Raw genomic sequence first — 53,436 nt, 5'->3', positions numbered from 1 at the left:
AAATACTTTCTAATCACGTTTTGTGAGAGAAAAAAAGTTTTTTCAAATTTAGTTAATGACTTCCACTAGAAGAATAATTAATTTGGAATTACAACAAGAATATATCTTTACTATTTTAATCGAAGTGCCTTCTATATTTACAATAGTCCCTTTTTTATTTAAATTGAATCAGAAATATATTCATTATTATACCAAAAAGATATAAAATTATAATTCTTTCAAAATCCACTCAAAAAAGTCGCATAAATACGCGAGAGGGAGACACAGGAAGACAAACGGTAAAAACAAAACAAATACTAATTATTGAAATAGTCATTGTCATTAAATTGTAATAATATCAAACAATAACAATAATGTTAATATAGGCATTTTAATCATTAGACAAAATTATATTAAAAATCTTATATCTCATTTATTTATCATATTTTTATCATTTATATTTTAATATATTGTAGCAAAAATGCAAAAGTTTCTTCAGATTATAACTGATATTACTTTAACATATCTTGCACATTACTCAAAATTATATACATAAATTGATAATGATAAATCACGTTAACACGATCCAAAGTCAAATTCAAATTCAAGCAACTCATATTAAATCCTATCGTACACATATTTCAAATATATGTGGGTGCATGTGTTATTGTCCAAAAGTGTTGGTGTGAACCAACTTCAAAGACACGGCTCACCTCACAAATGTGAACCCAAAACCCAGACCCACACTATGAAACAGATCCGAACTAGCCGGTAGATGTCTGTTCCAGACACGTGTTTGGAAACTATTGTTTCGCGCTGCCTGCTTTCCAATCCTTTACTAGTCAACGTTGGACGATTTCACCAGTACAAAGGTGCCCCATCCTGTTCGTCTGACGTTCGTACATAAATAATTCAAATTGCCTTCAAGTTTTCATTAACCTTACAAAATGGCCAAGCATCTTCTCGTCACAGTTACCGTTTTCTTCTTTATCCTTGCACTCTCACATGCTAGTATTCCGTTAGATCTGCCGGAAAATGAAGTCGTCGTCAGCGATCTCGCAGCTGATTTGCCTGAATCCAACGCCAAAACGATCGGTACCTCTACCAGGACGATCGTTCTTCCCAGCGAGAAGCCCGAGACCGAGTCTGAACCCGAAACTGCAGCAGCTACCAAAATCGAAGAGATTGAACCGCTAAAAGCTGAACCTGAGATCGAGACCCAGGAATTTCAGCCGTTGACTGTGGTTAACTTCCGTCCATTAAACCGTCAGTTCCCAAGACGTCCATCGCTCACACTACGTCACCGTCGCCCCTGCCGTCAGCACCATTTTGGCAAGCCATGGGAACCAACACGGTTTCATCAACGCCAAATACCGTACGGTAACGACATGTTGATGTCATCGTCATCATCCGGTGAGGAGAAGGAGGTTCGTGAGATCCCGGCGAGGTGGGTGAAGTTTCACCACAGAGATACGACTGGGCCCAAGTTCCCATTTGATGATGAGGGCGTAGCGGAGGACTTCAAGGGGCTACGTCACTTCCACCGCCACCACCGCCACCATCACCACCACCACATGGAAGGAGAGGAGAAGGAGGAGAGAGAAGAAGGACACGAACACGAGCCTGGATTCTTTGTGAAGATCCGGAAGTTCTTGAATCATTTTTAGAAAATTAAATGCTATAGCGATGCAGATACTGATGCACCACCCCGTTTAGGATTGTGTGCGGGTATTTCTACGTATGAGTTACTGATTTGCTTGTATGTTTGTGTCGTATGTAAATAATTTTACATCTGCTGAAGATGTAGAAGGATATATACGTGCATTAGCGTGTTTCTTATATGTATGTTTTGTAGCTTATACTTGTTGGATTCTCCTTTTCTTATCTAGCCCGAATAAAGTTTGTCTGAAGTTCAAATTGAATCTATAAAACCCAAGTTGAGATCAAACTGGTATATAAATGAATATCGCCAGAGACCTGTCGTCGACTCAACAGGATGAACAATATTTCTAACACGATAAACAGATTTGCTGAAAGGGTAAACAATGTTATTAACAAAACAAACATTATTATTGAAAGAACAAACAAACCATACATATATACCAAATAACCAAGATAGAGTTTCGGATTAAGTTCAACCTGATATAATTAATTAGAATGATGCAAAACTCAACAGACTTTATTAACAAAAGAAGCCAAGTCAAACCTAGCTATCAAACTATAACTTTAACTCAAGTTTGGCTCATTCAAACCCAAAACAATCTCTGATCCTCCCCTAATTATGTGTTTCAAAGTGATGTTATTCATTGAAATGATGCAAAACTCTATCAAACTTTATTAATAATTTGAATTGTGATGAAATCTTACATGAATAAGTAACAAATCAAACGTAAGTGGAACATGAACCAGTGTGTTGGGAGCTGGTCAGTTCGGAACAAGGCCATGGTTTTACCTGATAAGCAATTCCACTAATATCAGAGCACTTGAAAGGAGGAGATGTTGGTCCTTGGACGCCATGAAGGTTAATGTCAGAGAGACAAATTCCAGTGAAGGGAGACTTCTTCAAGCCTTGTATTAAACCTGAATCCAGGATCTTCACACCCCAGACATTTTTTATTGTGATGCCCTTTACAACTGGGAGAGCATTGGGGTTGAAGTTCTCATCAGGGTGATCGCCAACATCTCCAGCTATTTTTATTCCCTTCCTGGCACCTTCCATATACACATCAGAAACTGTGATATTTCTTATGAATCCTCCCCTACCCATGTTAGTCTTCACATGTATACCAACTCCCACATTGTAAAGGTTAATGTTCTCAGCCAAGACATTTTCTACTCCGCCCGAGGTTTCACTTCCAACTGCAATTCCAGCAAATGGTGACGATCCTGTAATTCGCCTGATGGTGATGCCAGAACTAGGACGGCCATAAGCTATCCCATATTCATCCCATCCACTCTTCACAGCCACAAGATCATCTCCAGTAGAAATGTAAGAGTCTTCTATGCAGACATTAGAGCTTGAATCTGTGAAAATCATTTATAAAATTTTGATTTCAGTAGAAATTGAAAATGACCATGCTCAATATTATCATGCTTTCTAAAGACCCCTGTATAATATGTGGTGTTATCCATAGAAGAGAAACAATCTTACGCCGTAGGGGTGAACTACAAGAACTTCACGAACAGAAATAACCAATGACCATAACCATCAACTGTTTATCCTATCATTAGCCATTGCACAAAGTTGCTACAAAGATTTTGTTCTATCGATTGAGAATACACTTCTTACCGTTATGTGAAAATATAGGAATAAAATCTGCATATAATATCACATAATGTTAGGTAATTCTAAAGTTCTGCTCGGGTGTAAGTCATTAAATTTAGAAATAAAACCAGAGACCAACAGATACAAATAACAACTTTGAAAAAAGAGCAAGTACCTGGATCAATGCCATCAGTATTGGGAGAGTCTAATGGAGCCAGGATGGTAACATATCGGATAACGACATTGCTGCAAGAAGGAAGAAAACATCAAACCAGGTTTCAACTTGACCTTATAATTATTATTTCAGCTTTATCAGGCTGCAGGCAGGCAGCACAAAAAGGAGCTTGGTAGGAGAATAAACAGATTGGCAAGAAAAAATTTATAGTCTCTCACCCATTAAGGATAATGAAATGAGCTCATGATTTGACTTGTCTTTGTAACAATAAATCCAGTACAATGATATCCATAGATAACAAGAATGCCATGGCAACCACACACTTTAATTCTATTTTCTAGCTTGGGGTTTGAGCTACTAACTAACATAGCCACTTGTATACATACTCAAACCTCTTGTTGATTCAAGACCATAATCTTATACTTTATTTATGTGAATGGCCACCAGAAACAGTTAAATATCAGTGCCTTTCCACAAGTAAAACCAACACATCTGGACAACTTTATATCAAATTTATAGAAATGAGTTCAGTGCATAGAGATAAAAAATCATTTTTGTTGATTACCTGCAATAAACAGGATGGATGTTCCAAAAAGGAGAATTCTGAAAGATCACATTGGAAATTATTATGCTCCTAGAATTTATGAATTCTATGAGATTGGGTCTTGTAAAGGGAAGAGTTCTTTGCCTCCACATGTTCCACCAGATTGCTCCTTGACCATCAATGGTCCCATTTTCACCTGAGGGGAAAATCTCTCAAACTTTAAAGAGAGAATTAAAATGAAGGGCATACATAAATAACAGTAGCTGCGCATGATACTTCAATAACAGTTTATCTGCAGGTACAGTTTTCAATGGTTGCATTTCTTTTTTATTTTCCTTCTCCAACATTTTGCATCTCTAGTCTAATTGTCTGAATACCATATTAGATAAGCTTATTGAGGTAGACAGAGGAAAAGAGTCTACTAATACATGTTACAAGCCATATTACAATAGAACAATGGTCTTCTCAGAATCTACCTGTGATTACTACATCATGAAGTCCATCTCCATGAATAAAACTCATATACCTTCCTCCAGGGAGCTCCCTCCCTCTTCCATAAGATGGCAAGGGAGCAATTAAGGGCCAATTATCAGTATCCTGAAAATCAAGCAACGAAGAAAGTTATACATAAACTACACCTCACCATGGAAGTCAATGTGACAAAGTGACAGAAATTTATCCATCTTAAAAGATTAATGGGAAAAAGTGTGAAGATAATGTATCTGCTGTATTAAATTCGACAAAAGCTTCATCCCATCTTACTACAGCTAGCCATCAAAATAATTAAGGCATTTTTCCCTCCCCACTAAAATCATACACAAGTCATTATCTGCTTCCAATAGTTCGAAGGGTTATTTAACTACAGCAGCAGTCCAAGGCCAGAGAAGTAAAAGCGACATTGATCAACCAATAAAATTAAAACCAATGATTTAGTTTAGCATAATTAAGTTCATCCATCTTTTTGAGTTGGAAAAAGAATGAGAGAAATTCCTACATTTAACTGACAGATCCTGATCCCAACTTAGGAGCCAAAATGATCCAATGATAATGAGAAAAAAACAAAGATCCTATTCAGTAAGCTAAACGGCTTAAGCACCCATTTGACAATTAACAATGTTCACCAGTTTTCCTTTTTATTGTGTTTATTTATTAACCATATATGAAATAATAATAATCAGAGTAGTCATAATCGAAGCCATGAGTTGTATCCCAAACTTGGTAATCTAGTGGACCAGGAAATATTATATTCCAATTTAATATCTCTGAAGACAGGGACCATCATCCGCCAGCTATCTGGCTGTCCAACCAACAGGATTGTTCATTCTTTCAACGTAGTGCACATGCCACCGTGCTACCCACCCAACATTTTTGCTGTGGACCCATTAAAATTCATTCAGATTCAGATCTCTTGATCCACTACTTAATCAATCTGGCTCAGCCAACACAATGATTCAACTAATAGACATTTCACACGTATCAGAGTACTCAGACCACACAAAAAACAAATATATATATATATATACACACGCGCGCGCAACCAAGTAAGCAATTCCAAATTGTAACCAATTGATATCAGCTCAGACAAGTTTAACATAAATTATATATGCAATCCTGTGTAATCTTTGCCAATAACCAACCAACAAAGATTTCGCACTTCGTGAGAAAATAACTCATTTATAAGCATCATTGGACATATTTAAACGGTTCAGATTGCATATAACATATACAATAATTACAATGTACTGTTCATCAACGTCAACATTATTGAGATGTCGGCAGCATATAGTAGTATTCATTGAATATATGACTCAAATTTAAATCCATACTTGTTCGTGTTAAATGAGTTACCTGAGTGGCCTTGATAACAGCACCTCTAGCCAAATAAAGAGTCATGTGACTAGTAAGATTGAAACTTTCAGTTAAGTACACCCCAGAAGGTACATAAAGTAGCGTGCCACCTCTTCTTCTCAAACGCTCAATCCGATATATCGCCTCACGAAAAGCTTTCGTGTTCAACGTCTTCCCGTCACCGACACCCCCAAAATCGGTGATCGATATCGTATCGTTTCGGTACCTCAACGGTACTATCCCGGAGCACGTTATCACGCTGGCCAGAGAGAAGGAACTAACATACGATAGTAAAATAAGAGAAAAAAGGAGGAAAACCCGAGCCATTTTCGTAATTTTGTTGGTTTAGAAGGACAGTTAACACTTCCAAAGATCTTATTACTGTATTTATAACAACAGTGACAAAGAGAGCGGTACAAAATGTGCTTTGCTTGAAAAAGAGCGCGTACAAGGAGAAAGGTACAAAAACAGATCTGAGAATTGAAAATAGTTCAAATAGAAGAAATAAAGTGGCGAGATTACAGCCAATAGAAAGAGATCTGCATTTGTTTATTGATGGAGAAGTAAGGAAAGAAAAGAATGAGCTAAAGTGTCAGAGAAAAAGAGACGTGTTTGCAGCTGAACAAGCTCATCGGAAACCTAAAAGAGGTAAATGGAGCTGGGATATGGAGATCGAAGAAGGGAATTGGTTTGTCTGTAAGTGGTTGTCTTCAATGGACAAAGAGAGCCAGTCCCGGAATTGAATTGTAAGAAAGATAAGTAAACAGAAGAGGGACTGGGAGAGCTTGTGCTGATAAGTGTGAACGAGTGAATGTGACGCGTCACAGGGCGTGTGCTACTCAAAACAGTTATTTATCTAATATTTGTTCACGAGTTCCGATAGTCATTAATTTCTGATGAGTTTAAATCGGTTCAGATTAAACAGATTTAGAATAATATTTAGATAAACAGTATTATGATCCAGTCCATTGTAATCTATGGGCATGCTCTACTTGGTAAATTGAATGGTAAAGAAAACGAATATCACACGTCAGAGTATGAGATCAAATTTTCCGTACAAGATTTTAAGCCTGATTTGACATATGTTTTTATCAAATGGACTCTTATGAGTCCTGATAATTGCGAGGAATAGTCTGATCCCAACAATTGAATTTTAGGTATTCATCTGCATCAAATTTAGGGCATAATTCAACTGAGCTAAATAGTATTCGGCTCGAGCTCATCAGACTGATAATATCTCAGTTAAAACATACTTGGGATATGAATGAATGAATGATTCAAACTCAATTTACACTTAAATTTTACTTTGTATATATTTATCTATTACTTAATATATTTAAAGTAAAAAAAGATAAAGGTGTTATGGATGTAAATACAAAATTTAAAACTATTTAAAATATATTGATATTTTATTTAAATCAAATTATAAACTCACAAAATTTTCAAATCAACTAATATCAAGTTTGAGATAAACTAAGCAATGAGCTACTTGCAAACAGCTCATTTACACTGTTAGATTGGATTGATCGATCACCAAGTACAATCGAACCAATACAAGGTTCAAACATTGGTGAACTCACAAACTCACTGATACCGATTCAACCAATATCACGTTAGAGCTCAGGCGGTGATATTATTATCCCCACATATTATCTTTCTATATATCCAACTTGCCAAGTCCTTCAACCAATGATTTCTATAAAGCTAATCCAACTACCATTAACAGAAACATAATCAAACACGCATAAAATTTGTCTTGTCTTCCATGTTTTTCTTCTTCATTTTTCAAATAAATCCAATCCGACACAATAATTGCATCCGCAAAGAGAAAAATTGAGAAAAGGGATCTCTTCTCGATTAGCAAAGAGAAAAGCTAATCCAACTACCATTAACAGAAACATATTGTGCATATGTATTGAAATACGGTAACTATGGCAGCGCCTGTCTTTATGGAAGGGTAAAGTAATAAAGGACCTCGAGCCTCATAAATCCTCACACACCTTCTGCGAGTATAGCTTAAATGAGGAGCCCAAACATGGACCACCTAATTTCTTCGACTCTTTTAGCTGGGACCGCGTGACGAAGTCATTTATCTTTTCGTATTGGAAGGGTCAGTCTTTGCATTTTTTTCAACTAAAGAAAATAAAATTTGCAACATTTTTATTAAAAAAATTAAACATTTATTTTATATTTTTTTATTAGATGGACTAAATTTTTATTATTTCGTTTGTAGCCACCAAACTAATTACTTTAAAAACAAAACAAAACAAAGTACCGAAAATTTAATCCCTCCTATAAAAAAAAAAATGAAAGTTTAGATTTTTTTTAACCAAAAAATCTGAAAATTCAATCTCTTCAATAGGGAAAGAGATGATCCTCCCATATTTACAATTTCATTTATGCACTAATATTCTTAAATTTCACCCAGACAGAAAATCACATTTAGTTCATAAAGCATGCACTCCAAACGCTAACCAGTTTGAAAGTAACATATATTCATCATGCAAAAATATGTACAATCTGAAATCAGTAAATACCATGCCCAATTATTGAAACATAGAAAAATCACAGAGATAAATCTACATTTGTTTTCTTTTTTAATATAGGAATCTTGTAGATCATAGATAAGCTTTGATCGTCAGCCACTATGAATACAAGATACCCAAAACATCAATTTAGTGAAAGAAATCAATCATAAAGTATATGCATAGAAAAGCTGAACATGTCTGTAGATGCAAAATATTCTACTCACTTTTTGACATAGATGCTTCACACCCTCCACCCGCAACAAAAGGGTACCTCTATCTCACTAACCTGGCTCCAAGACTCAGATTCTGTCAATCGACTCAGTCCAGTCCAGCACAGCCAAACGCTCTGAGACATCAGCTAGAGACTTGAGATTGCATTTGATCAGAGCCTCAACAAAAAAGCATGTTTCATCCTTGGTATTTCCATCTGGTACATCCACCACGAATGATTCCGTTACTAATGTTCCTGGTCTCCCATCAATGACCTCTGGATGTACAGTCATGATGGAAGAGTAGTTCTGCAATTTAGGAAGAAGGTGAAATAGACTTGGATATAAATTTTGGATGATCATGATAGTGCTCAAGTACAGTAATGACTAGCAAAGAAAAACAGATTGATTGATCTAATTCACAAGTAGAGAAGCAGGCAGTCTGCCAATAACCACTTCAAATTCAATAAAAGGAATTGAATTAATCATTGAACTGTAATAACACATTAGAATGAATTCTATATAAAAACTAAAAAAACACAGGCACAATGAGATAAAATCACTTTAGTATGCTCATGCATTAATCTACCAATTGCACAAGTGAATTACTGGGCTCGGTTTGAATATGGTACCGAGACAAAAAAAGGCCAGAATGGACACAAATTGGTATTGACTATAGAGGAAACATCACCCAGAGGTTGAGAGCACTGAAAATTCATTTACCCAACCCAATGAGCTACCGCAAAGACTATACAAGTTCAAGTTCCAGTAAAAAACCCAGATTCCTGTTTATTGTTTCTAAATGGCCTCCAAAGAAAATTTTAAATAATCAATGCAAGAAAAGTTCCTGCCAGATAGAACAGTACTAAAAACATATGTTTAAAAAAGACCATAAAATTACAGTGAAATCTCAATAAAAATGTTACTATAAGTTCTTTACTGTGAAATATAAGCACAAGGCATGTATACCAATTTATATATTTATTCGTGCAATTGGTATAAATTAAAAATCCAATCAGGAAGGTCAAAAAATGGCCAAGCCAATGGCCAAACCACGCAAGTAGGCAATTAAATGTTACCAACAATAAGTCATTTAAAACATGAGCCAAGCAGTGAAATAGTCATACCACTTCACAGCATTCCCTCTTGAATTTTTTTTTCACTAATTTCAGATAAATGTATTAAGTTTTACAAAGAGTAAACAAAGAAACACAATTTTACCATTATACCTTTTTAATCAAACTATTATGTTGGGCATATGAGTGTTATACTCTTTTTTCATTGAAAGTGCCATTGCATTTTACTGACAGATTTTTCAAGCACAAGAAATAGTACAATAGAATTAATCATAAAATTGCGTTTCTTAAATTGTTATGCTACTAAATCTTTCCTCAACAAAGTCATATATAATTATCTAAAAGTGGTGAAAATTCAAAGACACATGTTGTGAAGCACTGTAAATATTCCACTGCTTGCCAGACATTTTAAATTCACTTTTTCCTGTCGACGCTTCACTTCACTAATTAGGCAAATTGATGATTTGGGACTTCCATATGTGGAGTCTTCCATTGCATTTGTAATTTGTATCAGACCTAATGAAACAGTTGCCCTACTCTTTCTCTCTCTCTGACAATATCATTTTCTCTTACACAATATATTATTTATTCCACAAGATGTGCTAAGTAAGAACCATAATTCGATATATATATTTCATAGAGATATTTCATATTTTAGCTTTTCAGCTTCTTTTTGGAAAACAAAATCCCATTTTGGTATAACAAAGAACAATCTTAAGTTCCAAAATGCCTTCCAACATCTCTGATAATCAACTCCAATATGAAATCAGTTCATAAACTGATTTAACTCATTATTAAAAACCTAATACAAGTCAAGAAATCCTTATTCTACAACAAATTGTACATTTTCAATTTTTCTTCATAGTGAAATTCTTAAGAGGCACACAAAGCCAGATAAAATTTTGGGCAATTAGGGTAAACTCCTCATATTGCATCATAGTAAAGTTCCACTGATAAAACTAAAACTAAAATGAAGTAAACCAATTTTACAAGCAATGGTTAATATTTCAATCTAGGTACATTACTGAGACTTGAATGTAACCAACTTGTCCAGATCTAACAAAGTTATTCCACGTGCTTGTGCACATGCACAAAGGTATCATTTATGAAATGAATAATAAACATACCTTGAGCCTGTGATCTCCTCCAACAATCCTCATGCTAAAAATATGTTCTTCATCATCTAGCAGCTCCAACCTTTCAGTGCTAGTTGTAGCTGGAAGTCCTGACCTAACATTCACCTCTCTGACACTTCCAATCTGAGGGTCACCGTTTACAATGCATTGGCTAATGAACGGCTTATACTTCTGCGGTTGATCGAATCTCCTCACCAAAGACCAAACCTGACAGTGAAAAGCATCCCCAATGAATCTCTCAGAGGAAGAATTTAGAAAAAAAAAACTCTTAAACCAAAACTACCAAGATTTAAAAGCTGCATGCAATAGATTCTAGTGAAATGCAATCAACATTCAATAAAACATGCCTGTAAAACTTTGTCAACCATTACACAGGTCAGGCTCCACTTTAAATTTGTCAAATGTAAAAAGTCCTTAACACAAAGCTCTAAACAAACTCACAACATTTATGGATGCCGTAAGAAAAATCAAACTCATTGTAAACGCTAACAAAGTTCAAATACAAATTCAATTTGACATATATTACTTCACAGAACAGTTAAAATACAAATCGCCAATCACTCTAAAAAGTAAATGATCAAACTCCGATCTGTGTACGGATCTCCGATTTGATTGATTTGAAAAACAATAAGAGATTTTAAAAAGCTTACTAGAGGAACAGGAGCTTTGATGTGTTTAACAAGAGCAGAACTACACTGGTGGTCGTGGACCTCGTGCTTGTGGAGTATGTTGACGGACTCACTTCCGTCGCCGTTAACGATGATATAGTCGTTGGTCACCATCCCGTAACTCTAGCGGAATATCGGGCCAGAAATATACTGTGTCCAATATCAGCCGGAATATCGGCTTCTTCTGTTATGGAATCTCAGAAGCTTCCAAAATGCACCGCCATTCGGAGTGAAAGGTCCACAGCCTCTCATCTCATCCACCTAATTAAAAAATAAATTAAAATACTGTTTTTTTATTTTTATTTTTTTCACTTTTCTTAGCATTATTTATTATTCGAGTTTGTTACGGCGGATTAGGCTCATGAGACTTGAGAGGAATTCCCTTTTTCTTTTTTTTTTTTTCCCGAAAAAAGAATTGACATTGCCAAGGACAGGAATTTGACTCTAGTCAAACTGTGTCGTTTTGGTGAAGCTGCTTGGAACTTACTATCTTCTGATTGAGGGTGGACATTACAGCGATCATAACATGTGGTGAATTTAGGGTTGGAATGATTTAGATTAGAGTTGAAGCTTTAGATTAATCTAAGTTCAAGGGTTTATTGATATCATTGTAAATTGGTAACAAAATTGTTTTTTTTTTATTTTTTAATAATTTTTTTGATAATTCTTTTATTTATTTATTAACTATTCATCTTTTTTCATATTGTTGTTTATTATTGAATCAATTCTAACTTAAGTTTAAATTAATCTTTTTACATTAAAATCAATTAAATCAATTCTTATTTAAATTTAATTTAACTCAAATTCATATACCTATGTTAGTAAATAACTTATGTAAATTTTATTCTTTAACAAACCTTGTGAAAATAGTTTTATAATGTAAATCAAATAAACATTCAAACTATAATTAATTATTCAAAAGTGTGGTCAAGTAATATGTTGTGTATGCTCTTGATCAAATGGATTGGCTTTGAGCCAAACAATCTCAACTTAGAACAAACTTATTTGTAATACAAAATCTTAGATGATAGGTGAATCTTTCAAAAGTTCATGGTTTGCATCAGGATTTGACGTGAACTTGGGTTGTTTTTACATTTTATAGGGTTATTTTTGCACAGGGTAAAGGTTTTCTTTTATGTTTTTTGAAAAGTTTAGGTGCATTTCAGGTTTTCATATATAAACCATACCACAGGGGCATTGTTACGAACTCAGTGGCCCGTAAAACTAGTAAGTCTTACTTAGGCCGCAGATAAGTTTCTATCATGATATTGATCTGCGGTTCTAGTCTTTCCACAGTGCCTCTGAGCTGGAAAATTCCATCAAAGAAAATTGTCCATTTAAAATTGATATTGGGCCTGTCTACAGTGTAGATGTAAGATCTTCTTGTTTTCTTTGCAATATTTTCTTTTGTATTCATGCTGGCAATATATTTGTCTTATGGAACAAAATAATTAATATTAGCTTTCTAGTTGATTCACTTTGCTCTCCATGCTTAGACTGCGATTTCCAGATTTAATTGTAATTTTGCAGCTTGAAATACATGGTACCGATCTTCCCTTCATTTCATAGTGAGCGATTGTCAAGTCACGTTGCACTGCCGACAACAACTCGCTTTCTAGAAGTTGGAGCCTCGTGTCATTCTTCTTTGAGAACAGCTTGGCAAACGCATTCCAAGCTTCGTGAGGGGTTTTGGCATCCCGAATGTGCTCTAGCATAACTTCTTCGATTGTTGTCTTCAAAGCGAACATCGTTTTACCTGCTTTTATCTTCTATTTTCGTAATGTACCATTCGAATCCTCAGCCTCCAGTTGAGTAATTTCGCTTCCATTCACAACCTCCCACAAGTCTTGGCCTTGCATGTAACATGTTGACCAAGCATTGTAATTTTGGTTGTTGAGCTTTTTTATTCCGCCAATGACTTGAAGATCACCCATTTAAAAACTACTACTTACAACCTCTTTTTTTTTTTTATTTACTCTTTTTGTGGCTCTGATACAAATCTGTTACAAACTAAAACCATTGAATAAAAGAGATAAACAGAGGAGAAAAGAACATTGCAGCAACGTGCTGTAACAAACTACCTAAGACTAGGACAATTCTTAGCTTAAAAAAAACTGAACAGAAGCATAACTTTGACTAAAAAAAACAAACTTGACTTGTTCAACTCCTCACAGACACGTGCTGATGTTGATAACTCTAACATTATGAAAATTATTAACTTTATTCCAAACTGGGGAACGTATAAGAACAATTCTATCCATCCTATCTCCAACTAGCTACTGCTTGGAATATTTTTCATGTGCTGAAATATTACTAATCATGCAAGACCCATAATTTTGTGAAACATAAAGCTCTGCACAGAAAATTATTAAAAACACATAATGGAAGATCTATCTAACTATAAACAGAGGTGGAGCTGATGAAAAGTGTGTGTAAATATATATATAAAGTGAACAATCGTTTGAAAAAAAAAAAAAAGAAGAAAGAGAGAGAATTATCATTGAAGAAGAAGAACCACCCAAAGAGGGAAAAAATTTTCCATAAAACAATTGGACATTAATCTCGAACCAAACTCAATAAGCTGAAATAACTTTATGTTGGTTATAATTTGACAACAAAAATTCCCACAATACAACCAAGGCTGAAAAGATATAGTTTGACATTCAAAAAAAGAAAAGAATTGCAAAATGACCACAAAATTGTCTTCCTTTCTCAAAGCTCCATCGCAACTTGCAAGATCATAAACAGCCACCCAGCTGCTAAAAGATGATCAAGATAGAGCAGCAAGAGCTTACGTTAAGAAAAGAAAGGACACAACCATGAACTCTTTTACTACAACAATCATGAATGCATGTACATTCCAGTCATCATTATCCCATAAGTGAACTAGTGAGGGTAACATCCACAAGATACTAATAAAATGCGTGCAACATTCAAAATGAGTATAAAATAAAGATTAAAATAAACCTAATACTCCAATATGTGATTTCAATTGAACCGTTTTCACTTTCTGCAACTGTAATGCATTAACTTTTTTATTTCAAGCACATGTTCAATGAGCAGTAGAGATGGCAATTGTGGCCAAAATTTAGGGTCTCCGATCTGCCCAACTCTACCGAGAAAGAAATTTTTTTGATAGAAATGAGGAAGGGGACAAAGACATAGATGGAAAATAACCATATAACCAAAGATAGAGATACATATGTCTCATCCCCATACCACCTCTGTCCTCACCCTATCTTATCCTCCTCCTTTTACATTAATATCTTCATTTAAAATATCAATATATCTTTATAGTTTTAAATTATTTACGTTTTTTAAATTTATTTATATTTTTATTGTGCATATTAAAGTGGTTAGCATACACTATTCATGTGATTTGAAATAGTGGGTTGGTTTTAATTTAGTTAATTTTGTTGTTTAATATATTTATGTTGTGTTTAGCAGATATGAGACAAAATTTTTCTCCGTGAATACAAATACGGGGAGGAAATTGTTTTTCATAGATAGGGGATAGAAAATCTTTGTTATCTTGTAACGGAAAAGATGATTGATATATATCCCCTCTGAAGTCAAAGATGAGGAATAATGTATTCAAATCCGCCTCTCTCTATTACCATTCATATTGAGTAGTAGTATGTTTTGTTAGTGTAATAATATTAACTCGTGTAAGTAGTTTTTGTCAAAGGAGAGTGGCAATTTACTAAGAACCAGTTCTGCATATCTTGACAAAAATGATCTGGGTCAATCTGAAATCCACAAGCTCTGTTGCGCAACAACAAATGATCTTGGTTAAAAAATAAAAAACAATATAACAAACAATGCCACACATACATTTCAAAATTCATATCCAAGAAATGATTTATCCTATTTTGTTTTTTGTTATATCATTTTAATTTACGCAAATACTCCACATACTATGACATCTTACTTAAATGAAATTTTTAACTTTAATATATTTAAGTTACACACTTTAGGAGGACAGGCAAGAAACCTTGAACATTAGATACACAGAGTAAAATCATTTAACTTTTTTCTTTAGTCGCAATCATGACTTAGAGATGGCAACTATTGTCATTTTAATCAAACTAAGGTTTAAATCAAACCGAATCGAGTATTATTTGGTCAAAACTCTACTTAATTGTATTTAGACAATACTCAAGTTTATCCAGATAGAAAGTTTTGGGTTTGAGTTCGAGATAGAAAGGATTAACTTGAGCTTTAATCGATGCACTATTAACCATATAATTTATATATTTAATAATTATCTTTGTATTTAAGTCAAAGATTAAGATTATTAGGGTGTAAATTTAAAATTTTAAAATGTAGGGATTTTTTGCAAAATACTCAAGTCAAGTTGTATGCTTACAAGCTCATTAAGTCAAGCAACAATAAATTTGCATTTGACTTGTTTGCACTATTCTTAATTCCTTTTAGAGATACATTATTTATATGTTCAAGTATTAACATCATTAAGTTTTTTAGGGTAAAATGATAATATCAGTTTTTCCCTAAACAAAACCTAAATTAACTTATGAACCGTTAACTTTCTCTTGTTTTTTTCAGTGTAACCCTAAACGCCAAACCTTTATTCAAATCAAATCCTTAACTTTAATTTTTTCTCAATCCTACTCCATGTACGAAAAAAAAGTCTCCATCAACATCAACACAATCCCCACTACAAACATATAATTATACATCATTGACACCTTTAATATATAGGAAAAGAGAAAAAAAAAATGATAAGAGTGAAACAAAGGAAAATAAATGAGTTCTCCATAATTTGAAATTAAGTGGGTTCTTATACAAACCAATCCTTGAAATTTTTTTAAACCTTCATATAGTTTGAAAATACCATTATCAAACCAAAAGTTTGTAATATAATATTTACACTTTTAATTTGTTGCATTTGGTTCAATTATTTTGTGTGTAATTATCATTTTTTAAATTATTAATAGACATATGAAAATTTTAAAATTTTCAAAATAATTTTTATTTTTCAAAAAAACCCCTAAAAATTAATAAACTCTCCTCATTTTTTAAAAATTATAATTTATTTTTAAAATATATGATTATATGTCATTAACACTTTTATTAAAAAAAAAAAAAAAGAAGGAAAAGGTGAAGATAAAAGAGAGGGGAGATAAATGAGTTTTGATATAAGTTGATTATTTTAAGGAATTATTTTTAATTTTTATTAATTTAAAGTTATGTAATAATTTTAAAAAATAAAATAATTGATATAGAATAATAATTCCACTTTTATTTATTTTTATTCGTTTAAGGTTATATAATAAATAAAAAAAATTCTATTATTTTAACATTACTAAAAATATATATATATATATATATATCTTACAATATTATGTATAAAAGGAAGAACTAGAATTTTTTTAACCAATACTAGGCTGCTAGCATATAAATATCTTTTTATGCCAGTGGGACTATTCAAACCCTAACCATCTCCTCTACATCGCTGTCAGCCTGTCACAAATCCTCTCTGTCTCCGGCGTTTCTAAGTCTCGGCGAACGCATCTCCGGCTTCATCAGACATCAGTGCATCGACAGCTTCATCAGTTCTCAAATACTGACTTGTTCGTCTTTGACGGGCGACGACTTCATCAGTTCTTCCGTCTTCAACGCTCTGTTCTGTCTTTGACGCTCTGTTCCATCTTCAACGATCCGTCTCCGGCTTCATGCTTTAGGTTCGTATGTTGCTGCAATTTTGATTTTAGCACAGTTTATTCTACACATATAAAATATTAATCTGTAATTCTTTTCCTATGAATAATTCTTTTGCCATGTATTATGTAAACCTGTAGTTCCTCTCCCATGAGTAATTATTGAGTTCCTAGCTAATTTAGCCATTAATTTAGAACAGTTTTTTATTTTTTTCTTGTCGTTTCAGAATCTTGCTGAGCAGCTCAAGTATAGAGTGACAGACCTCAATTGCGTAGTGGTTATGCTTCAAAGCTTATATCTTTGTGGTCTGATGAGTTGTTTTTTAGATTGTTTGACGCTTTGACTCTTGGCTTGTTTATGAGATTTGGGTTTTCAAATGTTGTGCTTTAGAAGCCTTTATTTATTCTGTTTTTTTTGTGATTTTGAGGATTTGCAAATTACAGTTTACTGAAAATTACAAAACTTATTTATTTATTCTGCATTTGAGGATTCTGAAAATTACAGTCTTTGTGTTGTGCTTTGAGGATTTCGTGACCTTATTTATTCTGCATTTGGGTTTCTGCAGGGCAAATTTTTCCTGTTGAAAATTACAGAACTTGGTTTTTGTCTCAGCTTTACTGATTTGACTTTCTGGAAGTTGGAAAGTGTTAATAGCTTAATAACTTCCAATTTCTTTTCCTGGTAGCTGTGACATAATTTGCATAATGGATATGAATGAATAAACTTAATTCTAAGGAGAAGAGAAATAACATCTATCTTCTTACTGTTAAATTGTAGATGTTGCTTCAATTTTAATGAAATGCAACTGTTGTTTTTATTTTTTCATAAAAATACAGGATACTGTATTTTTTTATAAATATTGATATATATAAAATAAACCTATATTTTTAATATTTACACATTTCCCCATGTTTCTGTTTCTTACATCTTTTGAGAAAATGTGTTTCAACGTTTCCGCATTTCCATTTCTGTGCTACATAGCTTGCCATCAGATTTCGTTTCTCTTGTCAATCTAGTTTACTTGCTGCAATTATATTTTTCAGTTGTTCAAAAATTGATAATTCAATTATCTTATCTAACACAGTGAGCACATGAAAACCATCTCAGAATTTGATGTCAATGTGCAAAAGAATTCCTAAATGAAATGAAAACAGAAATACTATTTTAAGAATTCCTAAACAACCCATAAAATTGTGTAGCATTCAAATTTTCACATGCAGGAATTAGCATTAGTTACCGTTCCCATCCCTTCCCCTTGAACCCGGGCAGTCATGGGAAGTCAGCTCTGCGTGTGTTGCAAAACGGTTGTGGCATTCGCCACAGCTGTGTTTTAAGTTCTTATGGACTTTCTTGCCGTGGTGGATCATTCCACGTCGATCGTAGGTTTTACTCGGATAGGAACAGTGAATTCAGCTGCAAAGAAACCTCAGAGGAATTAAAGAAATTAAAGATTTTAAAGTCATACAATACTCATTGCCGGTGGTTCTTGACTTAACAAGAGACCTCTGGACTAGTCTAAACCAAAAGAAACCTCAGAGGAATTAAAGAAATTAAAGATTTTAAAGTTAACAAAATATTTTGAATGCAAGGTATAGGTTTTCTTTTATATTTTTTGAAAAGTTTAGGTGCACTTCAGGTTTTCATATATAAACCATGCCACAAGGGCATTGTTATGAACTCAGTGGCCCGTAAAACTAGTAGTTATTTTTGTTGTGATCATTCTACTTAATTTCTCTATGGGTTCATACTGACAATATATTTGTCTTATGGAACAAAATAATTAATATTGGCTTTCTAGTTGATTCACTTTGCTCTCCATGCTTAGACTGCGATTTTCAGATCTAATTGTAATTTTGCAGCTTGAAATGGTACCAATCTTCCCTTTGAACATAGATGCAGCCTGTAAAAGACATAGAAGATAGTTTTGTTTTAGGTATCAATGCAAAAGAATCGACCTGCAAAATCAAATAGCAAACATTTATCCATTTTTATCAAGAAAAATAGAATAAGTTTTATTTCCAAGAAAATGAATGATAATGAGTTAAAATTCTTTAAAGCAATAGGGGATTAATGCTCGGAGGTTACTTCTATAAATCAACCACCAAAGAGGACATAAAAGATTACTGGATACAAAAAGGAAAATATAGCAGAAAGAGACTGAAGCTGGAAACAATTTCTTGTGATAAGTGTATGTCTGATCAACCCATTCAACTGACCAAATGTGATATATCTCATTATCTCATGCCACTGCAAATGCAGCTTTGGTAAGATTAACCGCACATACCCGAAGGACAGTTCCGTCCCCACCAACAGTAATGACAACGAAACAAAGCAATTTGTTATCATAAATTGCAGAAGGTGGGCATTTTTTTTCTCTTCTGAACGCCAAATTCTTCTAATATTTCGGTTATTATACAAATTTCATTTAGTTATTTCTCAAATGACTGATTCAAAATTTGAGTTGGAATGATGAAAGAAAGTCAAATTCATATTTTATTATTCATGATTCAAAATTTGAGTTGGATTGAGAGCAAGAGGCTCATATATGGAAGCAATCAAATGTAGGAAATGAAAACAGAAACACCATTTCAAGCAAAATTCAGATCAAAAGCTTCGGTAACAACACAAAAAGTTGTGAGCATTAGTTACCCATTAAGCAAGTTCCCCACCGTTCTTGCCAGCCTCCCTTCTCTTTTTTGCGGGTAGCCGGGCAGTCATGGGTCCACATTTGTGGCAAAACTGTTGTAACATCCGCCACAACAGTAGTTTTAGCAGCTGTAGTTTTAGCTCTTATGGACTGTTTAACAGTGCTCGATCAATCAAAGAAATAAAAATCTCAACACAATAAAATCATTAAGAAATTAAGAGCTAGAGATCTTAATAACTAAGACATCCCACATCAAGAATAAAAAACCAAAGCTCAAAAAAGCTGAAATTATAACTTACGAAGTAATTTTTTCTTGCCAACTCCTCCCATACCAATAAATGAAGGGAGCATATGATTACATGCTTATACCCGTTGGTCTCCAGCTTTTTCTTCTTTTCCTTCATCTCCACTTGCAAAGGAGGAAGAAGGAGGCGGCTGCTTGAGTGAAGTAGTGTGATTTTGTCAATAAAATAAGATTTGTAGAAATGACTCTTTGAAAAATTGTCACTACAAAAACTACTTATTAATACTATTATCCAAAGGAGCAAATTTTTAAATAGAGAAAGTCATCCATGTGAAATGAAAGGTGTGTTTGTAATGAAGGTCATGCCATTTGGAATGAAATGTGTATGAAATGAAAGTCATGCCATTTAGAATGAAGGATGTGTTTTGAATGAAGGTCATGTCATTCAACATTTTTTAGATGCCTCATGATTTTCTAACATGCAAAATTACAAATTAAAAGATAGTCATCCATTTGGAATGAAAGGTGTGTTTGTAATGAAGGTCATGCCATTTGGAATGAAATGTGTATGGAATGAAAGTCATGTCATTTAGAATGAAAGATGTATTTTGAATGAAGGTCATGTCATTCAACATTTTTTGAATGCCTCATGATTTTCTAATATACAAAATTACAAATTGCTATAGCATACGGAAACTTAAGGTTGTTGGAGATTAAAAGTCTCACATCTAATAAATAGAGAATAATAGAGTGATATATAAGTGTTGCGGATTGAATCTTTATGTAAGTCAATTGTCATATTTGATACCATATCGGAAATATATATCATGTCAAATAAATAGAGCGTAATAAAATGATATATAAGTGTTGTGAATTCGACTTTAACGTAAGCCAATTGTCGAATCTGATACCATGTCGGAAATATGCATCATATCAAAAATATATATTGGGTTTACAAGTATGAAGATTAAAACTCATATTATACAAAATCAATTCACTTGTTTTAAAGTCCAATCCATACACTTTTATACCACTCATATTATATTTATTAGATATGAGAGTTTATTCTCCAACAGCTCTACTCAAGTGCAACCATTTAAACTGAGTTAAACGGCGAGTTTAACAGTCTAGGGGGTGTTAGCAATTAAAAGTCTCACATCTAATAAATAAAACATAAGAGAGTAGTATATAAGTATTATTGATTAAACCTTACACAAGCCAATTGATTTTGTATAATATAAGTTTCGATCTTCATATTTATAAACTTAATATATTTTCAACAAAGGTATTGAACAATTGTATTTCTAACAAAAGTATTGGACAATATAAAATGCCTTAAGTTGAACATCAAATTTTAATTTTAGGGATCGAATCGAACTTGAAATACCCTTAACTTTGACTTGTCAATTTCAAGACGTTTTATTTTTAATTTGAATTGAATTTAAATCAATAGGGGTTTTGATTCAAATCAATTTGTATCAACCATTCTACCCTTACAATTGAAGAAGCATCACAGTCATAAATAATTATTAGAAACTTTGCAGGTGAAATATTACACATTCGTAAATATATATGCACCATAACAAACTTGGAAGTCCCTGTGTTCCACCCACAAGTCAAATATTATCTCATACCCATTACATAAGGAAAATGTATATCTAACACACATTTTCATCAGCAGAATCACAGAAAAGTAGCTAGTTTTTCCTCAATTTCGAAGGCAATCCCAGATCCTAATATGGTGATTTATTTATAAAATTAAAGAAACTTCCTTAATTTGTGCCAGACATTTACTGCAAGTTTTTAAAAGCGAGGACACATAAAACACTTTGATTTTGTCAAAGGCAATCCAACCCGCAGTGGTTAAATTACTCCGCATAACTCCTTTACGTTTTCAATTATCACAGCAAAAGCTAATAGTAAAGACAAACCTGTTTGACCGCAAGAATAATACTATATATATTTATTTTGACTATATTTATATTATTACGTGATTGAATATTATTTTATATTTAATTCAAAATTACTTATTTATATACTCAAAATAAATACATATAGTTTTATTATTATATGTAAATTAGTATCTATGAAGTTCTGATAAGTAGATTCCTCCTCTTTCAATCTTTGATATTTGGATTCAGAAAATGATTCAAGTTCTTTCACCACCTTCTTTGAATCTAAACATTCTATGGGTAACAAGATTATACGCTCAATTCTTTTTTGCTTCTTTGAAAATTACATGTTGAATGAATTTGAAATTAAATTTGTGATTGCTTTGCTGATCAACAAATTGGCTTATATTTTTCAGGTCATCGACACCAGAGATGCTTTAGCAAATTGTTACAGTTCCAGAGCAATCGTCTCCTCTACTACCTCAGCAATCCAGAGCTTCTGCGGCTGAGCTGAGTTTCTCCAGAAAATACCACAGCCACAAGAATTCAGCGAGTAGTAAAAGAAGAGCAATGCAATGGTGAATCACAAACAAATGATAAACTGAGATTCTGTATTGCTAAATTCTCCACCAAATGTCAATTAAATTGTTTACATATACTCAACTGTTTATTCTCAAATGACACCAGCAACATTAACAAAATCTAACCCGACAGAACAACTAAAACCCAAAACTTAACCAAGACTCTACCAGCTGCAGAGAAGCTGGTCCTCTCCCTATTCCATTCTTACTAAATTCATCGCTCCCTTTTTCCTTCCCTCCCCCAGCTATGTCACGTTTGTTTCCCTCTTCCTTGCATGCCCCCTCCTCTGCTGCCACGTCAGACTTGGGGTATATTGGTGGTCCCTTCATTCTGTTGGGCAGTTGATGCACTTTCTTTGAGCTGATGTGGAACTAGTGTAGATGCTCCTGTGCTCTCTTCCACTTGGTGCATCCTTCCAGAACTGATACCATTTGTTGCATTTCTCTTGACTAAGTGTATTCCAACCAAGTGTCCCTCCTGAGCTGCTGCCACTTGTCTCCCCTGCTCCTTTCCTTGTTTTCTTCCTTACACAAACCCGGGCCCTAACACAAAATCAATATATGCTTGTTTGTTTGAGTGGCTGGTTGAACAAATCAACAGGTCACTTGCCGTTTGGCAAAAGACGAACTGACAGATCCATCAGCATTCTTGATATCTATGGCTTTGAATCGTTTGATGTATGCTACAAATTTTATTGTACTCTAGCACTGTTAAATTTCTGTTTATATCAATTTATGCCAAATTTGTCTTTTCCTGCAGAGAAATAGTTTTGAGCAGTTCTGTATAAATTTTGCGAATGAGAGATCACAACAACACTTTAATCGTCATTTATTCAAGTTAGAGCAGGAGGTAACTTCTATCTTGTTGCAGTACTATTAAAAATAATTGGCCCAAAGGATGCTGGCAATTATGAACTGTGATTAAAATTTGATTAGTCGCCATATATTTTGCTACCGTGGATAGGGTGTTCTGAACTGGATCGTTAATATCAGAAACCAAACCGTCAATCCCTAGCCTAGAACCTACTGGCTTGCTGATTTTATATTTATACTTAAACAACAGACATTCATGTCTTTGGTTTGAAATATATTTTTGATGTTGTATATTGTGTACGGAGCGTTCTTATTCTTTCGTATTCAGGAGCACTAAGAATTTTCCTTTAATGACAGTCTCTTTGTTTCTTCTCAAATAGAAGAAATAACCTATGGTTCTATAAGATCAGTCTTTCATAAGTAATTCTTTTACTGGCTGTATGAAGCTGTTTTGGTTATCAGTATATCTCATTTCTAGTTGTAATATGATGCAAGATTGGAATTCTTAATTGTTTTCAGCTAATATTAGTACCTTTAACTTGACCTTTTGCCCTTGGGTGTCTGTAATGTTGTTGATGGGCATTACTGTTCTCAACATTTACATATTGGAAACGGCTTACACACAGTTTATGCAACCGGTCTTTACATTTGTTTTGAACAAATAGATACTGTAATCTAGATATTTCTTTGAAAATATAAAAATAGAAAGAAGAAAGAAGGCCTTGGCTTAGATATCATTTGCAGATTAATCAATTTGGCTGTTGTAACAAAACACTTGCTTGATTCTTTATTTTTCCACAAATATATCCAAGATGGTATTGACTGGGCGAAGGTTGATTTTGAAGACAACCAGGACTGTCTGTCTTAATCTTTTTGAAAAGGTATAAAGCTCATTGATGCTTCAACTTAGTAGATTTATTTTTGATGTGTAACATCCAAATTTAGGTACTATTAATTTATTATTACTCAAAATCCCTTTACAAACTATATTTCTATGTTAGATTCTGGACTTTGAGGACCATCATGCCTTCTACATTTTACAAAAGAACTATCATGAGTGAACATGACTGTTGTTCATGCTTTGCATGGTTGCTTTTTTTTATGTGAAACGAAAAGCTTTTATCAACATGCAAGTGCTAGGTTTCTTGATTATCTTATTTTATTTTATATTTATATATTGCACTTTACTATTGGTAACAAAATATGTGAAATTGACATGTGGATTAGGTGATTTTAAGAGAAAGCTGATGTTTGCAGTTTGCATTTTGAATTGATTCGACGTCCTTCAAATATTATTCCTAAATTTATGCAGAAACCATTAGGGTTGTTGTCTCTGTTAGATGAGGATTCTATGCTCCCAAATGGCACAGATTTGACATTTGCCAACAAGCTTAAGCAGCATTTATATTATAATTCTTGTTTCAGAGGGGAACGAGAAAAAACCTTCACAGTCCGACATTATGCAGGGGAGGTATTTACCTTTTTCTAGCCTGGCACTTTCCTTTTTCCTTGTCACATTTAGTTTCTGGAAAGATTGACGGCACAAGGTTTGATGGAGGTTATCAAGTGCATCTTTCTCTTGTTTAAACTGATCCAGTGATCAAATAACATCCGGCCTTTTAATTTACTGAACCATCCCATACTAATTGTGTGTAGATTCTACTTGTTTGATGTATGTACTGGTCTGAGAAAAATACTGTTGCTTGTGATTATTGCTTTTTTTTTTTTTCCACTCAGTTTTCCTACAATACAACTGTATTTCTGGAGGAAAACAGGGACTTATTGCACATGGATTCCGTTCAACTTTTGTCCTCAAGTTCATGCCACCTTCCTCAGATATTTGCTTCTGTGGTTGGTCCTTCATATAAAGCGGGGGGAGCAGATTCCCAAAAGCTGAGTGTAGCTACAAAATTTAAGGTACATTGCTTTCAACAGTTTAGTGTTCCAAACTAGAGGTCAGATTCAGCTTGTTTCACCTTCATTACAATACAATTAGCAGGCATAGACAAACAATTGTTTAGGCATACTGATTTTTCAGATCTGGGAATTAAATCCTCATGGTCAGTTATTTTGTGTGTATAATACCAGTTTTGAGATGATGTCATGTGTCAATCATATTATCCTAGAGAATTGATTCACCATTAATTTCAATGCATCTGTGATCTATCATTAAGAGAATCAATAAAACAGTAAAGTTACAAGTGAATTTCTTTTGCCAAATTCATGTATGTTGTGTAACTAATTAAGTAACCACTTGTCTCAAAAGCTGAAGTGAGTAAATGAGGCCTAACAAGTATTATAGCAAATGCAACCATACCACAAACATACTTTATTATAATTTAATTATTACAATGGGGTGATTTGAAGACAAAACAGGTAAGTTTTGATACCATATTAGCAAACACTTGTCACAAAAGTATAAGGTATTTAAACTCTTAACAACTTATTTTGATGTCTCTGAGAATGGGGAAGCATGAATGAAGCTTGATAAACCTATCTTTTTTAAAAAAATTGTTACTTTAAAAGAGAATTGCTATTGCGTTTAGGGTCAACTATTCCAATTGATGCAATGACTTGAAACTACAACACCACATTTTATACGTTGTATAAGGCCCAACAATTTCCAATCTCCTGGATCATATGAGCAAGGACTTGTATTGCAGCAGCTGAGATGTTGTGGGGGTCCTCAAGGTAAGTTCGAATATCACAATCTAGCTTTCCCACCAGAATGTCTCGTCAGAAGCTTGCCAGTAGGTACAGTAAAACAAATAGTTTTATATTTTTAAATTTTCCCTTCAGTGGAAGTGTCCTGAGTTTTTATAAATTTCATCTCTTGCAAAATATGTTGTTCTTTTGTTGGTCGGGGGTGTTTGTCATTCAAATTTCACTTTAGGTATGGCTCTCTTCTGCTCGAGAGTGTTGCATCTCAGGATCCACTTAGCGCTTCAGTTGCAATTCTTCATCAATTTAATGTTTTGCCAGAGATGTATCAAGTTGGGTACACAAAGTTCTTCTTTCGAACAGGACAGGTAAATGAATCTACAAGTTATTTTCCTTTTATTATTTTTCTTCTTATTGTTTTTGTCCTTGTGAATGTGAGTTGGGAACTGGTCTTGCACTTAAGCTCTGCTATCTCAGTACAGTACAGACTATGTGGAGTATGGCCCACGATTATTTTCTAGGAATTGAAACCCTTCTGTTGTTGACAGCTAAAAGAGGTAATCATCGGTTAAAATTCTGTACAGAACTTGGAATCATGCAATCAAATTTTCATCGTTGAAATAGATTGAGATGTCCCAGTGTTGATAGAAATGAGTACTATTTTGAACAAATTCTATGCTTATAAATAGACATCCTTTACTATTCAAGTTACTTAATGGATCTTTTAGGAATAAACAAAAGTTGATGTTCATAGTGTTGTCTTTGTCTTCACTTTGTTGGTCTTAGCCGGCAGTATAATCTAATTTTGTGTCTTTGGTGGTGCTTTCCTTTATGACTCAAATAATTGTAACACAGATTACGCTTCATGGCATTTTCCGTGTTTAAAGCCGCTTCAGAGGGCACCGAACTCGTCTCTACCTCAAGGAGCTTAGTAGAAGAGGAATTGTCACTCTTCAATCATGTATTGCTTTATTGTCTTCTATTTCATTAAGCCACTATTGTGATTGTAAGAAATCGAAATCCGCCTTAAACAGCAGGAGTTGATGAGGCCTTGGTAACTCTTGCAGTTGTTCGGGGAGAGAAAATCAGCAAGGAATATGCTGCCATGCTCCAGAGACATAGAGCTACTGTTGTCATACAAAGACGGATTAAAAGCAGGGTTGCTACAAAAAAATTCATGAACGTAAAAGATTATTCAATTGTAATTCAGTCAGGTAATTTTCTTGTTGGCTGTGCCACATCCTATAAACAGAGAATTTTCTTATCGTTTATTTGCTTTCCTATAAAGATTGAGCAAGTGCTGTTTTCTTATCGTTCAAATAATGAAAACTTTAGCTTGAATTGTTCATTTTTTGTAACCCAATATCACCTATTAAAGTTTTAGTTTTGAATCAAATTTTTTCGTTACTTTAGTTTTATTTGACAATTTAAATACATATTACCAAAACAAAATTATCTAAAATTAAAAAAATATTTTTAAAAAATAATACTATATACAAACAATTTTAAAAATATAATTGAATATATAGATAAAAATTATCATTCGATTAATTATTATTTAATATTGAATATTTAATTTAAATTTTTTTAATACATACATCTTTTATATACATATTTATATATACTTATAGTTTACAGCCATTTTTTACACATAAAAACGCCAGGCTAACTCGTCAAATCTAACAAATTAGATAAAGCTATACGCACAGATTAACAAAACTTCCACTTGTGGCAGTCAAAAGAAACAATCAACAATCAGTGAAAAAATTACAGAGAAGAATTTCTCAGCTCTTCTTTCTTTCTGTGATGTCTCTCACACTCACACACCCCTCCCTTGCAATCAACAACTTCTCACACAGGAATAGGATAAATGAAATACATGGTAGAAGCATCAAACTGAGACTATCAACTTCTTTATTCTAATCTACTTCAGACTACAAAAATTAGCATTTTCTGAAAAAATACCGATAAGTGATTTCGAAGATCTTGCCTTCCTACTATCACCAAACCAACCTTCCTTTACTCGAGATCCATTCCACTTCTCTGCGGTAACTGCATGCATGCTATGTCTTCGTGAGGGAGAGTGTACACTGATGCATGACAAAAACGGTTTGATGTCTGTCGATTTTCATCTGTTGTTGTTAGTGCCAAAAGGTGTGTTGCTTCCTTACTTTTACGGCAGACCAGGTAAGCTACTCCCACTAAATACATTGCAATTGCTGCAAAACCAAATATTCCCAAAAGGATGGCTTCCACGAGTTTTGGAGGGCCATGAAAAGGAAGTTGATGAAGCTGGATACAAGATAGTATATGTTTATCGCTGTTATCAGCAAACTAATGATCCAAGTGATAGATGAAATCTGTCAGGAGAGACATAAAGGAAAGATATCAGCCCTTTAATGATGATGTTCTAGACCTAGATTATAGCTGCTGCCCTACATGGAATAAAGGTAAAATCCACTATGTTTTAGCAGGAAGATTACAACAGCATTGGATTCAATTTTGGGAAAAACGACAAGTGCCCACCCATTTTTTAGGGTATTTTCAAATCTATACTCACGACAAATCAAAAATATTAAAAAAATTTTTTCTCATCCATGACCAAATTGCTATCCAATTTTTTAGTTAAAGACAGGGGCAAAATCATTATTTTACTATTTAAAACCTTAAAACTTTAAAATTTCACTATTTCCCCCTTCTAGGTTTTAAAAACTAACAACTAACCCATCCTTAAAGTTTGAAAAGTTTAGATTTCACCTCTAGGGTTTGCTTCCTTCTTCGGCCACCGCCGATGGCCGACGCATTCGACCGATCTCTCATCTCTGACTATAACCCTTCATCTCCTAGATCTAGACAACAAAGCGTTGTCCAGATCTAGAAGAATAGACGAAGGACAATGCTTCGTCATCGCGTCTGGACGACCCGACGAGCGACGAAGCGTCGTCCTTCGTCGTCTGGGTGGAGCGACAAAGAGATCTTCGTCTTTTCATCGCATCATGCGACGAGGAGATGAAGATCTTTTCATCACACTACCGTCGTCACACCAAGAGAAGGAGGAGGTTGGTGACGACGCCGGAAGATGAAGTTGAAGAATAGGGGTGAAACTGCTATTTTTGAAAGTTATGTGGCTGCGTTTTGAAAAATATGGAAACCTTAGGTTTGGGGGTGAAAATGTTAGTTTTCAAAGTTTAAAAAACTTTAGGTAAATATGAAATGTTAGTTTCTAAAACCTAAGAGGGTGAAAAGTAATAAATTTTATAACTTTTTAATATAAATAGTAAAATAACGATTTTATCCCTGTTTCTAACTGAAAAATTGGATGATAATTTGGTCATGAGTGAAAAAAAAAGTTTTTAGTCTATCGTAGGTATAGATTTGAGAATAGGATAAAAAAATGGGTGGGAAATAATCCTTTTCCCTTGAATTTTTAACCCCCGAACAATATAACAAGCATAAAATTTCACCGCAATTGAGTTGACGTGTGGCCCCATCTTGACCTTGCCGCTAGTAAACTTGAGGTGTGGAACAAGATAAATACAAAATTCAATGGAACAAAGTGAATAGCCATTGACCGTCAAGTGCCACGACAAGTCACTTCGATAAGATCTTCCAAATATCATTTTACCTTGAGCAATCACTCTTTCCGTGACGAAAAGCCATTTCACCATTGGAACTAAATTAGTAATACGATGTAATCTTAAAACAGGACGGATCCGTTATCTTGTACCAATTGCAAATCAGTTGTAGGAAATAGTAATAGTAGACCAGTTGAAAAAAAATAAATAAATAGAGGCATTAAGATTCTGCAAAAATGATGAGATTTTAAAAGAACATTTGGAATATGAACTTCTATTTTACTAGATGACTTGTTCAAGATAAAAGATTAAACCATAAAACATCGGACAGACAGTTTTAGGAGACATCCAAGAACCCTAAAACTAGAACGGCTCAACTATAGCAGAATCAGCATTAAAAAATTCTAAGCATCCCCAATGTTTAAAATAGATGTTGCATTTCAATACAGTAGACTTCCTGTAAACCCCTTCACCTCAACATAAGGTGTTTTCATATTAAATAATCTTGGCTTTTAATGCAAGTTATGTCATTTACCCATGTAATTGTAATAAGTTTTCCAACCCCAGCAGAGTCACCAATTAATACCACTACTAAACTAGGGACTATCGCCAAGCAACGAGTTAGGAACTTTTAAACCATGGCCTCATGCGCAGGTCAAGAAAGTCCTTCAAAACAGAAAAACAAAAATATTGACCTGAAAAAAAAAAAAAGAAAAAAAATGTGCCAGAGGAAGCCAATATAAAGAAACAAAAATGCATTTGAATGAATTCAACTATCATCTACATAAATTCAGTCAGGTAACTTCTAGAAAACATAAACATGTGTTATGCATTGGCATTTATCACTAGAGTAAACTGACCAAGAAACATCTTCTCCAATAGACATATAAAGCACCGACCAAAGGGAAGGATGATCAGCTGTGCAATTTGATTAGTAATTGTTATCTATTTCAGACAAAAGAGACGCACACTTACACCAGTAAGTTCATATCCTTAAACCTCAGGAATAGGCTCAGACAAAGCGACAAGATTATATTTTTACTTGAATATTCATATTCATAGACCGGAGAAATATAACCATACAATGACAAAATTTATAAAATACCTGCATGACATATTGCCCTGAATAAGTTCCTGTTATTGGAGAACTTATATGTATGTATGTATGTATGTATATCTCATTAAAACTAACTACTTATACTTCCAGAAGAAAATGCAAATTATGAAAAAAGTACTATCTGGTAGAAACTAATGCGAGACCAAAACAAAGATTTGAAATATAAAAAATAATGTTGCCAGATTACATACTCTTAAGTAAAAAGGAGGCCTTATTTAAATCCATGCCTTTGCAACTATCTTGATCTTCAGGATTCGGGTTTGAAGAACTACAAACTGCACCACTTACGGATCTAACAGCTAAACTAATGACAAATGCTACTGCCAGAGCACAGCCACTTTCGATCATATAAAATCTGCAGGCCTCCTGTGAAGAACAATGGCACCAGAATACATTATGTTAAGAAACCACTAAAACCAAAGACTTTAGTTCATTGGAAAAGTCCAATAATGGTATCTGAGTTTTAAAAGGCCTTCTCAGGTATAGCGTGATTCTATATACAAAAGTACGTTCACATACAAATTCTAATGTAAATGATCAAGAACACTGTTCTAATTTATACATTTATACAATTTAGAGGTTTACACAAATCACAAACAATTTCCTCACACACTTGGGTGCAAAAAATATGATATAACTACTTAATCTAAAAGCTTAAATTATTAAGGGCATAACAATTGTATATATACTCAACATAAGGCACGTGGAGTTAATTCTCTATAATTTTGTTTGAGCCTGAAGGCACCTCACCTATTACATGAATCAAGATACAAATGAAAATGAAAATGCTAAAACAAATGCAGATATGATACAGACACGTGAGATTATTTTTGCACTAATATAATCTCAAGAAATCACAAAACCTAGAAGTTTAAGCTGATAGATAAAAGGGTAATAGTGGTATCTAGCCCCAATATTGATTATGTATAGACCAGATCTCCAGCAGTACACCCCCAAAAATAGCAAAACTAGTCTACAAAATTGAAACTTCACCTTGATGCCTCGAACAGATCTTGGGATTTTTCTAAAAAGCACCAATGCTGAGTGTAGAAAGATATTGTGCCTACAAAGAAAAATGAACATCAACAAACAAGATGAGAACTTTCAAATAAAATTAACCATAGCACCAAGAAGAGATATTGCAAGACCAGTTGCACCATTTCCTTTGAGTTGGGGAACAAAAAGCCCATACAAAACTTCTTTCACATCAGGCTTTGCATAGCCAAGCTCAGTCAAAAAGCATAGAGCCATTGTCAATACAAGAAAAGCAATAAAAAATTCGAGATTCCTAACCTGCAAAACAGACAATATGAAAACTTAAGTATATTTTTTTTGCAACAGAAATTAATCTCACCGGAATAATAAAGCAATTTCACGGTACTAGCTGATTCTCAGTCAATGAATAGCGTATAGATGTATAGCTATAGCACATACAAAATGTATCAACATACCCATATTTTTGTAAAGCTAAAAGAATCAATATACTCAATCCAGTTAAACATTGATGTCACGCCATATTTTTGAAATTACATGCAAACATTGATTTATTGTACTTATATAAACAAAACGTTCTGTTTCACTTCACAAACACATTTGATTCCTACAAAGAAGAGTTTTAGTTGAGCAGAATCATATGGATCTGGTAATACGTTCAACAGACATTTGCACAGAACCTTAAACACTAACTCGTGTCTATTTACAACAGACAGAAAAACAAGAATTGGCAACAATGGGCTCTGGAAAACATTTTCAAACCCTGCCAGGACCGGAAAAAGAAAGAGAAACACATATTCCTTACATAAAAACTCTTGCCAGGGCGAATTCACTGCAGCAAGTAAAAAGCACGACATGGATGACATACACCAAACAATGTGGTGTATCATGTGAAATACACACTTGAACACGGGGACCCAGTTAGGAAAGCGGATGAATCTTTCTGGATACCGTGTTTAATATGTTTTTAATTTAATTTATCGGTACGAAAATTTTAGAATTGAATATAAGAAACATGAAAAGGATGATACGTGGAAACGTGCAAGGAAGGGCCAGTCAGGTTGACAGACTTCATTTGAAAAGCTGAATTTGGATTAGAACTTGGAATTTTCCTGGCTTGACTGTTGGAAGGACCTGATGTCCTTGGAGAACCAGAAATAGTCTTTTTTGCAGTCCTGGACCCAGCTGACAGAGAATCAGGACTAGGAATGGTCTCTAGAAGAGGCCTGGTTTTTCTCCATCTTGAAACAGGATCAGCCATTTGCTTGTTGGGAACCTCAGAAGAAAGTGACCTAAATTCAGAAATAGAAATTTTCTTCATTGGAGCATCAGAATGAACTGACCAGGTATCAAACTGAGAAACTTTTTTACCCGGAATCTCTGTATGAACTGATCTCATATCAAAACAGACTGACTTCACATCAGAACACATTGACCTTGTTTCATTTGCCAGCATGATAGCACCTGCAGAAGCAAACTCATCCTTGCACATTAAGGTTGCATCACTCCTAATTCCAAATGCCAATCTTTATTATTCAAAATAGCCTTCTCTTTCTCTGAAATTCTCTAGGAAAACAATTGCAATGGTATTTGTGTGACAGATGTCTCATCATAATTCCGCTTTGATACAAACTTCCTAATGAATCCTGCCTCAGTCACTCTTGTTACAGCACCCACCGACAATACCTTGAAGCTTTGGGATCTCCAAAAAAACAGTCATTGTTGGCCATCCACCAATGCTTTCAGCTTTACCTTTAGCGGGCATACTAACGAGAAGGAAGAATTATATTTTTTTGTTTAACCATATCTTAAGCATGTCTAATTTTTGTTTTTGTATTGTTTTGGTTTGATTATGCATTTCCTTCAGAACTTGCTGGGGTTGTCAACTGCTGATGGTTATGCAGCTTGTGGTTCAGAAACAAATGAGGTAGAACATAAAATGGTCTATTGTAGTTTGATTTGCTGCAGCATTAAGTGTATTTATAATTTTATGCAATTTTAAGTTTCTTTCATCCTTGGTGCCTTATCAACATTTCTGCTGAACAACCCAACTTCTCTTAACTGTTTGATGCCATGTTTGTCCTGCCTCAGGTATATGTTTACTATAGATCTCTACCTCTGCCAGTTGCATCCTACAAGTTTGGTTCCATTGATCCTATTTCTGGAAAAGAATAGGCGGCTTGTTTTCAAGTGTCTGCTGGAGAGCAAAATAAGGCATGGTTGTTGCTGCCAATTCAAGTGGGTGCATAAAAGTGTTCCAGATGGTTTAAGTGATGTTAAGCCTGTGAAGTCGAACTAAGAATTATTTGTTTTTGTTCTCTTGGGTTGCTATTATTTGAGCTGAAACTGGGTAAAGCAACAAAGAAACTTGAAAAGCCAAGAAATTCCTCTCTTGGTTTCCGGCTGCTTACGTCTGATAGAAAGCTAGTCTGCTGAGAGCTCAGTATGAAGCCTTTGGCCATTTCAGCCTCTAAATATTGTGACTAAAGAATAGCCAGAAGAGTCACTTAGAATGAATTCGGATCCCTAAATTACAGTAAAATTAGTGAGCTGGGCATGGACTATTTGCAGGCTTTGAAATCAGGAGTCAATGATAGAAAGAGGCTTCACCCAACACATTGAAATATGGAAAGAAACAATCAAGATTAATATAAAACGTAAGCAACTGGATGAATATTAAGGGATTTCTGGAACTGGCAGCGTCAAATATGTTGATGACGGGAATTCAAAGATTGTGGTCTGGGTATATGAATTATTCTTTCAGTACTTTTATGCAGTCAACAGAGATACAGAGATGCATTAGCATTAGCATATGAGTGTTACTCTTTTTTCATCGAATGCTTTTAAGCCCAAGAAATTCAGTATTTGTTAAATTGTTATACTAAAAATTTAACAAACCAAACAGTTACCCTGAACTAATTATGAACAGCAATCTCCCTGCCTTTCTTGGCATCATTCTTTTCTTTCTTGGCTGTGCACTTGTGGGATATGAGATCTGCACTAGTTTGGAAGCGGTTGAAGCAGCCCCCACAGCAGTACTTCAAGTTTCTATGCACACTGTTGCTATGGTCGACAATGCCGCGTCGGTCAAAACTCCGGGCAGTAGATTTAGTGCAATTCACACAAACGAACAAACCTGAAAAGAAGCAGTGGTAAATTTCCCAAGAAATTAAAGAAACTGAGAAATAATTTTAAAAGTTAGAATATAAGTGAAAAAAGAGAAAATTAGAAGAGGAAAGTCGGAAACTCACGGGAAGGAGAAGAGCCCGCCATAGCTACCGACTCGTTTGAATTCTGACGGTAAACCTTAGAAGTAACGGTTATAACTGTAAAATGATTATAACAAAGGTTCTATATTTTTTCCACATCACCAACCATCAACCCAAACTTAAAAGGGTATTACATATGAGCAATACTATGTGTACCTATTTTTGGTACATAATTCATATACACAATGATATGTTATCATATAATTAGGTGATTTTAAAACATGTGTCATCATATAATAAAAAAATATTCAATCACATGATAACACCTCATTTGTGTATACAAATTGTATATCAAAAATAGGTACACATAGTTTTATTGATTATATATATATATATATAGGGTCGGTTACTCTTTACTATTTATTGGTAACAAAATATGTGAAATTGACATATGGATTAGGGGATTTTAAGAGGGCCGAAGGACTTGTTCCCACCAATGGTAAAGTGTAATTTCAAACTCATATTTTTCAACTTTTAAAATCTAAAGTTCCGTCTATGAGTAAAATTTTATTAAAAAATTTAATTAAAATTAAGAGTAAGATTGTTATTTAACAAAAAAATTTAAAAACTAAAGTTTTGTTATATTTTCTCTCCTCAATTTGTAAATCTAACAATTCTTCTCTTAAAGTTTGAAAAGTGACAATTTCCCCCTAAAAAATTTTTAAAAAATAAAGTTTTATTACATTTTCTCTCCTCAATTTGAAAATCTAATAATTTCTCTCACATCCCAAAATTTGAAAAGTGGTAATTTTCTCCTAGGGCTTTGAAACGTCGTTGGCGTTCTCTCTCCTTCTCGACTCTATTATCCCTCTCGGTTTAAAGCCTTAAACTCTCACCGGAGATTGTCAAAGAATGAAAATGATAACTTCGTCGTCTTCTTCATAGGAGATAAAGACGTTGGTAATCTTCGACGAGAGTTTAGGGCTTTAGACCAGGAGGAAAAGAAGAGTCGAGAGAAAAAAAGGAAATGCACCCTAGGGGGAAATTGCCATTTTTCAAACTTTGAGTTTAGGGGAAAATTATTAGATTTTCAAAATAAAGAGAGAGAATATAATAAAACTTTAGTTTTTAAAATTTTTTTGTTAAATGATAGTTTTACCTTTTTATCTGAGTTCTTTAACAGAATTTTGTTTATTAGTGGGACTTTGGATTTTTAAAAGTTCGATGGTGCGAGGTTGGGATTACACTTTGGGTGGGAACAAGTCTTTTGGCTTTTTAAGAGAAAGCTGATGTTTTTTGTTTGCATTTTGAATTGATTTCACGTCCTTTAAATGCCATTCTTAAATTAATGCAGAAACCATTAGGGTCGTTGGGGAGTCTATTTTCCCAAATGGCACAGATTTGATATTTGCCAACAAGCTTGAGCAGCATTTAAATTATAATTCTTGTTTCAGAGGGGAATGAGAAAAAACTTTCAGGGGGCGTTTGGTTTGGGTAATGTTTTATTATCAAAATAGAAAGATTACTTTGAAGATAAATTACTTAGAATATTACTGGGTATAAATAATTACTATGTTTGATAAAATTTGGTAGGTATAAATAATTATTGTGTTTGGTTAAAAGTAATAAAAGATTACTAGTAAAATATTTTACTTAAATACCCTTGAATATAATTATTTTTGAATATTTTTTATATTATTTGTCATATTAATTAAAAATAAATTTATTTTTATCTCAAAAATTAATAAATAATAATATAATTATAATAAACTCAAGATTACTTCAGTAATCTTTAAATACCTAAGGTGAAGGTGGTAATCAGATTACCATCTATATTACCTGTTACGTCAGCATTGGTAATAGAAGATTACTGTAATCTTTTATTACTGACAAACCAAACAAGGAAATAAAAGATAGATTACCAAGGTAATCTTAAATAACTTCAACCAAACGCCCCCTCATAGTCTGTCATTATGCAAGGGAGGTATTCGCCTTTCTCTAATTTGGCATTAGGAGGTTATTAAGTGCATCTTTCTCTTGTCTAAAGCTTATCTAGTGATCCAATTGTTGACTCAAGAAGTTATTATATTCTTATTTTGATGATAACAAACTAATATTTTTCAAATTAGATTAACTACGGACTTTACTTGAGTTTAAATTACAAGAATTCATCAAATGTATTTAAAAGAGTATTAAGATGAAAATAAAAAACAAAACTCAAATAAAGAATTCTTGAAGATTTAAAGAAAAACTTAAGTCTAAGTAGATGTTTTTATAATTTTGAAGCATTAATCTTGATTAGAATATTTATTTGCATATGAAAACTTACTCAAAACTTGTTCTTATATCTTTCACATTTTGCGTTAAAATGTCATTTTTCAAACTTATTGAGTTAAGCCAAATTTTTATTAGATTTTAATAACTCATTTGAAATTCTAAAGTTTTATGGACTAAAATTTCATATCTTAAAATTCGTTTTGAAAGAGTTTTTTTAAAATGGGTTAAATTGTCACTTTTCAAGTTTTAGGGGTGAAATTGTACATTTTTAAAATTCAAGAGGTAAAATATAATAAAATTCAGTTGATCGAATTTGACCAGCCAAATTTTTCGATAATAGCTTTCAAATTATCTAGAAACCATGTATTTTGGTTTTCAGAAATTTGGTTGACCGAATTGTGCTATAATTTTCTAATGGCTAGTGTCATCTAAATACCATGAAAGTGTCACGTCACATCTGGTTGATTGAATTAATCTAGCCGATCAAATTTTGTGTTTTCTAGAAAATTAACGATTAGTTTTGTGTATAACAGTAATTTTTCTCTATATAAACTCAATCAAATCCATTTGAGAAGAACTTTTGTCATCAAGAACTTTTATATATTTGAGAGCAAATTAATTTTGAGTTACTCATTTGCAAATCCTCTTCTCTAATCAAAACTTTTACTTATACACTTTTTTTTAATTTTTGTATTGAATTACATTGAGTTAAAACTTTGATATATACTTTTTGAGAGAGATTTTAAGTCTTATCTTCTTATTAATTTATATTATAAAAGAGTAAGATTTACTCTTAGTGAGACTAGAAATTTTTAGAAAGAGAAAGTGGACTCTAACACTTGTAAAAATTAATAGTACCTTGAAAGTTATTTGTATTGTAAAAAAAAAACTTAGTTAAGATTTTATCAATTAAGAATTTGTAGAATACTCCAAGGAACATAACTTAGAGGAGTGGATGTAAACTGGATTGCACTGAATCATTATATATCACTTGTTTGATTTTCTTTTCCTGTAAATTCATATTTTGTATTGTATGTTATTTTGATTATGTTAATTATTTGAAATATATCTTGACATTTTCATAAATTGGATTGAAATTGGTCATCATTCATTAAGTTGCTTAAATTGATTCAATTATTTATTTTATTAAAAATTATTTTAAATTAACTAATTCGTCTCCCTTTTTAGGCCATTCGATCTTTCACCGATAACATCTAGCCTTTCAGTTTAGTGAAACATCCCATACCAATTGTTCGTAAATTCTACTTGTTTGGTGTAGTTCTACAAAAAAGAGTTTTAGTTGAACATAATCAAATGGATATGATAATACATTCTAACAAACATTTGCACATAAGCTTAAACCCTAACTCATTTCTATTTACAACAGACAAAAAAACAAGAATCGGCAACAATTGGCTCTGGAAAACATTTTCAAACCCTGTCAGTACTAGAAAAAGAAAGAAAATCACATACTACCAACATAAAAACTCTTGCTAGGGCGAATTCAGTACAACAAATACAAAAACCGAATTTTTAACATTAGATCAAACATATTACAGTACCAAATTGCAGTACTAATCTGTCCAATAGGACTCTACAATTTGCCACCTTATAACATTTCCACAACAGTACAAAAGCCAAAACCAAAAACAAAATCTCTTCCAACAAAAAATAAACAACAGAACCAAAATGTTGTCAATCGCCTCCCATTATTGTTGAGGTCCCAGAAGTTACAAGCGCAACAAATTCTACATAAATACACCAATAAGGTACTTGACTCACCACAGACGATGCTTCATCAGCTCACGTACCAAAACAAATGCCTTCTTCCAGCCACGTCTCAGACCGTTCGTGATCCAGACAAAGTTTATGGAAGTGTCGTCCGCAATTGGCTGGAATCTTCCATCGCCCGACTCCTTGCTTCGGAGAGAGACGATTTTTGAGAGAATGGATTTAAGGGAGACAATTTGGAAGAGAATTAGAAGATGGAATCAGATTAGGGCAAAAGATGTTAATGGAATGGAATTAGAACATGGAAGGAATTGAATTAGGTCAGAAGATGTTAATGGAATTAATTGTTAATTAAAGCAACAAAACAACTTTGTTTTGTTAAAAAAAAAATCTTAAATTCCCACCTAAATCGGACCAAAAACCATAAACCATTTTATTCAAAATTTTCAAACCGACTTATATTGTTTTTCAACTTAAACCAAACCAAACTACAATATTTAAATGGTTTGCTCAAATTTTACGATTTGAAAGTTTTTTTGTATTTTCAAATTGCATATATATTGCAAACCAGACACATACCGTAAAACAACTTAAAAAGCCGCAACTAGCAGACAACATGAAAAGCATCTTAGAATTTGATGTCAATGTGCAAAAGATACTAAAAGATACCAAAGATAAAGAGACACGTACATATAAATCATATACTCCCAAATAAAGAGAAACATAAAACATAAAATTTATAATAATACTTATGCTATTTTGAAATAAACAATAAATAGAAATTCATATACTCTAAGACAAATTTTTCAACCCAGGAGAACTTAAGTTGAATCTAAAACTGTTGAACCCACATTGGTGGATTAACAAAGCTGTACGAGTTATCCTGAAAATGGAAGTGTGGCTCAATACTACCATCTAGGATGTTATATATTCCTATATCCTTCCCTCCTCCCTTGGGGTGAAATTCTTCATTGAGATAAAATTCGTAACAATCATCAGTAAAGTATATGCAATTAGCTTTGCAATAAAGGGCCTCCTCAGAGAATGAAGAGTTAAAACCCAGAAACAGTGCTCTATTACCCAAATCTTTTACCTCAGTCCAATTATTATTTCCCAAATCCACTTGAAAAACCTTAAATCCAGTAGTTCCATAACTCCCCTCTTCACCGTCTTCTTCATAAATCTTTCGTTCAACCACAATCAATACTCCTACCGATTCCATTATGTACAAAACCGACTGTAGAGACTTTTGATGTGGCATTTGCGCAACTTCTACTGAAACTTTTTTGGTGAGATCACACTGCATTATTTGACCTTCATCATTAATGGAATAATATAGCCCTTTATAATAGGTGATATCATAATTGTATACAGTAGACTCAATTGGGATCCATGATTTATCACCAGGTTTACAATATGCAATATCTCCGCCAGCTCCACAAAGAACCATTACCATGTAATCTGATGTGGACATGGGATTGGCTGATAAGACAAATTTAGAGATAGAAAGTGCATGCAGCCGAGTCGGCTCAACAACTCGAGAAATAACTTCCCAGTATCTGAAAGTCTTGGGATGAGGCAATTTAATTTCAAACCGTGAAAAAGGATGCAAAAGAGCCATACATAAATCTGCTTCGGCGATTGTTAGAAGCCAGCCCCTTGAAGATAAACATCTTCTTGAATTAACTTCAGGTAAAATAAAGTACCGAGTTAAATCCGCCGAAAAACTGTAAAACCCGCGTTGATCAGTGGGCTTCTCTGGTGCTAGCATCAGCAATGGGGTGAGTTTAAATAAAAATCTCGGCTTTTCCATAATTGCAACAGATCGCCATGAGGAACAAACCGAACCAAAAGCAACAAAATCCTCGTACGACGTTAGATGCGTAGTGATTTCCAGCAAAACATCAGGAAGCAGATTTGCCCAATCAGCCATGGCAACGGCGGCGGCTTAGATCAGAGAACTTTCAGAAAGCGTTGGAAGGGGAGCTTAAAATCTGAAACTGTAGCCCTAGGACAAAACTGTTTATACGCAAAGAACTCTGAACGGCTGAGATTGAGATTTTAATATCTGAAACCGAAAAGTAGAATATATATATTGGGTGATCTTCCTAATAACCTTAGACTTATGCCAAATACTAATTCTATTCTGATTTAGTTTTACAGATCATATCCAATACCTGCATCTTCAAATTTGGAAAATAATAATTATTTTTATATTTAATTAATTTATGAGGACAATAATACCCTTTAATATATTAAAACTGCCAACAAAGTGTGTTGTGATGATTTGGGAAATGATAAATTTCAAATTAAACTTTAATCTGTTAACTTATGAGGACAATCCTACCCCTCACATTTTGAAAATTACTTGGCCCTATTGTCCGGTGGTCTGGAAGATTTTTTATGGGTTCAAATATTACTGGAAGCCCATAAACAGAATGGCTTAAGACATGATGGAAGATGTATCCAAAACATAGTATTGGAGCATTTAATCATTTTGTTTACAAGAACGCATAAAAATTAAGGCCAAAGGACTTATTCTCCTCCCCCCAACCCCCAAAGCTATGCTGATTTTCCAAGTTTCCCCCGTTAATTTTGAAAATCTCATTTAACTACTCATGGATGGTTTTAATTAACTAAATTTGTTAGTTATATCATTTTCCTTTTCTAAACCCTAAAAACAAACAATTTTTTCCAATCCAAGTTTTCAAAAAACAGAATTTTCCCTTTTAGAGTTTCCAAACTTTCAAACTGAATTTTTTAAAAGCAACCAACGATCTCAAGATGATGTTTCTTCCTCTCTGGTGTCTCCTCCCCGGTTGTGCGGCGTCTCCTCCTCCTCAGCGTCGTCTTCATTGACAAGAACACCAAGGAGGAGTAGACGTTGCATGGCTAGAAAGAGGAGACGCCAAAAAGAAAGAAACATCGCCCGGAGATCGTTGGTCACTGCCGAAAAATTCAATCTGAAAGTTTGAAAATTCTATAGGGAAAATATTATTTTTGAAAACTTGGGTTGGGAAAAATTATTAGATTTTAGGGTTAGGGGGAAAATAAAATAAAATTTTATTTTATTTTAATATTACAAATAAAATGATGATTTTGTCCTTAAAACTATTAAGTTTAACCGTCGGTAAATGATATTTTCAAAATTAACATGAGAAAACTTGAGAAATCAGCATACCTTGGATGGAAAATAGTCCTTTGGCCTAAAATTGAATCCAACACACAAATATTAGTCCCAAAAAACCATTGATTCTGAAGTAATTTTGGGTCATAAACAACATCTCAGAATCTCAATTACTTCACTTCTTGACCTTTTGGGATCATGACGCAAATCAAAAACCTGAGAGTACAAGAAAGAAAAAGATCGATGATGAAAATCTAAATGGAGAAGAAGACAGTCCAGGAAAAACCTGAAAAGGTATCTTATATAAGAAATTAAATAAGGAAAAAAGATTCATCTATCAATCTCAAGTGTTTCAGGGCCCTCCATGATACTCTCCAGAGAGGGTTTCCAAGCTTCAACTTTCCCTCTTCCTCTCCCAATTTCAGCCAAAACATCCTCTAATCTTTTCCCTACATTGCTTTTCAGCTGAATCATTAGCCACTGCAACTCCTCCTTCGATCGAACTATCTTCACCTCTAACCCGCCACCGCCTTCAACAAAATCCATACTCTTTTACAAACTCCTCTTCTTGTTGCTGCTCCTCGGCCCCTTCCTCTCGTCTTCCGCGGCCTCTCTGGATGCAATTTCCCATCAGAAAATTGAAAAAATTAAAGAATTCTGTGAGAGGAAAAAGAAGAAAAATATTTCAGAGACTTGGTATTGCATGTGAGAATGTGTTGAATATACCACAACATTAAATGTTTTATGAAAATTAGTAACTTTATTCCAAATTGGGGAACGGAAAAAGACAGTTCTTGTGTGGGGGATAATTAATTAGATCTTTAAATTTTAGAAAAAAAATAAATTTTTTATTTTTTTAAATATTTTAATAAATGATCATTTTACTTGTAATAATAATAATGAAATTTAATATATAAATAGTTGTTTAAATTTTTCATAATTAACAGATGAGAAATTAGATTTTTATCATACTTCGGGTGAAAAATAGTCATTTGACCTTTAATATACATTATGCTTATATTGCACGGTAAACAAACTTAATGTAACATTTTTATTGAGATTTCACTGTAATTTTATGATCTTTTTCTAACATATGTTTTTAGTACAGAAATATTCGATAGGAGCTTCTCTTGCATTGATTATTTAGAATTTTCTTTGGAGTCTATTTAGGATCAATAAACAGAATTTGTGGGTTTATTAGTAAAACTTGAACTTGTAGCCAATTGGGTTGGGTAAATGAATTTTCAGTGCTCGTGTCCTCGGAGTGATGTTTCCTCTATAGTCAATGTTAATTTGTGTTTGTTCTGATACTTTTTTGTCTCACTAACATATTCACTTGTGCAATTGGTAGATTATTGCATAAACATACATACTAAATGATTTCATCTCATTGTGCCTGTATTTTTTTAATTTCCATTTCTTTCATTAAATTTGAAGAGGCTATTGTCAGATTGTGTCTACTTCTCATTATTATTATTATTATTATTATTATTATTATAGTAAAACCATGAGTTTTTATCCAAACAAATCAATCCATTATATATAAAAAAAGTATATTGTTTTCAGCTTATAAATAAATAGACAACTTTACAAAGCAACAAAGCAAAAATATAACACAATTATAGAAAAATAAGCAATATCACAACAAACTTGAATGTCTATATCTCACGTTATATGTATAAAAAACAAATCTCTACTATCTAAAATATAATATCAAATGTGTCTAAAATATTGTCAAATTCAATGGTAGACGAAAGAGAAAGAGACGTTTTTCTAAGAGTTATATAAACAAAACTACATCAGACAACTAATCATGTTTCAATACAGATACTGCTTACTTGAAAATCAAATCGTAATCTCGATCGGTCAAAATGAAGAACGATGAGTCTTCTACCAGCACTCCAAAAATTAGAGCAATCCAACAGTGAAATTGAGAAAACAAGAAAATCTCCCATAAATGTGCACTGAAAACCCAAAACGACATTTTTCCCCTCTTTTCTCTTCTCTTTTATTCTGACTTTTGTGTGTTATTTATATATATATATATATATATATATATATATATATATATATATATATAAATTGAATCTTTATTTTGATCTAATTTATGAATATAGTGAGTCAAACCTTTTCATTAAATAAATTTGAGTTTTTTTACATGGAAAGGAACCCAAAAGCCCAACAATATAAGGGGTTAAATTTAAAAGAAAAATAAAGTGTAAGGTAATGAAATTTAGAAGAATCAAGCTAAAATATTAAAGATTTTATTGATATTTTGCATATGTCAATTAACCCTCCTTGATCTCATTGTTCCACCTATACATAAGTAGGGTCGTATCTGAATTGAGTTGGCTCGATTCAGTTTAACTTAATTTAAATTCATTTAGTTCAAATTCAAATTGAGTTCAAATTGAAAAAGTTGATTTTTTTTTTTAAAATAAGTCAAACTTGAACTACGGGTATTCGATTTGAATTTATTATTCAAATTTATGGCTTGACTTTAATTTGAATTTATAATTTCAATCGGTGGCTCAAATCTGTGGTTTGATTTCGTGTTTAATATGTGTATTAAACACATTCAAAGAAATTTTTGAACTCAAAACGTATTAAACGCATATTTTACGTCATTCTCGTATTAAACACAAATTATATGTCATATTTTAAGTTTATTGTATTTTTGAATTTTTTGCTAAACTTAAAATACAAAATTATCTCTTATATTTTTAATTATTTATGAAAATGTCACTGTCATTTAAAAAAAAAAAAAACCTCAACAACATTTTTTTCTTAATTCTCAGTCCTAATTTTGTGTTTTCCTCCCTTATAACCTGTACAAAGATTTACTTTGATCCCATTAAAATCCAAACTAATTAATTTATTTATTTTTTCAACTAACTGATATATTACTTATTATATAGAGAATTTTGAATATGTATTATCTTATATTATGTTTAATAGTTAATCAAATATTTTATATTTGAATTGTTGTATTGATTTTCAATATAAGATTCGTAAGTACTAAAATTATTATGATATTGTCGTATTTTTAGAAATTTGTTATTGATGATGTATTGTATTAAACTTATATATACACATTCCATACTTATTTTAATGCAAATTTTAGGGACTTTTTTTAAAAACATATTTTTTATTATTTATCATATTATACCTATATAATTTACATATCATTTTTTTTTTCTATTTCCATATTCACTAATTAGAAAAACAACCAGATTGCACATATATTGCACATCCCTATATGTATTTTCAAATTGCACATATATTGCAAGCACAAGACCAGATTTCATATTGAACAAGCTAAGCAATGAAAAACAACCAGACACATACCGTAAAGCAACTTCGTTATTTGATTATCAGATTTAGCAAGCAGACATGACAAAAGAGGGAATCGAGAATGGAGGGGAAGAAATGTTGATTGACGCTTTGAATCAAGACGCCGTAATTCCTGAAGGCTTCAATGCTAACTATCTCAAAGTCTATTACAGTAAATTTTATGTAATTCAGTTCGTAGTAGCTACGATTTGATTCCTCTTTTACTTTCTTTTGGATTAGGGTTTATTATTACTGGAATTATTATAGTTCTGTTAATATTACATATTTTATTATCATATTCTTTGGGTGTACAGTGGCCGCCGAGGCGTTCATTGTTGGGTTTGTGATGGAAAAGCGAGAAGGTAATACCATAAAGAATTGAATGGTGTTTTCTCTACTCACATATGTGTTGAGGCAAAGAAATTTCAATTGTACTGCCATTACTCTGTAGGTAGACAAATGAGCAGAGAGGAGCTATTGCTGACTATTTTCGTTTGTACAAAAGGTGTTATATCCTGTTTTGAGATGAAATTGGAATTGTGGGGGACCATTGTTAGTGTTAAATTTAATTGATGTTGTTGATTTTGCAATATGGTCAGGGCAATGAAAATAGTAATAAGAAGGTTTCTCTGCCAGGTCCAGCACTTCCCTATATGTACTTTCAAATTGTAATATGTTCAGGGCAATGAAAATGGTAATAAGAAGGTTTCAAATTGTTTACCTGAAGCTTCTAATACAACATTTTGGTGCCTTGGATTAAAAAAACGATTTTTTGATTTGAAACTTTTTTGCACATCCCTATATGTACTTTCAAATTGCATACATACTGCAACCGCAAGACCAGATTTCATATTGAACACGCTAAGCATTGAAAAGCAACCAGACACATACCGTAAAACAACTTAAAAAGCCAAACCATCTTAGAATTTGGTGTCAATGCGTGAAAGAATTCCTAAATGAAATGAAAATAGAAATACTATTTTAAGAACTCCTTCCATAAAATTGTGTAGCATTCAAAGTTTCACATGCAGGAATTAGCAGTAGTTACCGTTCCCATCCCTTCTCGTTGGGGCTGGGCAGCAGTAGTTACCGTTCCCATCCCTTCTCGTTGGAGCTGGGCAGGCATGGGAAGTCAGCTCTGCGTGTGTTGCAAAGCGGTTGTGGCAGCTGCCACAACCGTGTTTTAAGTTCTTATGGACTTTCTTACCGTGGTGGATCATTCCACGTCGTTCGAAGGATTTACTCGGATAGGAACAGTTAACACATGTGAATTCAGCTGCAAAGAAACCTCAGAGGAATTAAAGAAATTAAAGATTTTAAAGTCATAAATTATTTCAAATGCATGGAACTAGTTTGCAAGCCCAACCTGCCATTGTCGACGGTTCTTGACTTAAAAAGAAACCTCTGGACTAGTTTAAACCAAGGGAAGCCTCAGAGGAATTAAAGAAATTAAAAATTTTTGAAGCTATAAATATTTCAAATGCATGGAACTAATTTGCAAACCTTTCCAACCTGCCATTGCCGACGGTTCTTGGCTTAACAAGAAACCTCTGGACTAACGAGTTCAGAGGAATCAGTGTTTCTAGTAAATTTCAAGAGACTCGATGAACCTGCCATTGGCGGCGGTTCTTGACGGTAAACTTTATATTTATGAAAAAAATATATATATAGTGGTTGTTTTTTATAATCTATACACCTCTGCGCTAATGTGTTCAGAAGAAGAAACTCACCGGTGGACGATCGTGCCATTGCCGACTGTTCTTGAGGTTTTAAGTAAAACTGAAAGCTTAGCTTCTCCGCTTCAATTGAGCAGCTGAACTCGTTGCCTCAGCCCTTCTTTCTCTATTCAAGAGACGGCTTTTCCTTACCCTTAACTTAAGCGCCAGTTCTGCTTTCCATTCGTCAGTCGAGTCAGGCAAGCTTCGTGCTTAAGTTTAATGTAATTTATGTTTTTATCATAAAAATTGTGGCCTCTTATAGTCTATATGAAAAGGGAAATTATCAAAAATGGTCAAACTACCCTCCCACTAAGCAAAAATGCACAAAGTCACCATTTTCAAGCAAAAATGCCCAAATTCACTGTTCCTAAAAAAATGCCCATGACTTTTTTGAAAATACCAAAATTACCCTTCCCTTCATTTATATAAACCTCCTCACTCACTAGAAGGGGTTAAATGAAATTTTATTAAAATTAGGGGGTATTGTGATATTAAACATTATAAAAGCATTATAAATTTCTCAATGAAATTTTAGGAATAGATAATTGAGGGGTCAAACGAAATTTTATTAAAATTTTGGGGGGCATTTTGATATATCGACTCATATTTTTAAGATTTCTGAAGAATTTTTCGATTGTTGCCATTCTAGGATTTTTCAACTTTTAAAATTCGAATTTCGGTTCCGTTTTTTCGAATTTTACCGTTTTACGAGATATCGACTCGTGTTTTTCAGATTTTTAAAGAATTTTTCGATTGTTACCATTCTAGGGTTTTTCAACTTTTAGAATTCGAATTTCAGTTCCATTTTTTCGAATTTCACCGTTTTACGATAGATCGACTCGTATTTTTTAGATTTTCGAAGAATTTTTTGATTGTTGCCATTATAGGATATTTCAACTTTTAGAATTCGAATTTCAGTTCTTTTTTTTCGAATTTCACCGTTTTATGATAAATCGACTCGTATTTTTCAGATTTTCGAAGAATTTTTTGATTGTTGTCATTCTATGGTTTTTCAACTTTTAGAATTCGAATTTCAGTTTCGTTTTTTGAATTTCACCGTTTTACAATATATCGACTCGTATTTTTCAAATTCTGAAGAATTTTTCGATTATTGCTATTTTAGGGTATTTCAACTTTTAGAATTCAAATTTCACCGTTTTACGATACATCACTCAAATCACATATAGAATGAAATCAAATACATATCTATATATAATGACAGATAAAGTATATCGTACACATACGCACATACAATAAATATATACATACGAACATATGAAGAACGATAAACAAACAACGAGATAACTAAATATACATCCGTGAGCTACTTGACAGCGTCCAGATGATCAACTAACTGTAAATAATCTGTGGACATCTTCTTTCGTCGATCATTCTCCAGCAAAACCTTGTGAAAAACATACAACAAAGTCATCTTGACAGCGTCAATATCGTCATCCCCGCATGGCCTCAACAAGAAAACACGCTCTATGTCGTGATACTGCACCTTCGAAAAACCTCAAAAGTACGTATCTCTGATCCTATGTCCGGAGGAGCGAGGCATATATGAAGAAACATCAGTCCGTCTACTAAACGAAAGACCTGTCACTAGCGCAAACTCAAACGGGCTAAATCTCACATCAACCCCACTAACCCTGAACCAAAACTTGTCTCTGGTAGAGGGTCGATGTAGCTGTCGGAGTAGAAATACATAAACAAATATCCCAGAGAATTTGGTTTCGGGTAAACGAAGGAGATACCCGAAACATGTCCTCTCAAATAGTCGAAGCTGATTCGGGGTCAATGTAAAAGTAATCCTAGATAATGCGTTGCGTTGTGCATGACATATCGCATCTGCCCGAAAGTGTCTGGACTCATCGAGGATTCGCAGCTCGTCATCAACCCGTTTTCTTTTGCGAGAATTATCTTGCACAAATTTTAAAAATTCGTTAAACATTCAAAAAAAACAAATAGGTAAACAAATGTATTCGTGGAAAAAACATAAAAAGAAGAAAAATACGAAATAATGAAAAAGGAAATGACAAAACTTAACAAATAAGATTGTTCGAATTCTAGACGTTGAAATACCTTAAAATGTCAATAATCGAAAAATTGATCGAAATCTAGAAAATACGAATCGATATAGCTAAAAAATGTGAAATACGGAAAAACTGCAATGAAATGTGATTTCTATAAGTTGAAATACCATAGAATGTTAACAATCGAAAAATCGACCGAAAATAAGAAAATATGAGTTGATATATCCTGAAATGATGAAAATCGAAAAAACGAAACTGAAATTCGAATTCTAAAAGTTGAAATACCTTAGAATGGCAACAATCGAAAAATTCTTCGAAAATCTGAAAAATACGAGTCGATATATCGTAAAACGGTGAAATTCGAAAAAACGAAACTGAAATTCGAATTCTAAAAGTTAAAAAACCCTAGAATGACAACAATCAAAAAATTCTTCGAAAATCTGAAAAATATCAGTCGATATATCGTAAAACGGTAAAATTCGAAAAAACGAAACTGAAATTCGAATTCTAAAAGTTAAAAAACCCCAAAATGAGAACAATCAAAAAGTTCTTCGAAAATCTGAAAAATACAAGTCGATATATCGTAAAACAGTTAAATTCGAAAAAACGGAACTGAAATTCGAATTCTAAAAGTTGAAAAACCCTAGAATGACAACAATCGAAAAATTCTTTGGAAATCTGAAAAATACGAGTTGATATCTCGTAAAATGGTAAAATTCGAAAAAATGAAACTGAAATTCGAATTCTAAAAGTTGGAAAACCCTATAATGACAATAATCGAAAAATTCTTCAGAAATCTGAAAAATACGAGTCGATATATCGTAAAACGATAAAATTCAAAAAAACAGAACTGAAATTCGAATTCTAAAAGTTGAAAAACCTTAGAATGACAACAATTGAAAAATTCTTCGAAAATTTGAAAAATACGTGTCGATCTATCGTAAAACGGTGAAATTCGAAAAAACGGAACTGGAATTCGAATTCTAAAAGTTGAAAACCCTAAAATAGCAACAATCAAAAAATTCTTTGAAAATCTGAAAAATACGAGCCGATCTATCATAAAAAGGTGAAATTCGAAAAAACGGAACTGAAATTCAAAAACACGAATCAATATATCCTATAAACGAAAAAATCAAAATATTGAGTTGAAATTACATCATTACATCGTAAATTGTGCCAAAAAGCTCCAAAATTCGAAAAATCGAATCTCAAATTTGAAAATTACATATGGAAAAACCCTAAAACAGAAAAAACGGATATAAAATTCGAAAACTACTCGATCAGAAACCCTAGATAACAAAATTCTCAATTTACCCCCTCATGAAAATTCCGTTTTAAAACAGGTCAACTGGCAAATTTCTAAAAAAACCCGCTGTGTTCTAAGGAATTTCCCCCGGCTCCCCAATATTTTAACAAAGCGATTTTACCCCCCTAACCCACGGTCAATGTCTGCTGACCGTGGGAGAAATCGTTTGACCGTGGGAAATACTGTTCCCACGGTCGGACTGCCGATCTTTCGGCAACCATTTTCGGCCAAAATTTGGTTGTTTTGGCCTCCGATTTTTTCATAAATCAAATCTACACGTTGTATAACACAAAACCCCTCAATCAATTCAACGAAAACAACCAAGAATCAAAACATTTTAAGCATTGTTCAAATCGAAACCCTAAAATTTCAAACCGCAAAATCTCAATCAAATCTCAATAATATGAGCAATAACTTGATTCAAATAAGATTACGAGAGATATACTACCCTTCTTTGTCATTTGCCGTTGCCGGAAAGCAAGAGAATCGGCGGAAATCTAATCGACCGTGGGATGACCGTGGGAAAGTGGGAAATTTTGAATTTTCTTTGAATTTACACAGTGAAATGACCGTGGGAAGTAAAGAAATTTGTTGTGTTTATATATGGGGGTAGTTTCGTCATTTCACAAAACCTGAGCATTTTTGCTTAAACTTGAATATTTTGAACAATTTCGCTTAGATCCCCTAAATTTTGACTATTTTTTATAATTTCCCATATAAAAATTTGGGTCTTAAAAAATGTTAACGGGGTCAAAATGGTTGACATTTACGGGGAAAGCAAAAAAATTAGTACTGTACGGATGTGATATGTATCGCATGATACAATACGTATCAAAATTTAATATAATATGGTGTATGTATTATACAAGATGATATATATCAGTAAAATTAATGATACAAACTGATATACTTTTTTAATTAAATTGAACGGGTAATTAGAGGTAGATATAAATCAAACCGAGTTTAAACACTCTTCAGCTTGAGTTTAACTCAAATATAACATAATTCAATTTGATTTGAATTGATTGATTGAATTCGTAGCTTGATTCAGTTCAATTTAGATTTATAATTCGAATCAATTGTTTGAATTAGTGTTTCGGATTTGTAGTTTGAATTTATAACTCATTGATAAAATAACGTTATTTTACCTAATTAATATGCAAAATCATCAATTCAAATCGAATTTGAGCCCAACCGAATTGAAGACCTCCTAACTCGAGTTAAGTTTGCTTTAAAAAATGAACTAAATCTTTCGATTTGAATTTAACTCCAATTCAAATAAAATCAAATTGAGTTGGACTCCCTTCTATGACTAAGCCGACTTAATTTGGATGTAGCTTAAAATTAATTGACTTGACCGAATCTATTTATTTTGTAAAGCAAAAATAATTTTCGTATTATAATTGAATATTTAATATATGACTACATATTCTTTATTTATTTTTACTGCGTTACTTGTTTTATATAATGAAGTTTAGTTATAATTGTTAGTATATATATATATATATATATATATATATATATATATATATATATATATATATATATATATATATATATATATAAAACCACTTTAGTAACAATTTAATAAGATGATTTTAGTCTTTCATTTATGTTTTAAAAACAGGCTAAGGGACTTATTCCCACTTGAGTTTTGATGTGTTCCCTAATTCTCACCCACGGAATTTCAAAAACTTAAATGCTCACTTATAAGTTGTTAATCTTAACCAAAACCATTAGTTAAAGAGGGTAAAATTGTCATTTTATCACTAAACCTTAAAATTTTAAGAGTTTATATCATTCCCCCTCCCCCCCCCCCTTTCAATAGTTTTGAAAACTAACATTTTCTCTACATAAAAGTTTGAAAATTTTATTTTTTCAACTAAAGTTTTATCTTCATTGTTCAGCAACGGGAATCCACTATTGCCATCGGTCAACCACCCTAGCATCCTCTTCTCTGGTTGTTGACCTTTCCACAGAAGTAGGTTCGTTGGACGAAGATGAAATGTCTTTGTCAGATGAACCTACTTCGGTGGGAAGGCCGACGCCCACAGAAAAATATGCTAGGGTAGCCAGCGAATGGTAACAACTGATTCCTATCGCTAAAGAATGAAGAAATAACTTTAAGGGGAAAAGTGAAATTATCAAACTTTTGGATAGAGAAAAATTGTTTGTTTTTCAAACCATAAAGGGAAAATTATACAAATTCTTAAGTTTTAGAGTTTAGTAATAAAATGATAATTTTATCTCTTGTTTTAGTTAAAGTTAATAGCTCATAGATAGATATTTAAGTTTTTTAAACTCTATAGGTGAGACTTTAAAAATATATCAAAACATGGGTAGAAATAAATTCTCTAACTTTAAAAACATTGTTGATATTAAATTGAAATAGAAAATAAAATAAAAAATATAACAAAAAAGAGTTTTAATTTAATTTTTAAAATCTTTCATCATTTTATTTTGAAAAGGTGTAGCATACAGACACCGAATGTATATTGCTTACGTCCAATTAAAAAATATACGGGTTTATATTTCGATGGCAGACAAAAGAGAAATTGACGTTTTTCTAAGAGTTATATAAACAAAACTACGTTGACAAATAATCATGTTTCAATACAAATAATTGTTTACTTGAAAATTAAATCGTAATCTTGATCGTTCAGAATGAAGAACGATAAGTCTTCTACCAACAATCAAAAAATTAGAGTAATCCAATGATGAAATTGAGAAAACAAGAAAATCTCCCACAAATGTTCATTGAAATCCCAAAACGACATTTTTCTCCTCTTCTCTTTTCTCATTTATTCTAACTTTTGTGTGTTATTTATATGTATATGTTGAATCTTTATTTTAACCTAATTTATGAATATAGTAGGTTAGACTTTTTCATTAAATAAATTTAAGTTTTTTCGTATAGAATGGAACCCAAAAGCCCAACAATATAAAGGGTTAAATTTAGAAGAAAAATAAATTGTTAGGGTTCAAAGCAGTAGCAATGAAATTTCGAAGAATCAAGCTAAAATATTAAAGATTTTATTGATGTTTTGCATATGTCAATTAACCCTC

At 33.0% G+C, this 53,436-nt stretch overlaps 3 protein-coding genes, 3 long non-coding RNA genes and 2 pseudogenes across 6 annotated transcripts; 2 read left to right on the top strand and 6 right to left on the bottom strand.

Annotated features, from left to right (window-relative positions):
* Positions 1–2,291: 2,291 nt before the first annotated feature.
* On the bottom strand, positions 2,292–6,647 carry LOC123210792 (probable polygalacturonase). The gene is made up of 5 exons (XM_044629272.1): positions 5,812–6,647; positions 4,440–4,560; positions 3,985–4,159; positions 3,420–3,490; positions 2,292–3,003 (listed from the first exon to the last, which is right to left on the bottom strand). Exons 1-5 carry the CDS (start codon positions 6,136–6,138, stop codon positions 2,363–2,365), a joined length of 1,335 nt encoding a protein of 444 aa, XP_044485207.1. The 5' UTR covers positions 6,139–6,647; the 3' UTR covers positions 2,292–2,362.
* Positions 6,648–8,337: 1,690 nt separating this feature from the next.
* Positions 8,338–11,704, bottom strand: LOC123212490 (abscisic acid receptor PYL3-like). Its single transcript, XM_044631652.1, has 3 exons — positions 11,411–11,704; positions 10,752–10,967; positions 8,338–8,857 (listed from the first exon to the last, which is right to left on the bottom strand). The coding sequence occupies exons 1-3, from the start codon at positions 11,540–11,542 to the stop codon at positions 8,639–8,641; spliced, it is 567 nt and encodes a 188-aa protein (XP_044487587.1). The 5' UTR covers positions 11,543–11,704; the 3' UTR covers positions 8,338–8,638.
* Positions 11,705–16,803: 5,099 nt separating this feature from the next.
* LOC123210704 lies at positions 16,804–17,591 on the top strand. The gene is made up of 2 exons (XR_006501285.1): positions 16,804–17,133; positions 17,337–17,591. It is a non-coding gene; the product is annotated as an uncharacterized LOC123210704 (long non-coding RNA).
* Positions 17,592–18,250: 659 nt separating this feature from the next.
* On the bottom strand, positions 18,251–20,246 carry LOC123210705. Its single transcript, XR_006501286.1, has 2 exons — positions 19,760–20,246; positions 18,251–19,010 (listed from the first exon to the last, which is right to left on the bottom strand). It is a non-coding gene; the product is annotated as an uncharacterized LOC123210705 (long non-coding RNA).
* A 1,899-nt stretch (positions 20,247–22,145) lies between these two features.
* LOC123210697 lies at positions 22,146–27,241 on the top strand (annotated as a pseudogene).
* Positions 27,242–27,669: 428 nt separating this feature from the next.
* LOC123210696 lies at positions 27,670–33,398 on the bottom strand (annotated as a pseudogene).
* Positions 33,399–39,682: 6,284 nt separating this feature from the next.
* Positions 39,683–40,783, bottom strand: LOC123210694 (F-box protein SKIP23-like). The gene has a single exon (XM_044629179.1). It carries the CDS (start codon positions 40,781–40,783, stop codon positions 39,683–39,685), a length of 1,101 nt encoding a protein of 366 aa, XP_044485114.1.
* A 5,287-nt stretch (positions 40,784–46,070) lies between these two features.
* On the bottom strand, positions 46,071–47,235 carry LOC123209973. The gene is made up of 2 exons (XR_006501185.1): positions 47,041–47,235; positions 46,071–46,586 (listed from the first exon to the last, which is right to left on the bottom strand). It is a non-coding gene; the product is annotated as an uncharacterized LOC123209973 (long non-coding RNA).
* Positions 47,236–53,436: the final 6,201 nt, after the last annotated feature.

This window comes from Mangifera indica, chromosome 3, assembly GCF_011075055.1.
Source record: "Mangifera indica cultivar Alphonso chromosome 3, CATAS_Mindica_2.1, whole genome shotgun sequence".
Lineage (NCBI taxonomy): Eukaryota > Viridiplantae > Streptophyta > Magnoliopsida > Sapindales > Anacardiaceae > Mangifera > Mangifera indica.
The sequence above is the reverse complement of the archived record's forward strand: the minus strand, read 5'-3'. Positions and strand labels throughout refer to the sequence as shown.

Bases quoted from the DNA above. Each gene is read 5' to 3' on its own strand.
- LOC123210792 (XM_044629272.1), bottom strand. From the start codon at position 6,138: ATGGCTCGGGTTTTCCTCCTTTTTTCTCTTATTTTACTATCGTATGTT. The intron at 4,160-4,439 runs GTAGATTCTGAG...TTTTCCCCTCAG, and splicing joins TCATGATGTAGTAATCACAG to GTGAAAATGGGACCATTGAT. The intron at 3,491-3,984 runs GTAATCAACAAA...TCCTTCTTGCAG, and splicing joins ATCCATCCTGTTTATTGCAG to CAATGTCGTTATCCGATATG.
- LOC123212490 (XM_044631652.1), bottom strand. From the start codon at position 11,542: ATGGTGACCAACGACTATATCATCGTTAACGGCGACGGAAGTGAGTCC. The intron at 10,968-11,410 runs GTAAGCTTTTTA...TTTCACTGTCAG, and splicing joins TCAAAGCTCCTGTTCCTCTA to GTTTGGTCTTTGGTGAGGAG. The intron at 8,858-10,751 runs GTATGTTTATTA...CCTAAATTGCAG, and splicing joins GAGGAGATCACAGGCTCAAG to AACTACTCTTCCATCATGAC.
- LOC123210694 (XM_044629179.1), bottom strand. From the start codon at position 40,783: ATGGCTGATTGGGCAAATCTGCTTCCTGATGTTTTGCTGGAAATCACT.